Source organism: Podarcis gaigeae, assembly GCF_964106915.1.
Source record: "Podarcis gaigeae genome assembly, chromosome: 8".
Classification (NCBI taxonomy): domain Eukaryota; kingdom Metazoa; phylum Chordata; class Lepidosauria; order Squamata; family Lacertidae; genus Podarcis; species Podarcis gaigeae.
In genome coordinates this window covers 10,609,168-10,677,075 of record NC_139684.1, presented here as the reverse complement: position 1 = coordinate 10,677,075, position 67,908 = coordinate 10,609,168, and the positions used below count along the sequence as shown (strand labels likewise).

General features: G+C 49.4%; 2 protein-coding genes across 4 annotated transcripts in view; both read right to left on the bottom strand.

The window, feature by feature from the left end:
* Window positions 1-26,078: 26,078 nt before the first annotated feature.
* On the bottom strand, window positions 26,079-54,970 carry LOC310849649 (anoctamin-7-like). 2 transcript variants are annotated; one of them, XM_083750175.1, is made up of 23 exons: window positions 54,405-54,970; window positions 53,451-53,559; window positions 53,035-53,219; window positions 51,075-51,182; window positions 50,822-50,958; window positions 49,262-49,319; window positions 48,980-49,090; window positions 46,906-47,071; window positions 45,943-46,033; window positions 43,320-43,416; window positions 41,623-41,766; window positions 40,368-40,505; window positions 40,150-40,248; window positions 39,083-39,185; window positions 38,693-38,804; window positions 38,314-38,368; window positions 36,860-36,957; window positions 36,509-36,645; window positions 34,229-34,434; window positions 31,771-31,913; window positions 31,569-31,659; window positions 30,801-30,935; window positions 26,079-28,123 (listed from the first exon to the last, which is right to left on the bottom strand). In XM_083750175.1, exons 1-23 carry the CDS (start codon window positions 54,534-54,536, stop codon window positions 28,097-28,099), a joined length of 2,682 nt encoding a protein of 893 aa, XP_083606301.1. In that variant the 5' UTR covers window positions 54,537-54,970; the 3' UTR covers window positions 26,079-28,096. The 2 variants fall into 2 exon arrangements, with proteins under 2 accessions (XP_083606301.1, XP_083606300.1); XM_083750174.1 differs by having other exon boundaries at window positions 30,773-30,935; window positions 54,405-54,969.
* A 7,102-nt stretch (window positions 54,971-62,072) lies between these two features.
* CPLANE2 (ciliogenesis and planar polarity effector complex subunit 2) overlaps window positions 62,073-67,908 on the bottom strand; it is a 7,381-nt gene continuing 1,545 nt past the window's right edge. For both annotated transcript variants that reach the window (XM_083750342.1, XM_083750341.1), the window contains exons 2-6: window positions 67,225-67,346; window positions 66,856-67,008; window positions 64,791-64,915; window positions 63,992-64,128; window positions 62,073-62,887 (exon numbers count right to left, since the gene is read on the bottom strand). In XM_083750342.1, the coding sequence (XP_083606468.1) occupies window positions 62,623-62,887; window positions 63,992-64,128; window positions 64,791-64,915; window positions 66,856-67,008; window positions 67,225-67,330 (786 nt within the window). In that variant the 5' untranslated portion in view covers window positions 67,331-67,346 and the 3' untranslated portion in view covers window positions 62,073-62,622. The remainder of the gene's footprint in view (window positions 62,888-63,991; window positions 64,129-64,790; window positions 64,916-66,855; window positions 67,009-67,224; window positions 67,347-67,908) is intronic.

Below are 67,908 nucleotides of genomic sequence, written 5' to 3'. Positions count from 1 at the left end.
GCTTGCCGATCAGAAGGTCGGCAGTTCGTATCCCCGCAACGGGGTGAGCTCCCATTGCTCATTCCCTGCTCCTGCCAACCTAGCAGTTCGAAAGCACGTCAAAGTGCAAGTAGATAAATAGGTACCGCTCCGGCGGGAAGGTAAACAGTGTTTCTGTGTGCTGCTCTGGTTCGCCAGAAGTGGCTTAGTCATGCTGGCCACATGACCCGGAAGCTGTACACCGGCTCCCTTGGCCAGTAAAGCGAGATGAGCACTGCAACCCCGGAGTCGGACACGACTGTTAAAGGATGGATGTTATCCAATCCTTTGTCCCACACTTGGGGTCAAAAAGGGGGACTGCCAGCTGCAGTATGTGCAGTGGCTTAGCGTGGGTTGTCAGAGCCCGGGGCAGCGCAGAGAGGATGGAAGGGAAGGCCGGAAATGGATGGAGTATGCATGCGCATTCAACTGCCTAATTACATCAACATCACCCAGGAGATCGCAGCATAGAGATTAAAAAAGAGAAGTCATTCCGTTGTCTGGAGAGGTCACTTCCTGGTTTGCAGGGAGAAACCGTTTTCATGGAGCCCAGAAGCGCACAGCTGTATTGAGGCAGCACTGGGTGTTGAAATTTTGTGCCACTAAGAATTTTGAGCGCAGAGGTTAAACACGGTTGGCTGTTCGTTGGGAATTCACCCAGTTTGCTCGCGGGAAGCTAATATTATCCCGCCCTTCCCAGTTCATGGAGAACTTCCTTATCGCAGAGTCCGGTCTTTCGGGAAAGTGGGTTTGGTGTGCCAGAGCTCCAAAATAAGCGCTCATCCACACTTCCACTTGTGCTGTAGCTTGTACCCCCTTTCCAAGGGAAAACCCACTCTTTAGTTTGTTTGCTCTGATTGAGCGCAAAAAAGCGGTTTCCCCCTGGGTGGGTGGGGAGCACTGGGACAAGAGCCCCAGCTTTAGCTATGCAACACAAACTGGCTGTTATTGAATCCCCCCCCCCCACAGGAAGGGGGGCAGGAAGGGGTTGGATTATATGGCCTTTGAGTACCTTTTTAAAAAATCCAGTGCACAGCGACTCAAGTGCAGGCAGCATGCAGACCCTCCAAGCATCACTATTTTCCAGGGACACTCCCAGATTTATAGAAGCTGTCCTGATTTCTGATTTGATCCCAAAAAGTCCCACTTTTCCTTAGGTAAAGTGACCCCTGACCATTAGGTCTAGTCGTGGCCGACTCTGGGGTTGCGGCGCTCATCTCGCTTTATTGGCCAAGGGAGCCGGCGTACAGCTTTCGGGTCATGTGACCAGCATGACTAAGCCACTTCTGGCAAGAATGTTTCATGCTTTCAAACTGCTAGGTGGGCAGGAGCAGGGACCAAGCAACGGGAGCTCACCCTGTCATGGGGATTCAAGCCGCTGACCTTCTGATCTGCAGGTCCTAGGCTCTGTGGTTTAACCCACAGTGCCACCCGCATCCCCACATTTCCTTAGGACATCCCTTTTTTATCAGAGAAATGTTGGAGGGCATGGTTATGCGACACCCCCCCCAACCCAAGGGAACGAGTAATTATACAACCTTTAGGAGACATCTGAAAGCAGGGATTTTTTAAAAAAAGTTTTAATGCTTTATTGTGTTTTTATATACGTATGTTAAAAGTGGCTGGGGAAACCCGGTCAAGTGCATGGGGTAGAAATAATAAAATGATGATGATGATGGAATAGGATGTCCCTATTTTTATTGGAGAAATGTTGGAGGGTATGCAGCACGTGGTGTGGGGGGGGGGGGCGTGCCAAGGGTTGCCCCTGTAGTGTGTGTACACATCTACACAAACTGGTTTTGAAATGCTCTTCCTCCAGGGAAGCTGCTTTTTAGGGAGCTGCCTGGCTGCACTTCCTTTCCACTGCTTCACTGCTGAGTCTGGGCAGCGTTTCTACAATTAGGAGCAAGTCAGAAGGTGTGAAAGGGGCATCTCCAACACAGGTTTTTTTTTTAAGCCCCTCCCGCATGGCGGTGGCCAGGGCAGGGAATGGAGTGGACAGCAAGTGTCAGAGGAGCACAGGCGAGGCATGCGGAGGACCAGGGAATCCTGCCCTAAGCCCAGCTTCCCGTGTTTTGTCCCGCTGACAAAGCAGCCAAAGCCCTGGAAGGTTTAGGGCTGAATGGGAGAGCCAGTTCCCAGCGTGGCCCTGCGCCAAGTCCGGCAGCAAGTGGCCTGGCCGCATTATCGGCCGGACCTGATGAGCTCGGCACTTCCTTTTCAGCCAGCCCTGGAGACAGGCCTTAGCAACACAAACAGGAAGTTCAGAGGTCAAGGGCCTGAAAAACACCCGCCGGCGGACGAGGCTCCAGGCTAAGCCAGCCGGGAACGGAAGGAAGGAAGGAAGGAGGCCGTAGGGTCCTGGCCGATGGAGGCAGTTCCTGAGAAAGGCCCTGGCCTGCACCCGCCTCAGGGCGGAGCCCCTATCTCCCAGCACAACCCCATACGCTTTCGTCTCCAGCTGTTTTTCCGGAAGGCGGCCGGCAGCTTGCAGGATTTATAAAATGCAAGCCCCACAGTGAACATCCTCATGCGTCAGTGTTGGAGAAATGTTGGAGGGTATGGAGTTTATCCGACCCCCAAGCCATCTGAAGGCAGCCCTTCAGATGAAAAAAAGTTTAATATTTTATTATGTTTTTATATATATTGGAAGCCGCACAGAGTGGCAACCCAATCAGATGGGTGGGGTATAAATAGTAAAATAATAATAATAATAATAATAATAATAATAATAATAATAATAATAATAATGGAATAGGACCTTTGGCACCCAGTGTGGGTGAACCAGTCACGCTCCCCTAAATCCACCTTTGATCCCATCCTTTCCCATTCATTTTCCTGACATTTTCCTTATTGCATAAAGCATGCTGGGGGCTGGTGAAAGCAGTGGCGTAGCGTGGGGGGTGCAGGGGGGGCCGGCCACACCGGGCGCAACATCTGGGGGTTAGGGTCAGGGGGCGCAAATCCACGGGTTAGGGGGCGCAAATTACTTGCCTTGCCCCGGGTGCTGACAACCCACGCTACGCCACTGGGTGAAAGAAGTTTAAGAGCTCCACATGGTCCTCAGTTGTACAAACATTTGCCTAATGGAGCAGAGTTTTGACCCACCACAACCCACCTGGTTGTTGTGGTCATGAGGGGAGACCCCTCTCCAAACCCCTGCCTAATTCGAGGTCCCGTGGGTGGTTGGCACCAGCCCCCAGGCCTCTCCTAAATACCTTATTTACGTGAATGTAATGCACCATTGAATCTCATGCGCACCTTAATTTCCATGACGTAATTTGGCCCGAACTTGTGTTGCATCCGAGTAAATACGGTAGTCTGCCCATCATCACTTTACACACTGGGATATGACAATACAAACAAAGTTTTTAAAAATAAGAAATAAAACAAAGCTACACAAAGCATTTCAAAACAGGCCCAATTTAGAACGAGCTGCCATTAAAAACGGTTGTTTTAGTCAAGCGCCATCTTTCAGCCCCGGCAGAGGGCCAAAACATCAGGCAGCACGATGCCCTCTTCCTCTGAGCGGCTGGCACTGAGATCTTGCCAGGCACGAGGGAGAAGAACCTGGCTTTTGGGAAGGAGCTGCTTCAAGAGTCAGGAAGCAGCGAAGTCAGGAGCAGGTTTTCCACTGGTGCAACACAAAGAAACAAGCAAGCAAGCAAACCAAACCAACCAACCAACAAACAAACAAACAGGTGTGCTTGTGTACAGGCCAGTGGCCAAATCTTTCACAGACAGAACCAGTCAGGGAGGAAACGGGCCCAGTTTAAATGCAACCTCAGGCATGTCAAAAACAACCACCATCAGAAGGACCATAGCAGCAGAGCACCTGCTTTGCATGCAGAAGGCGGCAGGTTCCATCTCCAGGCAGGGCTAGGAATGCCTCTTGCCCGAAACCCTGAGCTGCGTGCACCAAGAGTCCAACGGGGTAGGAGGCAGACTCCTACGTTCCCCTACGCCAGAGCATTGGCAGCCACACAGGCAGTTCTAGGGCAGCAGCACAGCCAAGGCTGAATGGCGTTCAGTGCAGGGCCTGGAACATGCCTGAGCAGGTCTTGCTTGTACGCAGTGCCACTTCTATGTCATTCCTCATCAGTTCATCATCCTCAGGGGTTTAGTGTGTCAGAAACCTGTAACGTGTTATAAACAAAAATCTGCCTGTTTTTCCTTTATGGGGTATCCAAGAGCCCATATAGAGTCTGAAATATACTCGGGGTCGATAGTGGATTTCATGCTCTTTATTCAGCTCATAGTGGTGAGGAGGAAAATCAGAGTGCTGCCTTTTGGATCCTATTCAACTCAGTACGTAACAGAGTCCTTACGTAGGTTCCCTATTGGTAGGAGAAAATAACCAGAGAATATTGAGAAGCAAAGCAGCTAGTAAGCCTGATCTTTATTGATCTGTTGCAACAGGGTCCCCACTCACCACATGCAGGAGGGAGGAGGAACCCAGAACAATGGCGTGCAAGGCTGTCTTCTTGTGCTGATCTATGTACGTGCTTGGTTGGTTACCTTATGAACATTTAACATATATCTAAGACCTCAAAATTCCTATCACAAACACGAGAGCTGGGAGTGCCTCTGGGCATGCACAGAGTGACTATCTCAGTCCTGAGTAACCCCGACCAGGCCTTGCACATCTGGAAGAAGAAGAAGAGTTTGGATTTGATATCCCGCTTTATCACTACCCGAAGGAGTCTCAAAGCAGCTAACATTCTCCTTTCCCTTCCTCCCCCGCAACAAACACTCTGTGAGGTGAGTGAGGCTGAGAGACTTCAGAGAAGTGTGACTGGCCCAAGGTCACCCAGCAGCTGCAGGTGGAGGAGCTGGGAATCGAACCCGGTTCACCAGATTACGAGTCCACCGCTCTTAACCACTACAACACACTGGCTCTCACTGGAGTGAGGGGATCGAGCGAGCACCCAGCCCACACCTTTAGGGGCCCCCGGCCGTTCACTTCCCTCTCTCCTCCCCCATGTAAAGATCCCACAACAAAGAGATACGATGTTCTGGCCTGGCTGAGGTAGGCAAAGCCTCCGTCTCGCAGGTGTGCTATTCCACCCACTCCCCACATCCCTCAAAAGAGCCTGGGGGATTCCTCTTCCAGGCAGGTGCCAGGAACTAAGTCCCGCACAGCTGAGCTCTGGATAGAGCAGGATTACAGCAGCTGCTGGCGCTGAGCCCCTTTCCGGGCTGGACTAACAAGCAGGTGTCATTGGCACTGGAGCTGCCGCGTGCCCAGCTGAGACGCAGCCGAGGGTGCCCTGTGGCAAAGCTGTTTCATGAAAAAGAAAAAAGCAGCTGGCAAGCCCCCTTTGCTGGCACCTGCCCATCATCAGGAAAAGGAGACACTGCCAATCAAAGATGGCAAGGCGTTTATGTGTGTGTGCTGCTATTAGAAAATAAAAGAGCCATATTGTTTTAATTTGACTAAACACCTGCTTCTTAAACAATCAACTTGATTAAATTTAAGACCCTTATTTTTACTAACACCTCTGTATAGGGGCCAGCTCAGAGCGTGGTGCTGATCACACCAAGGTTGCAGGTTTAATCCCTGTATGGGGCAGCGGCATACTCTGTGCATTGCAGGGGGCTGGACTAGATGATGCTCAGGGTCCCTCTAGAATTCTATGGTTCTAATTCTATCACCCCGAGGTCCACATTCCCACCTGGTGAACCTTCTGGGGGACACATGCCAGAAGTGTCATAGTGCTAGAGCTCTGTCCTCCAAATGGGGTGGGTGGGGAGGGGCTGTTCAGAGAAGGGATCTCGAAAGGGCTGTGGCTCAGAGCAGAACACGTGCCCGGCATGCAGAAGGATCCAGGTTTGACCCCAGGCAGCACCTCCAGGAGAGAGGGAGCCCTGGAGTCCTGAGCATCAGGGGAATACTAAGCTGGGTGGAACAGAGGTCTAAAGGCAGCTTCTTGTGTTCTTTCCAATAATAATAATACATTTTTATTTATACCCTGCCCTCCCCGGTTCAGAAAACCAGGCTCAGGGCAGCTAACAACAAATTTAAAACACTTAATTGATGCAACAAAAAACAGCATAAAATACAGTATAAAACGTGAATAACAATAAATTCAATTTAGGGGGGAAATCCATCCAATAAACATTAGATGATCACCAGGGCTAGCTGGCTAAATTAGTCCTATTTGGGCCAGCGAGGAGACCAGGGGAGAATTAGCTGTGAGATCCCGGAGCGGGTAATCTTCATAAAAAGGGGAGGGGGAGGGAAGGGAGGAAGGAAGGGGAATAAAAGATCAGGCTAAGTTCAAATTGAAAGCCATGCGGAATAGCTCTGTCTTACAGGCCCTGAGGAAGGAAGTTAAATCCTGCAGGGCCCTGGTCTCATGGGACAGAGCATTCCACCAGGTTGGAGCCATCACTGAGAAGGCCCTGGCCCTGGTGGAGGATAATCTGACTTCCTTAGGGCCCGGGACCTCTAAACCAGTGTTTTTCAACCACTGTTCTGCGACACACTAGTATGCCGCGAGATGTTGCCTGGTGTGCCGTGGGAAAAAATTAAAAATTTGAAAGATTTTTTAAAAAAATAAATCAAATTTTCGCTCACTAGGCGGGTGCCGGACTGTGTCCTGGGTATGGGGGGGAGTTGACCCCACCCTCGGCCAGCAGGGGCGCCGATTGGCGCTCCTCAGGGGGACACCCTCCACTTTTCTGATGTCTGGGCTGTGATTGGTCCAGACTCCAGCCTGGACCTATCACAGTAGGACATCATCTTCTGACTTCCTTCCCACCTGAGCACAGTGTGTGCAGCAGCGGAGAGAAGAAGACGTCGCGACTCGAGTCACCAGGAGGACCGGAGAAGTTGTCATTTTATTTCTCTTCAGTCTCCACTGAATGCCTTGACTGGGTTAGGGACCCTTATAGCTCAGCATCAGTTGTTTGAAAGGACATGACTTTACAGGAGCAGGAGGAACTAACTGAACTGAGACAAAATCGTGGTTTCAAGCTAAGATTTGCTGATCTACCTTTGGACAGTTTTTGGTTGGATACTGCCAAGGAGTTCCCCCTTCTGGCAAACAAAGCTATTTTGACATTGCTCCCATTTCCCACTACATATCTGTGTGAGATGAGCTTTTCAAGCATGATTGCTATAAAAACTAAATACAGAGAGAGACTGAGAGCTGTTGACGTGTGTGTCTTTCTTCGATTCCAGCCAGAATATCAGCTTTGTGTTCAGCCAAACAGGCCCAGGTTGCGCACTGAATAAAGTATTTTATAATTTTTCATATTTCTGTTTACTTACTATTTCATAATAAAGTAATTATAAAATACTTCCTTTGTGTTTATTTGATTCCTATTCAAGAGAATTACTTTATATATAGTCAATATAGGCAGAGTTAATTTTTTTAACATTTTCTAATGATGGTGTACCTCGTGATTTTTTTCATGAAACAAGCGTGCCTTTGCCCAAAAAAGGTTGAAAAACACTGCCCTAAACAATGATTATCCGTGGACCTTAAAGTCCTCTGCAAGGCATACCAGGAGAAGTGGTCCCGTAAATATGAGGGCCCTAAGTCATAATACAGCCACAGTTGGGAGCCAGAAAGAGAGGCCAACCCTGAGCTGGGTGGACCAAGATGCTTATAGAATCAGAGAGTTAGAAGGGACCACGAGGGGCATCTAGACCAACCCCCTGCGATGCAAGAATCCTGCCCACAGCCGTCCCTGAGTGGGCTCGAACCACCAACCTTCTGGTTAACAGCCAGGTGTGCTGACCCATTGCGCCACTGGGGGGTGGGGTGGGACTGATTCAGTAGCCAAGCGCCTCTTGCCTTCTGAAGGGTAGAGCCTCTGCAGCTGGGACCCTTGACCATTAGGTCAGTCGCGGACAACTCAGGGGTTGCGTGCTCATCTCACTCTATAGGTCAAGGGAACCGGTGTTTGTCTGCAGACAGCTTCTGGGTCATGTGGCCAGCATGAGTAAGCCGCTTCTGGCGAACCAGAGCAGCACACAGAAACACTGTTTACCTTCCCACCAGAGCGGTACCTATTTATCTACTTGCACTTTGAGGTGCTTTCGAACTGCTAGGTTGGCAGGAGCAGGGACCGAGCAACGGGAGCTCACTCCGTTGCGGGGATTCGACCCGCCAACCTTCTGATCGGCAAGTCCTAGGCTCTGGTTTAACCCACAGCGCCACCCGCATCCCTTTGCACTTACTTACAACAGGGGAAATCCTACTCCGCAGAGGGAGGCTTCCGTGGCACAACTGACCCCTGGATTCTGCCCAACCACTTTGCCAGATTTCTCTCCCCTTGCCTCCTGCAACGTTTCTTTCTAAGCCGAAGAGACCATTAGGAATCAACCCTTCAGGGAAAAGGCCTCTCAAAGGGCTGGCGGCCTGAAGGAAAGGCGGTGCTCTGCACATGCTTACAGACACGACTGCTTAACGTGAATTGTGGTGGTGAAATTCCTACTGCTACAAAACTGGTCTGGGCATCCAGCTGGGCTGTGCACCAAAGTTTCCACAAGTTTAGAAAGGCTTCTCCCTGGCAAGGGGGGGGGGGGCAGCCTGGGAGAAAGAAGAGGGAGAGGACACCCCCCCCCCGCCCTGCTGCATTTGAGGTTGGAATCCACCCCTCCCTCCTGGCAAGGGATTAAAGGCAAGGATGAGCTGGGAAGCTGCCAAGGCACTTGTGGTGGTTGGTGCTCCCGCCGTCTCGGGTTGCCAGGTCTGGATTTTGCTAATAAAAGGCTGTTCCGCAGCTCCAAACAGCAACGTCTTAAATAAGGGGGTGTCCATCACACGCCCCCCCCATGACAGCTTTTGGCCTACAAATGCGGGGGGGGGGGCTGCTTTTCTGCACAGTTCCACCACCAACGTAGGCACCGTCTCCAGAAAGAGAGGGATCCCTCTGCTACCATCTGAATCTTGAAGGGACAAGGGCTGGGCAAGCCTTCCTCTCCCTAATTAGCGGCCGGGGATTAGGGAGCTGGTTGCTTCCAGGCAGGAGAGGCAAACCCACAAATTCCTGCGCTCCAGGAGGAAAACACAATTTTACAAAAGCAATGTGTGGTTTAGATACAGTGGTACCTTGGTCCCCGAATGGCTTAGTTGTCGAACAAATCGGCTCCCGAATGTCACAAACCCGGAAGTGTTCCAGTTTGCGGGCGTTTTTGGGGAAGTCGAACGCTCGATACTGCTTCTGGAATGGATTAAGTTCGACAACCAAGGTACCACTTTATATTTTTTTTGTGTGTGTGTGTCTCTCGGTCAATAACCAGTAGAGATATAGGAAGAAAGCAGAGCACATAAAACACAATACAGTGGTACCTCGGGTTACATAGGCTTCAGGTTACAGACTCTGCTAACCGGGAATTAGTACCTCGGGTTAAGAACTTCGCTTCAGGATGAGAACAGAAATCGAGCAGCGACAGCATGGTGGCAGCGGGAGGCCCCATTAGCTAAAGTGGTGCTTCAGGTTAAGAACAGTTTCAGGTTAAGAACGGACCTCCGGAACGAATTAAGTACTTAATCCAAGGTATCACTGTATAATACATTATGTATACAAGTAAAAACAATGTAAAATATTAAAGAAACAGTGAGAAATTTAAAATAATTATATTAAAATGGTAAAAACAACAACAACACACACAACGTAAGGTGTTAATAATTTTAAATTGAGACAGGATCCTGCTCCAGAAAGCTATTGCCGCCGTACAGAAACTAGCTGCCTCAGCAGTAATCTCAGGAAACTGGTCGGCCAATTTGCAATTATCCAATTTTGAGTAGAAAATGTAAAGCATGATTGGGGCGGCGGGGTTGTTCTTCAGCAGATGCAGTTTGGAAGAAAAGGTCAAGGAGGCCCCATTCCCCAGAGCTTCTGGAGGAGCCAGGCTGGGCTGCTGGGCTGAGTTTAGACCCTTCTGAGCTCCAGGGCTACTCAGCCCTGCTTCGTGCCTCAAACCCAATTCCAGTTTGGCGGCAGTGGTGGCGGTTCGCCCTGCCTAAGGCCTTGATTCCTCTGCTCTCCTGCCTACACACTCAGGTGCTCTTCCTCCTCTTCTGTTCCTGGATTTCCCCTGTGTGACTCTTCCTCCCATCAATCACGCCTGCCCTTCTCACCCCTTGGAACAAGGCCACTCTGGGAGCCTGCGTGCTCTTCACCCTGCCAGTAGAGCAGGCAGCCCTGCTTTGCAACCAACCAGTTGGGAAACTCACCTTTTGCCAAAGCACGATGGAGAGGTGCCCAGTTTGCAAACCAATTTGATGAGGTCATTGCTGTGGGGTAGCCAGCCTCAAACAACCAACAGGCTTAAAGTTTAATTAACTAACAAAGGGGTTAATACCATAGAGTAAGCTGTTCTGCCCAGCTTAGCTTGGACACTTCCCCTTACCTTGGGAGGAAATGGGTAATCAAGCCTATTGTTCCCCCCATCTGAGAAGCTCAACATTCAACATCAAACAATGGTGGAGCTTGGGGACTAAAATTTCAGCAGTGCCTTGTGCAACACCAAAATTTGCTCCCCGTCTGTTATGTACTGAGTTGAATAGGCTACAAAAGGCAGCAGTCTGATTGGTCCTAGAACAATAGGATCCAAAATGCAGCAGTCTGATTGGTCCTAGAACAATAGGATTCAGAATGCAGCAGTCTGATTGGTCCTAGAACAATGCAGTGAAGGAGTGAGGACCAAGGGTCCACCTGGGTCCACTTTGGAGAGCCAGACTGAAGCCATTTTATAAGAAGCAAGCTAAAAGCTAAAAGCTATTTCTCTCCTCTGCCTGGACACAGCATTTTTGTAAATGCAGCAAATGTGGTCAGAGCACTTCACACCTGCTCTAGCCGTTGACCCAATTCCAGTAAACACACCGAGAATAGAGCGAACAACAGGAAACTGTAGCCCACCACAAGACTAATGGTGAGAACACAGATGGCCAATGTGGTTTTACTAGGAATTGTAAATAGGTCAAGAGGTTTATAAGCTCGCAGCGCCACCTAGTGGATAATGCAGCTTGGAACCGAAGGGCCACCATCAATTCTTTAATTGGTTGAGCTTCAATGAATATGCATAAAGGGGGATGTCTGGGAGGTGGAAAGGGGGGGGCTGAACTGTTGCTTTGCCTTAGAGCATAAAAGTTGTCTGCATCTGACTGACGGTGGGCATTCTCTCATTTTTGCTGAATGTACCCACTTTGCTTTGCTTGTCTGACAAATAAACCAAAGTCAATAAAACTTTTTTAAAAGATATTGCTGCCTGGATTTTTCCATTCTGGTCTGGATTCTGAAGTCTCTAACAGCAGCAGTATGATTGGTCCGCAGGAGCCACCCAATCCACCTCCAGGTGGAAGTGAATCTGCAACCTGATTGGCCTACAGGAGAATCCCGGAATTAGCCAATCACGTGTGGCCCATTGTGTAAATAATGTATATAAAGCAGATATTGTGGAGGAACTTCCATTCCTCGCTACTATGAGCTGAATAAAGAGCATGAAATCCACACTCGACTCCGAGTATATTTCACCGCCCTTCTCTTGCCTTCCATTCTACATCATGGTTGCAATGCCAAACTGGTCATGCTCCTCTAAATCCACCCCTAGGTCTGAGCTGGTTGCTCTAAGCTCAGACCGCATGGCTCTCACAAGCCTCTCTGGAATTCCTATGCCAATCATTTAGGAACTTTCAGCCCTGTAAATATGCCAAGTTTTACTTCCTGTGCAACTTTTCCAAACGGAAAAGCATATGAACCTGGCCTTTGCAGAGTTTGTAAGTAAACCATTTTTAACTCACCAAATATGTGCTCTTTTTGTAAACCAAGGAAAGGGGAACTTTTGAAGGAACTCACAAGGGCATATCTTAAAGTTCTAACAGCGTATATTTCCATGCTTTACTTTGCTGTATATTTTGTGGTTTTAAATCTCTACCAGAGCTCTCTCACCAAAGAGTACTAGATTCAAACTAGGATCTTGGCTTCCAGAAATGCTCCCCTTACAGCTATTTTTTTCCTTGAACAGTTGCTTGCTATAACGTTTAGTCTGACTCTTGGAGAGCTCAGCTGCTGCTATGGGACACAATTGCCCTGACCATATTCCTCCAGGAGGGAGACAACTCAGCTGGTTGCCCAGAGTCAGCTCTCCTGATGGACAGAGTGAGCCCGTGGCTGCAGGCAACCCATTGTGGGATTCATAAGCAGGTAGGCAATCATTAAATACTTAATTTATTACCATTACATTTGTAATGCCCACGGTGGGGAAATTAAGTGTTTGTGGGATTTTCTGAGTCAGGTGCCAAAATAACTTGACCAGGCAGGTCCATCCACAAAGAGGGGGGGGGGGGGGCATTTGCAAGCACCAAAATGTTTTGCATTGGCATTGATGCTAGTGGTAGCAGGCAAAATATCTTCACTTGGTGCCTCACTCTCTGATTTCTGTTAAAGTCACAAGAGGAGTGCTAGGTGGCTGGATATTTTGGACCAGTAGGCAGACTTTGGCTAGGCTCTGCCCCTGGTTCCTGCCTCACACGGGCAACCCAGTGCAAGTCCTTTGTCAGGAAGAGCAGGAGATGAACTGAACGATAAATTAAAGTTCCAAACAGAGTGCTTGAGCCAACCGTTCTGCTTTTTCTGTGTGGCTTCTGCAGATGTCAAGGCAATAATCAACTATTTTACTTTTAAAAGACGACTGAAGGTGGCCCTGTTTAGGGAAGTTTTTAATGTCTGGTATATTGTTTTTAATATTCAGTTGGAAGCTGCCCAGAGTGGCTGGTGTAGAAATAATATTTTTTTATGATTATGATTAATAAAAAGGTAAAGGGACCCCTAACCATTAGGTCCAGTCGTGACCGACTCTGGGGTTGCGGCGATCATCTTGCTTTATTGGCCGAGGGAGCCGGCGTACAGCTTCTGGGTCATGTGGCCAGCATGACTAAGCCACTCCTGGCGAACCAGAGCAGCGCACGGAAATGCCATTTACCTTCCCACCAGAGCGGTACCTATTTATCTACTTGCACTTTGACGTGCTTTTGAACTGCTAGGTTGGCAGGAGCAGGGACCGAGCAACGGGAGCTCACCCTGTCGTGGGGATTCAAACCGCCGACCTTCTGATCGGCAAGTCCTAGTCCCACAGCGCCATCTGTGTCCCTTATTATTATTAATGCACCCACCCAAATATATTTGTGCTTAGATTTAGCTGTGCTTCAGAAAGAAAGAAAGAAATCAGTCAAAAAATATTTTCCGCACAAGGAAAGAGGGGTCAGGAAGAGATCTTGCCCCTCTTCCTCCTCAGTCAGAAATCACAGCCAAAGTAGGTCCCCAAGTGTGGGGCTGAAGATCCCGGCCACTTTTCTTTCCCGAACTTTGGCCCAGGAGCTTGCAAATGTCACCTGTCAAGATATCATCTTAGCCCCCTGGTCTTTCTCAGTAGATATTTGCACAGATGAGAACTTACCTGCCTAGTTGGGAACAGAGGGGCTGGGGTGAGGGAGAGAGAGAGAGAGAGAGAGAGAGAGAGAGAGAGAGAGAGAGAGAGAGAGAGAGACTGAGCTTCCTAGCACAAGGAAGGGAAAAAATACACACACCCTACTGAGCCCCAAGGAAATTAAGCTCTTGCCACATCCATGTCTCTTCCGGGCCTTTTGTTGGGACAGGTGTGTCCCAGAGAGTGAGACTGACCAGGCTGGGAAAAGCTATTTGCAGAAGGGTGGGTGGCAAGTTGGCTCTGAGCTAGAAATACCACTGTGAATACGTGTCTCCCCGTGGGAAACACACCGATGGTAACAAGGACCGGCTTCCTGCCCTTCCTGATAAGCTCTTGCACCCCTGGAAGAGAGTCTCTTGCTGTGTCCTTCTAGGCCTTGACAGGACACGAATCCAAGCCAGAGTGGAGGACAGGCAGGTGGAAGAAATGAAACTGCCTTATGCCAACTCAGATTTTTTCCTCCAAGTGTGGGACTGCTTTATTTTTCCATGTCATTTTTAAATATGCAAGAGGAGCAAGTGTGGAAGGTTTGACAAAATTAAACAAGGTTGCCCCCTTCTAGCAAAGGTCTTCTACCAATGGGTCTATTTCCACCACCCCCCGCCACTCCTTACACGCTGCAAGTTATATAAAAGGTAAAGGGACCCCTGACCATTAGGTCCAGTCGTGACCGACTCTGGGGTTGCGGCACTCAACTCGCTTTATTGGCCGAGGGAGCTTCTGGGTCATGTGGCCAGCAGGACTAAGCCGCTTCTGGCGAACCAGAGCAGCGCACAGAAACGCCGTTTACCTTCCTGCCAGAGTGGTACCTATTTATCTACTTGCACTTTGACGTGCTTTTGAACTGCTAAAGTGAGATGAGCGCCGCAACCCCAGAGTCGGCCACAACTGGACCTTACGGTCAGGGGTCCCTTTACCTTTACCTGGAGGCAACAAAGACTCGCCCTGAGCTTCTACATGCCAAGCAGTTGCTCTACCGCTCAGCCACAACTTGCATCCTAGAGTTTTCCACCCACCCTCTCCTTCTACCTGGGGCATGGGGAGGCACCACAACGAGAGGCACAAATGTTGGGCAAAGTGGAGATGTGCTCAGTTCTGGTGTGAATCAGTGCATGGTTCTCTTGTGGAACTCACCGACACCACACCTGGTGATGTCTGGTAAGCTTGGAGGGCTTTTAAAAAATGAATTGGCCATATAACTATGGCTTTAGCATAAACTATGGCTTTAGTTATATGGCTTTAGCAGAAATGTTATAAAGAATTAAGTACAAATAGATTGTTAATGGATTAAAGGGAAAAATAGGGTTAGAATGTGTTAAGACAAATTATAGGACAGAAAATTAAGGAAGATGGAAAGGATTTGCTGAAACAGTTAATTGAAGTGGAATACAAAAAAGGGAGGTGTGAGGAGGTCGCCGAAACAAGTTAACGAAAGATAAGATTTTGAAAGTATTTGATGTGTTTTTAATTGTTTATGTTTTGTTTTGTTATGTATATGTAGTGTTTTTGTTTTTGTATTGTATTGTATTGTATTGTTTTGTTTAATTCTTTTTCTTTTTTTGTAATCCTTAAACTCTTAATAAATATTTTTTAAAAAATAAAAAATAAAAAATGAATTGGCCAAAGAGGTCCAGGGCAGAAGATCCCACCCCCTTTACCCAGTTGGGTGATGAGAACCTCCTTTGTGCTGCCGGGTGCTCCACAGAAGAAAGGCGGAGTATAAACAACATGAACAAACAAGAATGAAGAATGAAGAACCTCCATGTGCAGAGGCAGTATATAATAACTAATAGAGAAAGGGCATATCTCCTCTCCCCAGTCTGCACATGGGCTGCCTAGAGAGAACATCATGGTCCACTGTTGGAGACAGAATGCTAGGCTAGACTGACCTTGATGGATCAACAAAGCAATTCCTTAAGGGTGGGTTTTAGGGACGGGTTTTTGCTCAGACTGATCAGTCTGTTTAAGGTTCCAAGAGGAACCTTTTTTTCCTGGTCATATTGGACAGTAACCACACCCTTCCTGCAGCTTGGCTCGCTTGCACAAGTCCTCTGAAAAACCACTTGCCCTGCGAGAGCCCCTTTGCTGCTCCTCTCACCCGCTCTCTGCCTCCTGGGCACAAGCACAAACGGTTCTGAGAGGCCGTTTGGGCTCCTTGTTTCTCACAGGACCAGTCTGAGGGCTTTGGCTCGCGGCCAACTCCTTGTTCAAGATCAAAGGCAGGGCTGTTTGCCTTCCCGGTGGAAATCAAAAGCGTATCTGTCAAGGTTCCCCTCTCCCCACCGCTGTGGGTCGGCCACATTCCTTCCACTTGTCAGCCAGAACAACTGTTGCAATTATCTCGCAGAGAAACGCGACCAAGATGGATGGGAAGCTTAAGGAAGCCGCTCATCCAACGGACGACGTTTCATTCCCAACGGGGACAGGCGGGATGATTGCTCAGCTGCAAAAATATGCGTGGCAAGGAGCCACAGGAACATCCATTGTCCATGGCTCCTCGAACTCCCGCAACATCCGCTCCCTCAACCCACCGACAGGGAGCTCAGGAGGGGCCATGGGGACACCTGTTGGGCATGCAGAAGGAGGAGAAAGAGGTTGCTCTTCCTGAGGCCTTGGAGAGCTGCCAGGCGGCTAGAGGAGCTCAAAGATCTATTCCCACCCCGGGAGACTATGAGAAAGCTGCTTTGCCTAAGGAGAACTGGTGAACCCAGGAAGCTACCCGATCTCAGACTCTTGGCCTGCCTATCTCAGTAACGTCTACACTGACTGGCAGCAGCTCTTCAGGGTTTGAGGCAGGGAATCTTTGCTCAGCTGGAAATGCTGTCTTGCCCCAAAGGGCCCTTTGCAGCTCAGGCAAATAATTGTCCCCTGCTGTGTTTGTGGCTCGTGAGCAGACCTTGGCTTGGAGATCTGGAAGGGATGGGGCAGGCAGGTGTCAGCCCAACTCACCAGCCAACAAGCAGGCCTGTCTTCACTGGCTATCCCCATCCCATGTGGAGATCTCCCCTCCCGCAGAGGTGAGCAAATGGTCGCCAATGACTCTTGTGGGTGAGCCAAGCCGGATCTTGCAGAGGGAAGCAAAACGCAGACACACGATGTTGGAATCTGCCTTATTCTGAACCGGAGCTTTGGTCCTGCTAGCTCAGCATCGACTGCACCTGGAAATAAAAGCACTCCAGATGTTGCTCAACTACAACTCCCAACAACCGCTGGCCGTGTTGGCTGGCACTGATGGGGGTTGGAGTTCAACAACAGCTGGAGGGCCACAGGTTTCCTCTGCCATATTGACTGACAGCAGCTGCCTAGGACTTGAGGCAGTGATCCCTCCCTGGAGAAGACAGCAGCAGATATAGAATCAAGGACCTTCTGCTTGCAAAGCAAATGTTCTACCATTGAGCTAAATCCCACTTCCCCATGTCTCTCTGTCTTCTCCAGGGGTCACCAGTAACTAACCCCTTTTGGTCCCCGGAGCAGTGGACCAGCAGACACATTCTGCAGAAGTCTCTGCCCATTAGCCAGCTAATTATTAACTCCAAATGCCCTTCAAGAGTGGCACAGAGCCAGGAGACACTTTGTGTGCGGAGTCATCGCAGTGCTGCCCTCTGAGCGTGGCGGCTCCCTTTGGAGAGGACTCTAAGAACAGACAGGTGTGTAGATCGGAGAACTAAACCAGGACTCAATGCGAGAGATGCAAGGCCCCTGGGCTCCGCTGCCCAGAGGAATGTGAGAAGGAAACAGTGCTTTCCTTCTCAGGCCATCACTGCATCATCCGGGAGGAAATTCCTTCACTGAACTCTGCACTGTGTGAGGAAGCCCTATGGTTGCGGGCACATGCGCTATAAACCCTGTCTGTGGTGCCTACCCCTTTACCCCAAATGATGAGACAAGAGACCAGAGTATGGGTTCAAATTGGCCGCAACTTTATTGAACTTCAGAAGTGGGAAACTTGGCACAGGGCTTGGCAGGTAACCCTCTCAGCCCGCCTGGCTGAGGATATGCAGGCAGGTGAGGTCCAGTGAGAGGGGACTGCAAAGTGCAAACTTACACAGCATGCCAACCTCGCCCCAGGAGTTTGACCTACATGCCACCGCTCTAGGGCCAGGGACTCCCGGTTTTTGCCCTTTAACGGGCCCTGCAAGCGCCGCCACATGGGGAGGGAGCATGGTTGCATCCCCCCGACTTGATGTTAGACTAAAGGATACCTTGCCAAGGCCTAAAAACCACCACCCGAGGCCCTAAGGTGCCTCGCTGCCAAGTCCCACAACTGAGGACCAATCAAACCCTGCAGTCTACCCAGTCCCCAAGGACTTGTCGCAAGTCGTAGAGCCAGAGGTCATTACCCAGGTGCACTCCATCCTCCCGGAATAGGTCAACCCTATCTGCTCTGATGGCGGGATGTGGGTTAGAGAACCCACCAATTTGCCGCATGGTATTGCACATGGCCCTGTTAATTTTTTCCACAGCATAATTGATGTGAGTGGGATTGGAAGCCACTTCACTGAACTCTGCACTGTGTGAGGAAGCCCTATGTTTTGTCTCTCCTGAATCTCCCAACCTGAGATGTCCCTGAATTCTAGTACAGTGGTACCTCAGGTTACATACGCTTCAGGTTACAGACTCCACTAACCCAGAAATAGTGCTTCAGGTTGAGAACAGAAATCGTGCTCCAGTGGTGTGGCGGCAGCAGGAGGCCCCATTAGCTAAAGTGGTGCTTCAGGTTAAGAACAGTTTCAGGTTAAGAACGGACCTCTGGAACGAATTAAATACTTAACCTGAGGTACCATGGTATTAAAAAAGAAAGGAAGTTTTCTCTCCGCCCACTTTCTTGCACCTGCTCCTCTATCCATTGCCGAGATGACTTGTGTGCCTAGTGATTTGGCCTTTCTATATAAATGCACCACACAGCCCTGCTATTATGATTCGCTCCAATGGGAGCTTTGAGCCTCTTCCGTCCCCAGGAGGCTGTGAGATTCACCACATGCAGGCTGCAACAGGCAACACCCTCATGCCAAGAGACCCCTCCCCAGTCACTGCCCTGCTCTGCCACCTGCTCGCATTTTTCCAAAAGAGCCCCTTTGCCTTTTGCAGGCAACAGGGTTTGGTGCTCTTGGCACAGCCAGACACAGAAACCGAGTGGGAGGAGAGGAGAGGGGCCCCTGCCTCCCCTTTACTGCCTGCCTTCTTAAATAAATAAAAAAAAGATGACTCAGAATTAATATAATTAGAGGAAAGCTAGTGTGAGACCCTCCTGATCCCTACCCCCAACAAGAACCATCGAAGCCCTCCAAGGACAACTCCGCAGCAGAAATTCTCAGACTCTTGCTAAGACAAATTAAGATCGCAGGTTTCAAACCCACATCAAAGACCCTGCAGGTTTCCCCTTTGAGTCAAGGATGACTCTCTCTGTGGGAAGGAGCTGGGATTCCCGAACAGGAAACTCAAGTGTCCCAGAGCAGAACTCTGCTGCTCTCCGGTGCTCAGGAAAGGAACAACAAGATGAGCACGTGGTGGGTTTTTGGCACACTTCTTGCTCCTTGATCTGCTGCCCTCCAGCATCACTGTAGTTCAAACCATCAGGAGGGCACCAAGTTGGGGAAAAACTGTTATAAGCTGATTCTGCAGTGACTTGGAGATATGTATTTTGCAGTTTGGCACACACACACAAAAGCTAACGCTATTCTAGGCTGCATCAACAGAAGCCTAGTGTCTTGATCAAGGGAAGTCATAGTCCCGCTCTATTCTGCCTTGGTCAGACCAACCCTGGAGTCTTGTGTCCCATTCTGGGCACCACAGTTTAAGAAGCGTGTTGACAAACTGCGACTCCCCCACCCCAGGAACCTGAGGAGCCCAAGCAAATGCCAAGATGCTGCCACCTCCAGCTGGAAGGAAAGGGCACCAGGAAGATCCCATGCTGCAACAGGCTCCCATAACTCAGTTGAAGGCAGTGCTGTGACCAGCAGAAGGGGGAAAGGGGGTCCCGTTCGGCCCTCCTGTCGTTTGGGATCATTAGCTTCCTGCCTCTCAGTAGTTCCTGTGGCACTTTAAGCACCCAGGGCAGAGCTCTCCAAACTTCTCATGTTGGTGACACACATTTTAAGTTATGCATCATTTGGCGAAACGGTAATGCAGTTTTATTAGCAAACCAGAGGTTAAACGTGCCCCTTTCCAGCCCCGGGAGGAGAGTTTGCACAACACACCTACACACTGCGGCCGACACACTAAGGTGTCACAATACAGAGTTTGGAAAGCTCTGACCTAGACGCTTAAACCAAGTTGATAAACATTCCAGTGCCCATATAGACACTCTCCATGAAATGGCCATCTGTCAGGGAGGCGTTAGCTGTGATCCTTGCATTGCAAGGGGGTGTCCTAGATTACCCTTTGTGGGTGTCCTTCCAACTCTATAATTCTGTTTAACGGGCTCCAGTGTTTAATGCTGGCTCTTAGTGTTTAAGCATAACCTTGCTAGCATGTGAAATGAGTGCAGGCTGGATGAATCCTTAGCCGGAATTAAGATTGCCGGAAGAAATATCAACAACCTCAGGTATGCAGATGACACAACCTTGATGGCAGAAAGTGAGGAGGAATTAAAGAACCTTTTAATGAGGGTGAAAAAATGAAGATCATGGCCACTGGTGCCATCACCTCCTGGCAAATAGAAGGGGAAGAAATGGAGGCAGTGAGAGATTTTACTTTCTTGGGCTCCATGATCACTGCAGATGGTGACAGCAGTCACGAAATTAAAAGACGCCTGCTTCTTGGGAGAAAAGCAATGACAATCCTAGACAGCATCTTAAAAAGCAGAGACATCACCTTGCCAACAAAGGTCCGTCTAGTTAAAGCTATGGTTTTCCCAGTAGTGATGTATGGAAGTGAGAGCTGGACCATAAAAAAGGCTGATCGCCAAAGAATTGATGCTTTTGAATTGTGGTGCTGGAGGAGACTCTTGAGAGTCCCATGGACTGCAAGAAGATCAAACCTCTCCATTCTGAAGGAAATCAGCCCTGAGTGCTCACTGGAAGGACAGATCCTGAAACTGAGACTCCAATACTTTGGCCACCTCATGAGAAGAGAAGGCTCCCTGGAAAAGACCCTGATGTTGGGAAAGAATACAGTGGAATACAGGAGTGTCTGGCGTGCTCTGGTCCATGGGGTCATGAAGAGTCGGACACGACTAAACGACAACAACTTAGTGTTTAATGGAGACTCCTTTTCTATCTAGGAAAAGCACCAGCTCCTCCTCCACAGCATTACCCAATCCCGAAATCTTCCACTGGTCATCCCGCTTCTGCCACCACATGTTGACTGCTGATTTTGTATGGATGTTGCTGGCAGGGCTCCCTAATGCAGACTCCACAGGCAGCTGCAATTCTTCAAGGCCAAAGGAAGGCTGAATAGATCACATGCCACTAGCCCTGGCAAGTTGCCTAGTGAGCTCACAGCAGCCTGGCATTTCAGGCTCCGACTCCCATCAGCCCCAGTTTATGGCTTTATCCATTCCCATCACTCGGCACTACGATTTTGACAAACCAGCACAAATTGACTCCTTTTTGAAACAGCAGCAGCTAATCTTTCAGGCCACATTTGATGAATGCAGGCAGCATAGACAGCACTTTAGGAAAAACAACCTAGCTAATAGCTTGGCTGCATTTATCTGCTTTAAATTAAACTCTCCTTCCTCCCAGCCTCTCCACCTTTTCTTAATACTACATTTCCCTAAAACATCCTTTTTTCGGAGTACTTTCTCACAGAACCATCTACCGTATAATTATCCACTACAGAAACACTCATTAAACCTTTCCATAACCCCTGGAATTTGTTTCAGCTGCAGCTTGAATGTCTAAGTTTCAAAATATGCATTCCAGATCTCAGGTTGATAACCAAGTATCCACACAAATCCACACCCCCACACCCCCGTATATTTAGGGGTGCTTGGGGAAATACCCTAGAATGGGGCTCCCAGGATACCTGCTGACCTTTCTTTCCTCCTCCCTTCTACCTGCCCCCCACCCCCCAAACTAAGGGCCCAATTCATGGGGAAGGACACTCACATTCAGTCAGGAGAGAACAATTTACTAGACCTCAAGAAAGTTTTGGCTGGCCAAGAGGATTGGGGGGGGGGTGCTAAGAGAAGCCAATGGACTCGGGTGGCGCTGTGGGTTAAACCACAGAGCCTAGGGCTTGCCAATCAGAAGGTTGGCAGTTCGAAGCTCCCGTTGCTCAGCCCTGCTCTTGCCAAGCTAGCAGTTCGAAAGCACGTCAAAGTGCAAGTAGATAAATAGATACCGCTCTGGCGGGAAGGTAAACGGCGTTTCTGTGCACTGCTCTGGTTCGCCAGAAGCGGCTTAGTCGTGCTGGCCACATGACCTGGAAGCTGTACGCCAGCTCCCTTGGCCAATAAAGCGAGATGAGCGCCACAACCCCAGAGTTGTCTACGACTGGACCTAATGGTCAGGGGTCCCTTTAACTTTTGTTATTGTTGTTTAGTTGTTTAGTCATGTCTGACTCTTTGTGACCCCATGGACCAGAGCACACCAGGCACTCCTGTCTTCCACTGCCTCCCACAGTTTGGTCATACTCATGCTGGTAGCTTTGACAACACTGTCCAACCATCTCGTCCTCTGTCGTCCCCTTCTCCTTGTGCCTGATCTTTCCCAACACCAGGGTCTTTTCCAGGGAGTCTTCTCTTCTAAGAGAAGCCAATAAAGCCAGAAGCAGGGGAAACCACTCAGTTTTTTTCCTGGGGAAGTATCAGGTTTTGCCCCCACTAAGCAGCCCCCCCCCCCAAACTAAACCCAGAAGTTCCCAGCTGGAGCAAACTAGGACCATAAGGACATCAAAGAAAGAGGGATGCACAGAGAGAAAACTAGGGAGAGGCCCTGCCCACCTGCAGAGAAATAACTTTCTCAGTGTATCGTGAGCTGCACCCTTTTAAAATTAAAGGGGCTGCAGCCAGAGTGGACCAGAAGTGCCACCTTTTTCTAATAGAGGGGGGTGCTCTCTGCCTTTAACAGCAATGGGGGGACATCAACAGGTGAAGCTGCGTGGGGCGGGGAGGGAAGCCAGACCACATAAAATTCTACCTGCCAAACAGCAGTTAAAGTTGCAGGAGCTGCTGTCTCTAAAAATGCTGGCAACATGCAAAGAGAGAAAGGAGAGGGTGTCTTTGTGCTCCCACAGAGAGCTTTTCGTCAGGCCTCCTTGTAGGGTCCGGGGTGTGAGTGCGTTCTCCTGCACCTCTAAGTGCTACAGCTCTGCTGAACTCCCTTCAGTTACACTACAATTAAAGGTGCAGAATCTCCAACTGCTTTTTCATTGGGGTGTGTGCTCCCAGGCATTTGACCTTTAAAGCCCTATGCGGCCTAGGACCCACATACCTACAGAACCGCCTCTCCTGGTATGCCCCGCGGAGGACCTTAAGGTCAACAAATGACATCATTTTGGAGGTCCCAGGTCGCAAGGTGGTTAGATTGGTCTCAACTAGGGCCAGGGCCTTTTCAGTACTGGCCCCGACTTGGTGGAATGCTCTGTCACAAGAGACTAGGGCCTTCCGGGATTTGACATCTTTCTGCAGGGCCTGCAAGACAGAGCTGTTCTGCCTGGCTTTTGGTTTGGACTCAGTCTGACCCTTATGTTTCCCTCCCCTTTTGGTTTTGATCTGGGGGCTACTTTTAAAATGAGGCTACATTTTAAATTGCATTTTAACCTGTATTTTAAATTGGTTCCCCCCCCCATTATGTTTTTACTGTAATTTTACTGGTGTTAGCTGCCCTGAGCCTAGCTCAGGGCGGGGTATAAATAAATTTTTTAAAAATTATTATTATTATTATTATTATTATTATTATTATTATCCAGGGGGCGGGGCAGGGGAGACCGGAGAGTGAGTGGGATTGCCATGTGACCAAGGAAAACAGCCAGGTCTGCTCTTGTGCCTTTCGTAGTAATTTGAACTCATCAGCATTTTTGTGTTCTCTCTTTCTGCAAGGAAATTTCCATAACATAATGAACGTTTGTATGTTAGTTTCCCCAATATCTGCAGATTTCTGCACCCTTTCCCCTAATCTGCACATTTTTGAATTGCTCCCGAGAAAGGGCAACTTGCCCTTTCATCTTTTGATCGCCCGCCCCCAGTCAGTGTCCTTTCCCCACCGAGAGGTGCAGAGCAGGTGTTGGAAGCAACTGGTATGGAGCTGGCATGGGGTGAGTGGGTGCACTCTTGATGCCCTCAGGAGACCCCTTGGCAGCTTTGCCCTTCCTTCTGTGGCCTGATGTCCTCTGTTCCACTCCCTCTTTTTGGATGGATTTAGATGAGTAGGAGATGGTATTTTATTAATTATTCTTCCTCTTTTCACTTGTGTGGGAAGGCAAATATCTATTCCAGCAGAGAAAATCGCCCACCTGTGCACAGGTTATCTCTAGAAGCTTTTAAACAAGGCTGCGTAATTTTCTAAAACAAGCTCAACCGCTTTTGGGGTGTCCTGGTTTTTACTTTTTGAAATGTGGCAACCCTAACAAGGATGCTTAGGCAGACTTTGAATATCTATCTTTGAGTTAGAGCTAAATTAGGTAGGCTGGAGCATTCTTCCTCAACTATTTTTCTCCTGTCCATCTTTGAAAAGATCAAAATTGAAAACAAAAATTGCCTCTAAAAAGGGAAAAAGAGAAAACTGCCTGATTGCTTCACTGTGGGGAAAAGAGTTTGTTGAGCAACAGTGCCATCTAGTGCCCCCAAATTCAAAACACTGGCGAATTTAAACAATGGACAAAAAGCACACCTTTTTGTCACCCACCACCCACAAATCCGTTTAAATTCCTTCGGAAAGAGAGAGGAAAAACAACACAATAATTGCTCAGAAATGTACCTTTGTTATCCATGAAAATCTTGCAATAATTTTTATTTTATTTTTAAAGAAAGGTCCCTGACTGGGCCTGTAACCTTTATTGGGATGGTAATAATTTAACTCTGAAAAGGCTAAAGCTTTAAAGTTCACTCACCTGAGACTGGAGAAATAAATTGTTTAATCAATTATGTTTTTAATGTTTGATGCCATATTGTGTTTTAATTTGTTGTAAGCCGCCCAGAGTGGCTGGGGTAACCCAGTCAGACGGGTGGCATAATAATAATAATAATAATAATAATAATAATAATAATAATAATAATAATAAATAAATAAATAAATAAATACTCTCCTACTTACAAAAATCCACCCAATAAATTATGGGATGGGGGAGAACAGGAGGGGCCTCTCCCCCTCCCCGTTGGCTGTTTTGGGCATTGGATTCCAGAGGCTCAGATTTGCTGACGCATTCATTTGCTTCCATGTTCACTGATCTGTACTGGTTTTCAGAAGAGGATGTGGTGGGGAGGATTTCTCCAGTACCAGAGAGAGAAGCCACAGCTCCAAGCTTTTGCCAGCTGAGGTTCCACTCCCCACCTCCCTGCCACCGCAATCCCTTTTGCAAACCTGCCATTACCTGTTTTGTGCCCCTGGAGAGGACAGCTCTACCTGTCCCCAGTTCCTGTAACAGCTGGAGAACCACTACCACCCCCCTATCTGATGCCTGGTTCCCTGCGGGCATCTCTGTGTCCACAGTGGCTCAGCAGGAGAGCACCTGCTCTGCATGCAGAAGGTCTCCGGTTTGACCCCCATCACCACCCACAGGTAGGATGGGGAATGTTCCCTGCCTGAAACCCTGGAGCAGGCATAGACAAACTCGGCCCTCCAAATGTTTTTTTGAGACTACAATTCCCATCATCCCTGACCACTGGTCCTGTTAGCTAGGGAGGATGGGAGTTGTCGTCTCAAAACATTTGGAGGGCTGAGTTTGCCTATGCCTGCCCTGGAGAGTCATTGCCGCTATTTAGTGCTGCCAAGGCTGAGCTAGAAGGACCAACTGTCTGAACTGGCACAAGGCACCTTCCTATTTGACGAAGCAGCCGCACCAAAGCAACTCTGCACATGCTCAGTTGTCGCCAATTCTTCATCTGTTTCATTTTTTTTTTTTTTTTTTTTTTTGGTGCACCGTTCCTGGAGGTACTGCAATACCAGGTCAATGCATGGAGTGGATGGAGCAAGCCCCTATTCCATCTCCCAATTCCAAAAATCCATTTAATATATAGTCCTCAAATAGAGGACATATCAGATATTAAACTGATAAGAACAGATACTACACTTGATCTTAGCCAAAAGGCCGAGAAGCGATTCTTCTTCATCTGTTTCAAACCAGACTTTGCTCACCTTGACGCAGCAACGGGGGAAGTCACTGAATCTCAACTGCGTCGTCATCCCTGACCACAAGCCCAGCTGGAGTCCGGCAACATCTGGAGGGGCACAGCTGTCCCGTGTCTACACCGAACACTTCCCTGCATCCTCCTCCGAGCTATTTGACTGGGCCAAGGCTGCTTGTTGGCTTGTCTTCAAAACTTCCCTCCCCTGGAGGCTCACAGAGGAGGGTGATGGTGATGAATGAGAGAACGAAGTGGACCCCTCCCCTCTTTTCTGAGCCCCTCCAGGGTAAGACTCCCCTTGGAAGGGAAACTTGACCCCCTCAGGTACAAAAATGCCTGGGGAGAAGCTCTGCTCCTGCTTTCCCTGCCCCACCAAGAATGCACGCGGTTACTCCACATTTTATTCATTCTCCTGTGTGATATACAGAACGTGGGGCAATTCTGGCTGCCGCTGGAGGGTGGGAGAGAGAGAGAGAGAGACCATGCAGGAAGGGGGGGGGTTCACACTGGGCAGCAATAATCGTGCACTGCATGCAGCATGCCCCACCCTCCCAGATCATCATCAGCAAGGGCACACCCCTCCCCTCCTACAATCTGCAGCCCCATATCTCACAGGCTCCCGACTTGGAGCTGAAAGGGGGTTTTGTGGCAGGAAAGGGGGATGTTCCAGGAACCTAAGCCCAGCTCATTTGCAAGGCAAGAACAACAATGGAGGGTTCATCTCCGTTCCCCTCCTGCTTTTCCGCAACCTGCCAGAAGAGAGGGAGGGGAGGAAGAGGAAGAGGAAGAGGTGGCTTTGAGTTCACATAAAACCCGCCAACCAGTGAACCAACAATCTCCAGTGCCAGGGCAGGCTGGCTGTTTCTCCCTTCCTTGCCTGAAGTTTCGAGGTTTCCTTTTTGGTCCTCCTGTGCCAGCTGCTGCCAGGGCTGCCCTTCTCGGTCCCTCTGATGAAAATGTCCCTTGCCTGCTGCTCCAGCTGCCTGGGAAGGCCTGGGTGACACTCAATGGTCAGCCTGACTTCCAGAGTCCTTCCGGACCAGCCCAACCACAGCATCAGTGGACACAGAATGCTCGGCTTCAAATTCCCTGCTTAGCCACAATGCTCGCAGAGGGTCCTCCGCTTGAGGGTCCTTCGGCACGCTTGAGGCGTTGCTTTTCCACAATCAGGAGGGCGTGGGATTAAGATGGTAGTTCTGCACAGCCCCGGATGTGGCACCGAGAGGCTGAACAGAAACCAGAGCAGGAAACCACCAACAGCAGGAAGCTTCTAACTCAAGGCAAAGGAGCCCCTCTTCCAAGCCTCACTTGCACTTTGCCAGTCCAGAAAGGCCAGGTGTTGGTGGGGACGCGACCAAAGAAGACACAGGAACGCAACAATTCAACAGCCACGTTGTGTGGATGCACCGTAAAAAGTGAGTCGGCTGATGATGCTCTTGTGGAAGGCGCTCCTTCCACTTCCTTGCTTCCCCTTGGGCAGGATCAAAACATGAACAATATTCAGCTGTGCGCACTCTGAAGCTCTGCTGCACCTCGAGGATTTCTGCATGCATGGGTATGGCCCTCAATGCTCCCAGGAGAACACCGTTCCTGCAGGTTAAGGGCATCCCTTCCACAAACCCCTGAGAAGGGAAGTGCAGGCAGGTGAGCAAAACAGCACATTAGCTCGGTTTTGCAGCAGGGACGGCGTTTCCACACATCTTAACACGGAAAGCGTGAGTTCTCGAAGCAGCCCGTGGTGGCGGGAATGGCTGGTCCACAAAGACACTGGACTGATATTGCAGACGCGATCCCTCTTATCAGGGATCTGTGGTAGAAACCCTCCGCAGAGGACCTTGCCTGCAAAAGTGCAACCCCGGCCTCCTCTTTCCTTGGCCCAGGAGATGCTGCTGCCGAAACACCCGCTCCTGTCCTCAAGTGAAGCAAAGGCTTCTGGGAGACAATGGCCCTGGGAAGGAGGGGGCCACGCAAGCCAGCCTGTCCTCCAAGCCGTCAGAAGAAGGATCAGCCCTTCCCTTTGGGTTGGAAAGGAACTCGGGTGAAGAAATTGTTGGCGATGTCATTTCCACAGTCCCTGCGGTCCATCTCTGAGGAGCAGGAAAAAGGTCAAGAGGGGAAGGCCAGAGAGGCTAGGCAGGAGGGCCTCAGGACAGCCACGGAAGCAAAGTGGACCTCATTGTAGCAGTGGCGGGGGGTGCAAACGGCATGCAACCCTCCTCACTCCACAAGTCCAGCCTCTCCTGCCCACCTTCCTGGTCCTTGAAGGGGCCACGAGACTCTTGGCTGAGTTTGTGCCAGTGATGGAGCCCTCTAGGAATCCTTCCTCCATTGCCTTGGCTGAGCCTCCTCTTCAACAGGGCCGATGTGTGTGGTCAGAAGTGGCTGCACCTGCGGGGGGCGCTAGTTCACGCTGCTGGGTAAAAGGCTGCTTGCTGTATTGAGAGGAGGAAAAGGAGGAAGAGGTAATAATAACAGTAACCACAAATATGTAATACCAGGGCAGCAGGCTCAGAGGTTTGTGGGAACCAAGAGAGGCGGTCGGGGGACAAAGAGGAAAGTTTCTTTTTCCTTTTCTGACCAATTGGGATGGGGCGCTTTCAGGTTTCTGCCAGAAGCCGTTCCAAGGCTGGATCTACACTGACTGTAGATCCAGCCTTGGAACGGCTTCTGGCAGAGAAACCTGAAAGCGCCCCATCCCACTGGTCACAGACATACTTGGAAAAAGGAAATTTCCTTTGTCCCCCGACCGCCTCCCCCCCTCCTGCTGCTGCTCTGGTTCACATTTTAATAACGCATTACGAGTGTTAAAAGTAGGGTGTAATGTGTCCATATATGTTATCAAAGCAATTCCTTAACCCTTCCTTAACGTTAAAAACAGTGAGTGTAGATCCTCCCCAAAGCACAGAGGCCCAGGGCAGCTTCCAAATGTTGCAACTACGACTGCAAGCTGCGTCCCTGAGCATTGGCCATGCTGGTTGAGGGGACTGACAGGAACTGGGAGTCCAGCCTCACCTGGAGGGTGCCATTTTGGCTGCCTGTGGGTTCTGTGACTCTTATTTCCGTTGGACAAAACCCTCCTCACCCTGGTTCCTGCTTAGCTCGTCACCCAGGGCTCAGCCTTGGCATCAAGAAATAGGTCCTGGGGCCCAGCACTCTCAGACTCTGCTTAAGTGAAGACCAGCCTCCGAGGGGAAAGGGGATCCTCACACAAGAGGGCCAGATTCACTTGAATTGAACAACCTAAATTTGTTGCCATACCAAGAAATCACAACTGCAAAAGAGTGATGGTTTGGCAGCAGTGAGTAGGGGGGCAGTGACCCTGAAATGTGGCTGGGTTGCAAATGGAGGACGGTGTCTCATGGAGCAAGTGCCACTGAGGCACGGCGGTTCCGTGTGACACGGAACATGCCCACGCCCAGCACAAGGTCACTGGGCTGTTCGAGACAGTCGTGACTGGGAATGGATGACCACGCTGCCACGGAGAAGAAACAATTTGTGGGACGGCCTGGAACACAATACTGGACACACCACAGCACGACAACACAGATGGCGCACAGCTACCCAGTAACAGGGGCAGGGCTTAGTTTCAGAAAGGGAAACAGGGATTGCCGACTGCCAACTGCAGGCCCCACCCCACCCTGCCCAGGCACGGAGGGGCTTCTCTTGCAGCGATGCAAGAGGATTCCGTGGGCAGCGGATTCGTGGCTATGCCAGTCCCCAGAAGGCCCTGAGACTCCAGCACGCGGCCTCCCAGGTGCTCCTCAGCCTTGTCCAGGCAGGATGAAGTTCTGATTCCTTGCCGCCTCTCACGCAACGAGGAGGAGTGAGAATTTGTCAGGAAGGCACAGGAGGGGAGTGTGGGGGAAAGGGGCTCCCTGCCCCATCCAACCTCTCTCTCTCTTTTCTCTCAGGCCCAAAGAGTCTCAAACTCTTCCACAACTGTGGGAGTGTAGCAAATACACAGAAAGAAGTTCTGGTTTTGTCGGCCGCACCTCCCGGTGGAGACACCCCAGCCCCTTGCCCTGGATGTGCCGAGAGCAAAGGCAATGCACTCTGCCTATGCCCAGAGGTGCTCTTCTCTGTAGACATCCTACCAAGCCTCCACCCATCCCTAATGGGTGGACATTTTTCCACCTTCGCCGCATCAAGCAGTTGGTCCCTTACCTTTCCCGCCCCGCCCTGGCCACAGTGATCCATGCAATGGTCACTTCCAGGCTTGACTACTGTAATTCGCTCTACGCGGGGCTGCCCTTGAAGCTGTCCCAGAAACTCCAGTGGGTGCAGAATGCTGCAGCGAGGCTCCTCACGGGGTCTCTGCCATGGGAACATATTCACCCAGTGCTTTTCCAGCTGCACTGGCTCCCGGTGGAGTACAGGGTCAGATTGAAGGTGCTACTTTTGACCTTTAAAGCCCTTCACGGCCTAGGACCCGCGTACCTACGGGACCACCTCTCCCGGTATGCCCCACGGAGGACCTTAAGGTCCATAAATAGCAACACCCTAGTGGTCCCGGGCCCTAAGAAAGTCAGATTAGCCTCAACCGGAGCCAGGACCTTTTCAACACTGGCTCCGTCCTGGTGGAACGCTCTGTCTCATGAGACCAGGGCCCTGCAGGATCTGATTTCTTTCCGCAGGGCCTGTAAGACAGAGTTGTTCCGCCAGGCCTTTGGCTTGGAATCAACTTGATCCCCTCCCCCTCTATCCTTTTTCCTTTCTCCTTCTGTGATGAGGCTGCATTTTAATGTTTTAATGTTGTATTTTAATTTTGTTTTTAAGTTGTATTCATTCAACTTGTTTTTATTATTGGTTGTTAGCCACCCTGAACCCGGCCTTGGCTGGGGAGGGGGGGTATAAATAAAATTTATTTTTATTATAATTATAATGAATGGGGAGCAAGGACCAAGAGCAGACCTCGCCTCCTCACAAGGCAACATTTTCGGGAGTGAGTGGAGCAGGCTGGGTTTGTGTGGAAGAATCCCCTCTTGCAGACCCCACCTCTGCGCTCTGCTCCTGCTCCTGGGTTTCTGGTCTTGCAACAAGAAGACGGCACGGACAGGCAGGTGCTTCTTTTGCAAACTGACCTGGTGAGGGGGAGGAGTCGCCACTCACCGTCAGCAGCACATCCTGGTTGTCGGCCAGAGCCTGCTTGGCCAGGTAGCGTTCCCGCTTGATCTTCACCTCCAGGGACTCGGGGATGTCTGGGACCAGCCAGTCGATGAGGCGCAGGCAGAAGAAGACCACATGCTGGGAGCCGGGAGGAAAGTCTCTTTGTGACGCTCAGCCACAAGCCGGTGTGCGTTATTCTCCCCATGCCACAGATGGGAAAACTGAGGCTTGGTTCGAAAGGGAATGCCACTCAGGCCACTCTGATCAGCAATTTAAGATGGAACTCCTGCCAGAGCGGTACCTATTTATCTACTTGCACTTTGAGGTGCTTTCGAACTGCTAGGTTGGCAGGAGCAGGGACCGAGCAACGGGAGCTCACCCCGACGCAGGGATTCGAACCGCCGACCTTCTGATTGGCAAGTCCTAGGCTCTGTGGTTTAACCCACAGCGCCACCCGTGTAAATAGTCATAAATACAGCCACTTGCACCAGGCAGGACACCAACTTCATTTTCCCCCACTTGTCAGGGCCAGCTGCCCTTCCACTAGCCCTACCATGTGCTTATGTCCCCTCAGCCCCCTACTGAGTCAAACCCTTGGGTCCACCTGCCTCTGTGCTGCCTACACGGACTGGGAAATCTCTCCGGGATTTCAGGCAGCAAGTTTCCCCCCAGCCCGACCTGGAAATGCTGCCGGCGGGGCTCGAACCTGCGACCCTCTGCATGCAGGGCGGCTGCCCTACCACCAAGCTACAACCCCCTCAAGACGCTCACCTCGAAGGCAATGATGAAGCCCAGGCGGATGGCCAGCAGCTTCCAGTAGAAGAGAGTTTGGCTCCCATGGGGGTCGCGGAAGGCCTTGTACCTGGGAGGAGAGATGCCATTCCCGTGGGTCAACGGGGCTGGACGTGCATGTATGTGCCAGGATGCATTCCCTGGGGCTGTGCGGGGGGGGGGGTGAGGTCTCTGCTCTCACCGGCACATGGTGTGGTTGCCGTCCACGAAACTGGGCGGGGCGTAGGCCAGGGTGAAGTTCACATAGCCGCGCAGGTGGCTGTCATACTCGTATTGGTACAAGAGGCGAGGGAGAAAGTCCGACGTGAAGGCAATGAGGAAGGCCTGTGGGGAGACAAGGAGACTCATATGGGGGAGGGGGAATGCGGGATCTATGTAGGGCTGCAAATAACCAGAGTGTGGGGGTCAGGTGGGATTGCTATGAGGAATTATGAAAGATGGAGCAAGCCATTTGTGTCAGCAATGAAAGCATTGCGTTGACTGGGTTTGATTCATTGACAAGTTTCTGATCGAATCCCACAAGCCTCTGCACCTGACAGGCACATATAAGCATTCTAAATACAGGCCAGTTGCTTCACCGGGCATCCTCAGTACATAAAGATAGTAGGTTACTTTGATGTAGTTTGTTAATCTTTAGATAGATCTTGGCACTGTGGGTTAAACCACAGAGCCTAGGACTTGCCGATCAGAAGGTCGGCGGTTTGAATCCCCGCGATGGGGTGAGCTGCCGTTGCTCGGTCCCTGCTCCTGCCAACCTAGCAGTTCGAAAGCACGTCAAAGTGCAAGTAGATAAATAGGTACCACTCCAGTGGGAAGGTAAACAGCGTTTCCGTGCACTGCTCTGGTTCGCCACAAGCAGCTTAGTCATGCTGGCCACATGACCCGGAAGCCATACACCGGCTCCCTCGACAAATAAAGCAAGATGAGCACTGCAACCCTAGAGTCGGCCACGACTGGACCTAATGGTCAGGGGTCCTTTACCTTTACCTTAAGGGCCAGGAAGAGAATTCACAAGGAGATGGCAAATACTCTTTCCTTGCCATCCTTCCTTTCCTGCCTGTTTATGACCTCCAGGGTTTTGCTGAATGCATTCCTCTAGTCCTGTTTTATTTACTCTGAACTATGTATGCATGCTCAAGTAGGAAATTAGCTCTTTGTAGTTTTAACTTTGACTTTGTCCCACATGGGGTTTTTTGAAATGTACAGAGGAAATCTGATTGGTTCTTACGAACACTGTGTAAAAAGTTCTTTTGTGAATAAAACGACCTGGGCCGAGCGGTGGACAGTATTATTGTTGGCACTCCTTCCAGAGTCTTGCTGGTCAAGTCTCGTGTGTATTTTATTAATCAGAGTCCAATCCTTCCTTGCTTTGGGAACGCTACAGATCTAGGGGCCCTGTCACACCTCAAGGTGCAGCTAGGATCCTGCGGGTGCTGGGCACAACTCACAGATCCTGAGCCCTTACTCTTGCAGCCTGGCTGCCCAGGTCCCATAGAAGTAAGAGAGTTTTCATAGAAAACCAGACACAGACTCAACTTCCTGCCATGCAAATCATCCCCCGGCCTGATCAGGACTGGGGTAACATGAAGATATTCGCTCAGCACCACTCTCCCCACCACTGTCAGCCAGAAGAAAATTAAGAGCCGTGAAATCAGTTATGATACACTGGACAAAAGATTTTGGATATAATATACAGCTAAAAGAATGGGAGAGGTTGTGGAAAGAAAGAATAAAATTTACAGCATGTATTGTTTTGAAAGAGAATATGATGAAAATGATGTATAGATGGTATATTACACCTGTGAAATTAGCTAAAATGTATGTGGCAAGTAATAAATGTTGGAAATGTAAAGAAAAAGAAGGATCATTTTATCATATGTGGTGGGAATGTAAGAAAGTAAAAAACTTCTGGGAAATGATATATAACAAGATGAAAAAGATGTTGAAATATACATTTTTAAAAAGACCAGAAGCATTTTTTACTTGGTATTATAAGTGAGGACATTAATAGACAGGACATTAAACTGTTTTTATACGCAACAACAGCGACAAAAAAAAAATGGAAATCAGAAATGGAAGCAAGAAGAAATACCGACAAAAGAAGAATGCAAGACGAAATTAATGGACTACGCAGAATTGGACAAAATGACAGGAAGGATTCGATACCTGCGGGACCAGAGATTCACAGAAGATTGGAAGAAATATAGGAATTATTTGAAGAGCAACTGTAATCAACAAATTACATTAGTAGGACTACAAGAAGTTTTGTAAGGAGGAATAAATGAAATATTGCAAAGAAGAAAAAGAAGAGAGATATTAGTTATGATATTTAAATGTAATAGTGAAAGTAAGAAATGCAAAATTAAGTGGAAAAGATTGGAAAATGTTCAGATATGATTGATGGAAATCAAAAAATTTGAATAACTCTGCTTCCAACTCTGCTATTCCATGCTTCTATGATGAAATGCTTTTCCTCTTGGGCTTCTGCAGCCCCCACCAGCAGCCACTTGTCTTGGACTCGGCTTGGGGTCCAGCTGCTTTGGGGGGTGGGGCTGCTGGGTGGAGAAGCCCCCTGCCCCAAGATCTGAGCTTTGTGGGTTCATGGGTAGGGTGGGGTATTGAGTTCCTTCTGGACTCACGTTGACGATGACGGAGATCTGGGCCAGGACATCCAGGATGAAGAACCAGACGCTGATGTCTTGGGCGCGCTCGGCCACAGGGCGCCGATACTCGCAGGCGAACTTCTGGGCGTCCAGGCGGATCTCGACCCAGTTGTTGAGCAGGGCAAAGAGCGGAGCCAGCGGGAAGGCAGCCACGAAAATGGTGATGAAGCCAAACTGGAGCACTGAGGGAGAGCAGGGAAGCTTATCAGGGTTAGAGTGGCAGGATAGAGGCTGGCATTGCTGGCCCCTGACATACAGCTCTGAGCTGGAACTGGGGTGGCAGAAGGAGAACGGAGCGATCTCCACTTTCCTGTGGTGGTCAGGTGGGATTGCTATGAGGGGGCGGCAACCGAGACCACATAACCCCGGTCTTGAAAGACCTACACTGGCTCCCAGTATGTTTCCGGGCACAATTCAAAGTGTTGGTATTGACCTTTAAAGCCCTAAATGGCCTTGGTTCAGTATACCTGAAGGAGCATCTCCACTCCCATCGTTCTGCCCGGACGCTGAGGTCCAGCCCCGAGGGCCTTCTGGCGGTTCCCTCATTGCGAGAAGTGAGGTTACAGGGAACCAGACAGAGGGCCTTCTCAGTAATGGCACCCACCCTGTGGAACGCCCTCCCATCAGATGTCAAAGAGATAAACAACTACCTGACATTCAGAAAACTTCTGAAGGCAGCCCTGTTCAGGGAAGTTTTTAATGTGTGACATTTTAGTGTATTTTTTGTCTTTGTTGGAAGCTGCCCAGAATGGCTGGGGAGGCCCAGCCAGATGGGTGGGGTACAAAGAATAAATTATTATTATTATTATTATTATTATTATTATTATTATTTAAAAAATGAAGCAAGCTATTGTGTCAGCAATGAAAGCATTGCTTTGACTGGGCTTGGGTCATTTGACATTCATTCCCACAAGCCTCTGCACCTCTGCCCATTTTCTCTCTGCCTGACAGTCACCTATAGAGCATTCTACACAGACCATTTGTTCACCAGGCATCCTGGGACATAAAGATAGACGGTAGCTTTGATGTAGCTTTTGTTAATCCTTAGGCCAGGAGGAAAGTTCCTGGAAGTGGTAAATGCCTATCTTTCTCTTTCCTGTTTACTGCCTGTTTATGACCTCCGGGGTTTGCTAAATGCATTCCTCCTTGATTCCTGTTTTATTTACCCTAAAACATGTATGCATGCACAAGTAGTTCTTTGCAGTTAAGAGGCTTCCTCTGATCTGGTTTTGTCCCCACGTGGAGTTTTTTGAAATGCTCAGAGGAAATCTGATTGGTTCTTACAAACGCTGCATAAAAAGTTCTTTTGTGAATAAAACGACCTGGGCCAGGGAGTAGACAAGATTATTATTAGTATTCGCACTGCCTCCCAGAGTCTTGCTGGCCAAGCCTCGCGTCTATTTTATTAATCAGGGTCCAGTCCTTTTGTGATGGCCTGGGAATCGGATTCAGAGGCTGAACCTGAGGAATCCCAGCCTGCACAGGAGTCCCCGCCTCCAGGACCAGCTGAGCCGGGGCTGGGGCTTGAACCTGAAGGGCCCTCACCTGTGCCAGATCCTCAGGAGCAGACACCAGCTGAATCTGCTCTGGCTCCGGAGGTGATGGAGGACCCATTGCCTGCAGGTGCTCCACTCTCAGCCCCGTCAGGGGAAGGTGAGGTTGCCTCTGGGTCCGGTAACCCTCCAGCCTCTCCTGAGCTGCAGAGGCTTAGGGCAGAGAGGCGGAAGGAACTAAGTTCTCGCAGGAGGAGTGCTCGCCTCCAGGCCAGGAGAGGCGAGTCACCTGTGGACGGGGGCTGCCCTATGCCTCAGAGGAGATAAAAGCCAGCCAGCCCAGTCCCAGGTTGCGGGAGCAACATTGTTGGTAGCCTGTTCCTGCCTGCACCCTGTCCTGCTCTTCTGCCAGAGTTCCTGACCTCCCCCGACTCCTTGTCTTGGACCCCGCTTCAGCCTTAACGGACAGCCTCCATACCACACCCTCGACTTGGACTGGACTCGGACCATGCCGCACAGTAACCCCCCAGGACCAGCACACCTTTCCTTTGCCTTCAGAACGCAACACCTCCCAGCCTTCTTTCTTCCTGGGATCCAGTTGCATCCCAGCAACTGGGCCATTATAGTGGCCTGGGAGTTCTTGTGCAACGAACCTGCCACCCCACAAAAAACAGGACGTTTTGCAAAAGTGAAAGTGATCAGAAAATGGACTGGCTTGTGCGGGGTAATAACCCGAACTGGCTCGGCCCTCCCTCCTGCTTACCCATCTCCAGGTACTCCTCAAAGAGGCCTTCGCACTCAATCAGTTCATAATCCTCCTCCCAGCGCTTGGGCTCCTGGCAGATCTGACCCCCTCGCACCCGGGCCAGCTTCCTCTTCTGGCGCCAGGATTTCAGCTTCCTGCAGGGGAAGAAATGGACAAGAGAGGCATCGGAGCAGGGGAGAGGGGCTCCAGTTGAAAGGGACCCCCAAAAACATTAGGTTTTGTGGGGTGCTCTGTTTCCATGTCTGAAATATGCATAGAGTGTTAGTGAGCAGCCCGCCCCCCTGGACCTGCCGGTCTATCTCTGGACCTGCCAGGTCTTCCTTCTCCTCCCTGCAGCTGGCAACTCACGGAATCAGAAACTCCTGGATGTTGCTGACAATCTGCTTCCCCACCATGATGATGAAGAGCTGCTGCGCCAGCTCAATCAGGCACCCGCCAGGACCGCACTGCAGGGAGAAGGGGAGGAGATGATGTCAGCAGAGCTCTAGGGAGCGAGTCTGGAAACCCTGTGCCCCAAGGAAACAGCTCCAGAGGGACCATTGTGCCATGGGTGTGGCTGAGTCCACCGAACACATTCTCTTGACTTGCCCTTCTTATGCAGAGCTTAGACAAAAATTTATAGATCCACTCCTATGTCAATTTAGCTTCCTACTCGGAGAAAACCAGGTTTTACACTTGCTGAATAATGTCACTAGAGCTATACCTTCCTTGGTGGCCAAATTTCTTTTTTTAGCTTTTAAGCGTCGCAAGACTATAATTAACTGTATTGATATGGGGCTATCTGTTTAGCCCATTTTAGTGTTGGCTAAGCTCTAAACTGTGTATTGACAAATGTACTTTTTCTGACTGAGGGTCGAATAAAAAGGATGATGATGATGATGAAAGGGACCATTTCCCCCTGGAAAGAAGAAATCCCAATTCTGCCTTTAGCCAAACAGGCGTGGCAGGACCTTGGGTGTTTTGAAAAATCTTTAATGCTTTGTTTGTCACTCTTGGGCTTGAGTGTCTTTTGTTACCTTTTGTTGTGGGGGTTGCTGATGCTGGTTTTTTTGTATCTCTATTTTTTGTGTTTTATGTGGAAATAGTTCAGTTTGTTTTTGTGTTTTTAATGCTCTGTTTATTGTTTATGACTACTTTTGTCACGTTGTAGTTATGTATTTTTTTCATGCTGCAAGCTGCCTTGAGCATGGTTTGAACTAAGGAAAGGGGGCATGCAAAAAAAAATTATGTATGTACAGTGGTACCTCGGGTTACATACGCTTCAGGTTACAGACTCCGCTAACCCAAAAATAGTACCTCGGGTTAAGAACTTTGCTCCAGGATGAGAACAGAAATCGTGCAGTGGTGGCGCGGTGGCAGCAGGAGGACCCATTAGCTAAAGTGGTGCTTCAGGTTAAGAACAGTTTCAGGTTAAGAATGGACCTCCGGAACAAATTAAGTACTTAACCCGAGGTACCACTGTATGTATGTATGCCAATACCTAAAACAGAAACCAGAACCAAAATAATCTAAAACAAACATAAACAAGTGAGCTCTTAAATCACAACCCTCCAATTAAAGTTGAACCTTGCAGATAAAGAAAGAAAGAAAAAGAGAAAAAGACACGGTTTGATCTGGGGTGACAGCAGGAGAAACCCAAACGTGTGTGTGTGTCTGTGTGTGCGTGCTTGCACACACACCCCTGCAGCAAACTCTTTGGAGAAGGACCTGCCTGGCTCCAGCATCTGGGTGCAGAGCCCGCCAGGTGGGCAGTGCCCAGACCGAGACCAGAGAGAAGACTTGCCCCCTGCCCTGGTACTTACGTCTTCGTTCCTCATGCCCAGGAGTTTTCCATATTGGCCGGGGTACCCCACAAACCTGCTGGGACAAAGGGAAGGGTCTGCCTGGGGTTTGGAAGCCTCACTCCCGCAATGGAGGAGCACTCAAAATGGCAGCTCTCAGCTCTGTGCTGGGAGAGCCCAGGGGACGCTGAGAGCCCCATGGGGAGAAGGCAAAGCCATAGAGGAAGTGGGGAGTTGGGGGTGCCCAGCCCAAGTGGTGGAGCCCCGCGACATGCCTCTTTGTAGCCACAGCCATGGCGAAGCAGGGCTCGTGCTCCGTGGCTAGGAAGTCCCTCCCTCCCTGCCGACTGGGGTTGTTTCCCTGCCCCTGGGCAAGGGGTCTAGAGACTAGCAGCCTCACCTGCCCTTGAAGAAGGCCACGTAGAACGGGGAGGAGTAGAAGTTGACAAACTGGAAAATGAAGACCTTGAAGGTGAAGGCGTCTTCATGCTGTGTCTGAGTCCGGTGCATTTCTGCAAAAGGGGACAGCCCAGTATAGGTTGGCCGGGAGGCACGTTGGCCAGAGAGGAAGGAGGAGGAGCAGGAGAAGGGGAGATGGGGGGCAGCCAGCTGCTTGTGCTCCAGAAATCCACAAGGGACATTCTGCAGGCCACTGTCCCATCATGCACAAAGGGAGCCTCATGAACTGAGCTCATACAGTTGGCAGTGGCAATGCAGGGACAGATTAGGGGCAGAGTCTGGGCTTGCTGGGAAATTGAGGTGGGGTGGGGGGTTGGCATATCAGACTCACCCCACCTGGTGAGCTTCTCAGCCAGAGAGGTGTAGACCTGACTCATGAGGAGGATGAGCACCAGGTTCACCATGCAGCTGCTGATGTTAGCAATGTTCCCCGCCTGCAGGGAAAAGACAGAACGTCGCCACCCCAGTCGTCTCCAAAGACCAGCGAATTCTCTCCCTCCTTAAAACACACAGAGAGGAAGGGGAACCCAATAGCCTAGACCACAGAGACCCCCTGGGCTCAAACTCGACACACAAGGAAAATCCTCTCTTTAGTGCTAAATTGGAGCAAAGGTCAATCCTCAGAAAACCCAAATTGCTGTTTGTTCCAACTGAGCACGAAAGAGCAGCAGGGCAAGGGACGTGTGGAGGAGCCCTTACTGCATCTCTGAATGCCCAGTGTGCCTGGCAGAGGACGGGAGGAGCAGGTCTCTGCCACCGAGGGGCTTACAGTCTAAAATCCAACCCTAACTGCGGGAGAATTCTGCCTGGACTTTTTATATGTATATTCAGAGAATGCAAAACAGAAAGAGGGAGAGAAAGAGAGGCAGAAAGAGAGATAGACTTTGATTGCATACACTTTTAGCACATTTAGAGAGGAGCATACACACCCATATTCCGGGAACTGTAGTTTTAATGATGCTGCGGATTGTGGTTGTGTTTTTTTTTAATTATTTGGTTGTTCAAATTAAAATTTTACAGAGATATATCAAACATAAATCATAAAAACAAGATTCCAAGGAATCTCCTGGATTCCCTCCTCCCCTTTGTGGGTCCTGTTATTAATCATTTCCTCCTGCATCTTTTATGATGATCCAAATCTTTTATATCTCCATCGCGTCCAGAATTCACCCTTAAACTACAAGTGATACTCCAATCCTACTAACGATTTTAACGATGTTGGGAATTGTAGCTCTATGAGGGGTCAGCTACAGTTCCCAGAATTCGGCAGTGCAGGGGAAACACACCGTACGCTTTGCACAAAACCATTTCCCTACAAAATCCAGCGCTGAACATTTGGGGTTCAATGTCTCTAAGGGGGGGGGGGTGGACCAGGCCTCACGGCCCCTCTGCTCTCACCTGGGTCATCAAGATCGTGTTCCCTGTGTGGTACATCATAGTGCTGACAATTCCTCGGTACATGATCACCGACACGAGGAAGATCATCACCACACAGAGCTGACGGGAGAAGCAAAGCGTTCAGGATCAGCGCTGAGACCGGAAGCCTCTCAGCTCAGCCCAGCCCCGCAGCCCAGGCCTCTGCCTGGCATGTGCTGGGGGCAGGGGACTCCCCTCACCATGATGATGATAGCCATGGATCCCGTCAGGATACGGGAGAGACGGTCACGTTCAGGGAAGTACGGCTCCTTCACCCCCGTGACGGGATTCTGCTCCATGCGGGGGGCCAGGGCGGCAAACTCTGGCCGAGGACGCTCCTGGGGGAAGGAGAGACAGAGAGAGGTTGAGATGGAGAGACGAAGGCTGGAAGCCGTTGGGCTCTCCCTTCCTTGGAAGATTTTTAAGCAGGGCTTGGGCAGCCATCTGCCAGGGATTCTTTAGCTGCTATTCCTGCATCGTACGGGGTTGGGATAGATGATCCTTGGGAGTCCCTTCCACCTCTACAAAATTCTATGCAACGGCATCTGGAGACAAAGTGGACTTGGGGAACACAGAGCTCTCGAATTCCTAAACAAAGGAGAAAGCCCTTTGGACACAAATGGCCTTTAACACTGTGTGGAGATGTCTAGGATTATATTACAAGCCTTGTGCTTCACAGAATCGCAGAGCTGGAACGGACCACGAGGTTATTAAAATGACCATTTTGTGATGTGTTTAGGGTGTTCCGTTGCTGTGCACTACCTTGGTACATTAATATCTTTGTTCCTTTTTTTTTTTGAATATTTTTAAAGTTTTTTCTATTTTACATTTTAGAATATTCATTTAAACAATGTTAAAATATCAGTGACTTCCTTTCCTCTCTTCCCATGGTTCAGTTTGCATGCCATAGATCCCAGCGTAGTTTACATAAACTAAACCGTTCAGTATAATAATAATAGTTTATTATTTATACCCCGCCCATCTGGCTGAATTTCCCCAGCCACTCTGGGCGGCTTCCAACAAAGTACTAAAATACAGTGGTCTGTTAAACATTAAAAACTTCCCTAAAGATGGCTGCCTTCAGATGTCTTCTAAAAGTCTGATTGTTGTTTATTTCTTTGACATCTGATGGGAGGGCGTTCCACAGGGCGGGTGCCACTACTGAGAAGGCCCTCTGCCTGGTTCCCTGTAACTTGGCTTCTCACAGTAAGGGAACCGCCAGAAGGCCCTCGGCGCTGGACCTTAGCATCCGGGCAGAACGATGGGGGTGGAGACGCTCCTTCAGGTATACTGGACAAAGTCCATTTAGGGCTTTAAAGTGGCTAGTGCAGCAAGACTGCTTCTGCTTTTTCCTTTTGCTGCCGGGGGGAACACTGCCTAAGTTCACCGCCCCCCTCCCCATCTAAAAGGTGGGTTGAAGGAGGCCTGGCAGGCCCCAATCTGCCTCCCACTTGCCTCGTCCTCCTGGAAGTCCATGCAGTCCCAGTGGTGGGCCAACGTGGCGTTTTTCCGCTTCCAGTACTCCAGGAAGGTCACGGCCCAGAAGGACATGAAGATGCTGAAGAAGACAGTCCCTGGGTGGTCAAAGAGGTAGCCCACCTGTGGTCAGAACAGGAGAGGGGGGAGAAGACGTCTAGGAACAGCTGCCATACAGACACTCCAATGGATTCAGATCCACTCAGTGGTAGCTACGCCGTGCCCATGCCCGTTTTGGGGGAAAGGTTTTGTGCTCCATGTATTAAAGGTAAAGGTAAAGGGACCCCTGACCATTAGGTCCAGTTGTGGCCGATTCTGGGGTTGCGGCGCTCATCTCGCTTTACTGGCCGAGGGATCCTGCATACAGCTTCCGGGTCATGTGGCCAGCATGACTAAGCCGCTTCTGGCGAACCAGAGCAGCGCACGGAAACGCCGTTTACCTTCCCGCCGGAGTGGTACCTATTTATCTAGTTGCACCTGATGTGCTTTCGGACTGCTAGGTTGATAGAAGCAGGGACCAAGCAACGGGAGCTCACCCTGTCGCGGGGATTCGAACCGCCGACCTTCCGATCGGCAAGTCCTAGGCTCTGTGGTTTAACCCACAATGCCACCCGCGTCCCTTGCTCCATGTATTAGGCACCTCTTAAAGAGATCCTAACCAAATTGGCTTGAGAGAAAGGAGCAGGTTTGGGCTGATATTTGGATACAGCCGTGTGCCATTTCAAATCAAGATTGTACATTGCGATAGCCTTTGGCTACGTGCAATAAAACTGACTGATTGAATGAAGGTTGTGGGCTGCGCCTTTGAAAACTGCACTGATTTGGAGGGTTCTTAGCATTCCTGAGCCACGCTGGGTGCAAGGCTGCCGGGACTGAATAGATGCATGGCGAACGAACGTTTTTCAAAACAAATATCCTTTATAGATCACTATGGTTCCCATTCTGCAGATGGGGGAACTGAGGTCACCAAAGGCTGGCTTGCCTGAACTGATGAGACAGGGAGAGAACCTGTTAAAAAAATTAAAATACCCTTTCCCAAAACAACAACAACCCTGAAGCCTTTCTTTTAGGAATTTTAGGTGCCGAAATCCCAATGCAGCAGAAAAGACTATTTATGTATGCGACCATGGCTGCTCAGATGTTATTGGCTCAGAGATGCAAAGAACATAAAGTCCAGACCAGAATGGCAGATCAAGTTGATGGACTATGCCGAAATGGCAAAAATGATGGGAAGAATCAGAAATCAGGAAGACCAAAATTTTCATAAAGGATGGGGGAGAACACTTGGAAGTTTAATGGTGAATTTTGAACATAACGGAGATGTAAAAGATTTGGATTATCATAAACGATGCAGGAGGAAATGACTAACAATAGAACCCACAAAGGGGAGGAGGGAAGTCCAGAAGATTCTTTGGAATCTTGTTTTTATGTTGTATGTTGGATATGTGATTGTAAAACTGTAATTTGAAAAACCAGTTTTATTTTTTATTTTTTAATCTTTTAAAGAGAGACTTTGGGAGCTCCACTTTGGGAGTGGGCAGGCAATCCGTTGCGTTCCCACGCCCCACGAAGAGAGCTCCTTGGCTCACTGTGACGTCACCACATGCCCTACCTCCCATTCTTCCCCCCTCCAAGAACAATCCCCTGAAGGCCCAGCAGCCAGGAAGTCCCCTCACCTTTGCCATGGGGCAGATCTCAGAGAGGTTCCAGTTGCCGCAGGTGTCGCACAGGGGGCACATGAGGAACTGGCCCCCACTGCTGCAGATCTCTTGCCTGGGGAAGAGAAGAGGGTGAAGGTCAGTGGAGGATGTCACTCAGGGTTGGGGGGGGGCCGGGCGGGGGGCTCACCCCAGGTGTGTTTCATGATGCTCAACTGTAGCGTTCCCAAAGCAAGGAAGGATTGGACTCTGATTAATAGAATACACGAGACTTGACCAGCAAGACTCTGGGAGGCAGTGCAAAGAATAATAATCCTGTCCACCCCTTGGCCCAGGTCGTTTTATTCACAAAAGACCTTTTTGCAGTGTTCGTAAGAACCAATCTGATTTCCTCTGAGCATTTCAAAAATCCCCACGTGGGGACAAAGTTAAAACTACAAAGAGCTAATTTGAGCATGCATACGTAGTTCAGAGTAAGTAAAATAGGACTAAAAGGAGGAATGCATTCAGCAAACCCCGGAGGTCATAAACAAGAGAAGAAAGACGGCAGTATTTACCATCTCCTTATGAACTGTCTTCTGGGCCCTTAAGATCTATCTAAAGATTAACAAATCTACATCAAAGTTACCTACTATCTTTATGACCCAGGATGCCTGATGAAGCAACTGGCCTGTGTTTAGAATGCTTATACGTGCCTGTCAGGCAGAGAAATAGGACATAGATGCAGAGGCATGGATTGATCAGAAATCATATCATAATGGTTCAAACCTAGTCAACACAATGTTTTCATTGCTGACACAAATGGCTTGCTCCATATTTTTTATAATTCCTCATAGCAATCCCACCTGATCACTACAGCTTCAGCTTAAATCTGACTCAGGAAGTGGTGTTTTTCTTAAAATAACTGGAAATAACTTCTTTGTGCATGAAGCAATCGAAAGAGAGCACCTCTAGGCATCTCTAGGCCCTTTCCTTTGCCCAGAGTTGGCACAATCACCTCTCTGAGGCTAGAGTGGGCCAGGATCCTGGGCCAGAGGGCAGGAATGAGAAAGGCAGACAAGGAAGAATCCACTCCCTGATCTAACCCAACCCAGTATCCTGCTTCTGACATGGGGGCAGCCAGAAACCCAGAAGCAGGGCGCCAAGTCCTCTCCACTGCTGCATAACTCCAGCACCGGGCATTTGCAGCTGAAACGGCAGGTTCAGGGCGAGGCAACCCATCGTGCTCTGCGTGACGGAGCGTGATGGACAGAGGATAAAGGAACCTGCGTTTATTCCTCTTGATATAATTATTTTGAAAAAAGAGAGCTCTGCATTGTGTTTTCTTTGGTGACCAACTAGGTGCTTGCACCAAGGAGGTTATTTCTCTCTTACTCCTTGTTGCTCAGCCTTCAGAAATCTCAGGACTTGGAGACTCCTTTCAGCTGTTTTCCCAAGGTGGTCTGTTTCCAACAGCCAGGTGCTTCTGGGCATAGCTGTCAAGTGTCCCTTATTTGGAGGGACAGTCCCTTATCCCAGCGCCATGTCCCGCTGCTGTCCCTTATTGATGGATGTCCCTTTAATTTCCCAGGTTTCTAAGGATGCAGCTCCTCTCCTTCAATCCCTGCCGGCCAGGGAGGAGGGAGGCTCCAACTGTGTTGCTTGGCTGCCCGGCCCGCCCCCCTACGGCCTCCTCTCACCAGCCATGGCCCCCGGGAGCCCCTCCCCACCGGGACTGGCAGGGGCCTCGGGCCCTTCTGCTGCCATCCTCCTTGCGGCCGCTGCTGGGGCCTCCCCTCTGCCTGTCACCGCCGCTCCTGCTCCTGCTAGGAAGTACTGCGGTTGTGCTGCCGAAGGACCCGGATGCGATGGGCAGCCTGACATGGCCTATGAATTGCTGAGGAGCCTTGAGAGGAGAGCGAGGGCAACCATAGAGAAAGCAGTTCAGAGAGAGGAGGAAGAGGAGGAGGCGGAGGCGCGGGCAGGTGCTCCAAGGGCTACAAGGGAAGGAACGCAAGCGCTTCTCCCATAGATTTGTAGTGGTAGACTAGCATAGATGGTCTGATCTGTGGGTTTACTTCAGGCGCTCCCCCCCCCCCCCCCCCGGAACTGAGAGCTGCAGATGGAGCACGAGAGAAAAGATACAGAACCGCAGCAGCATCTTCATAGCTTGGACTTCGTTTTGCGCGAAAAGTGGTTGCTGCTTGTAGTTATTTAATTGCAGCGTTTCATCGGCTGGTGTCTTGAGCAGCAACCTCTGGAAACGAAGGGCTAAAAACCGGCGCTTCTCTCCAAAATTACCTGGTCCCTTTTAACTGGCTGACTAAAATCCCTTATTTTGGCTGCTGGTCCCTTATTTTCAAATCTGTAAGTTAACAGCTATGCTTCTGGGACACCCACCCACCAAGGCAGCACTGAAGGCCCAATGTGTGGCCTGTCCCCTCCTGCCCATGCAGATGCAGCCTAGGAAATGCTTCACCAGTTGAACTTCTGCCTGATGCACAGCCATAAAAGAGATGGAGCTTCCCACCCCATGGAGCCCAAGATGCAGGATGAGGGTTTGGAAAGGGATGCTTGGGGGGCGGGGGTCATGCCCTGAGACATGCAGGCTCTCCCACAAGCTGACTGCCCTCCTCCTCCCCACAACCCCTGCCCCACTCACACTGGTGTGTTTGTCCCCATGGTGAAGAGGCCGGCAAGGAAGACCAAAGTGCCGACAGTGGCCGCTGGGAGGAGCCAAGCCGTGTAGAAGCCTGCAGGGGAGACAGGTGAGGTGGAGACCGTGAGCAGAGGGCACCCAACATTGCCCTGCTGCCCCACACCCTGAGCCCCTTCCAGGCCGGAGCTTATGGGCTCGGCTCTGCCTTCCTCAAGTCCAGATTTCCCCACCCCACCCCAGTCTCCCTGCTCAGGACCCAGATGCAGAGCAGGGGCTGAACTCACCACCGGGTGAGACCCAAAGCCGCTTCAAAAGTTATCTCTGAGCACGTAGAAAGTGCAAGGCTCAAACGGGAGCACACACAATAACAGAAGTGAAATAAGCCACCGTATTTTTCGCTCTATAAGACACACCTGACCATAAGACGCACCTAGTTTTAGAGGAGGATAACAAGAAAAAAAGTATTCTCTCCCTCTCTGCACAGCGCCTCTCCAGTGAAGCAAAGTCAGAACAGCAAGAGGGATCGCTGCGCAGTGAAATTAGCGATCCCCCTTGCTGTTCTGGCTTCTGGGATAGCTGTGCCAAGCCTCTTCAGGGCAGGGGGAGGTGTTCCACCTGCTGCGCTCCGGAGGCTTTGTGTGTCTTATAGAGCGAAAAATACGGTATACGGGAATGTAAAGAAGAGTGAGACCTCTGGCAGCTCACACACACACTTCGAAGCATACTGCTACCCCACCCCTCAAGGGTCCTGGGAACCGTAGTTTATTTCCCAGCAGCCTGAACAAACTACAATTCCCAGGATTCTTTGGGGGTGTGCTTCAAAGGCTTGGTGTGCACATGGCCTCTGAGCAACCGCAGAGTGGTTTTTGGCTCCCGCCTGCCTCTGCACCTTCCTTGCTTCCCTTTTCCGGACATCTGAGCAGCGTCTTGCCACAGCCAAGGAGGAGACAAAAGAGGGCGCCTCACCCAGCCAGGCGAAATAAATGGCCACCTTCTCCCCAAAGTATTCCCGGATGTGGTCCAAAGGCTGGTATTTGTACCAGCAGCGCCACTGGGCCCAGAAGCGGTACAGGATCTGCCGGGGGTTCAGCTCTTCGCCCAGGACCTCATACTCAGGCAGCTCGAAGGGGCCCTGTGGGAGGAGGAGCCAGAAGGGAAGAGGTTAAGTGGACGTGTGACATCATCACCCACAGGAAGTCACATCATCACCCATAGGAAATGATGTCAGAAGGTAGCACAGACATCCTTGGGGAGGATCCCAGACTCCCAAGGGACAGAGGTGTAGAAGCCAAGGTGTATAGCCTCACGAAAAATAGCAGGATTTTAATTTCAGTTGGGAAAATGGAAAGATGAAAAGACAGTTACCAAGAAAAAGAAGAACACAGCCTAACAACCAGTAACATCCTGCGAAATATTATGCGCTGTTCTTTGCACTCACTGCTTGCCTTTTATGTTAGATATAACTTGATTTTTTAATCAGACATAATCTACATACAATATTTTCCACGTCGGGATTTATCATTTATGTGAGAGGGAAGGAAGGTACCCTTGCCCCGGGCCTGGGAGGGCTAAGGTGGCTGGGGAACCACATCGCAGACTGGCTGCTTCTTCGTTTTGAGTTTTTAATTTTATTCTAATGATACTTCCACCTTGGATGAGCTCTGCCCAAGTGAAACAGCACAAGTGAAACAGCCATGACCATAAGCAGAGGAAAAAAGTGCCTTGGGGCACATGCAAAGTGCCCTCCCCCCGGAACTGAAAGGGGGTGGGAAATGACTTTTTATCTTTTTTTTGCTCTATGTGATTAACTAATAACCCCCCCCTCTAGAAGAACCGTCACAGCAACTAATTGGCAAATGGGACTAAAAATGAACTGTGTGGGAATTATAGTAATTTTAAAGGTTTTACTGTGTAAAGGATTTGGATGAAGAAGGGCTCTCTTTGTGACGCAGTTAGAATGGAGATTGGATACGAGACCTGTGTTGCAGGAGGTTTGGTCTTGAGGGAGGGCGAGCCGAAGATTTATTACTTTCGATGAGATTGCGAACTGGAAGGGGCAGCCCTCTTGGAAAAAGACTAATTTATGATGCAACAGGTTGGGAAAGCTAAAGAGCGAGCTTTGAGACTGTATTTCATCGGAATGACAAGATGGCGATTGCTTGCTTGAGCGGAAATGCCTGGTCTATTGGAATTTACGAGAGAGCAGTACAAAGTCCACATAGAACTACAAATAAGACTGTTTTTTTCAACCCACTTGCGGAGCAATTTGGAGGTGAAGGGAAAGGAAAATGTGTAACAACAAGGATTGAGAAGAGGGGACTGGAAATATCATTCTTAATATGAAAGCAGCAGAAAACAGTTGAGGATTGGACTCCTGCCGATCGAGAAGCATGGGTACCCCCCACAAAAATAATTTATAATTTGGATAACAATTGGATTACATGATATGTATTGTTATAATTTGGATTAATTGGTTTGATGTGTTTAATTTGGTAATATGAAATTTAATAAAAATTATTTAAAAAACAAAAAACAAAGTGCCCTCCCCCCTGGGAACATACACCAAGAGCAGATCAGTGCATCCATACAGCGTAGTGCTGCCCACACTGACCGGCAGCCGCAGCAGCTCTGCAGGGTCCCAGAGATGGGGTCTCTCCCATTCCTTGCTGGAGACACCAGGGGGTGAACTTGGGACCTTCTGCGTGCAGAGCAGCTGTTCCTCTGCCAAACCACACCCAACCCAGCGCTAAGGAACTGCAACCAGCACCCGCATAGACCTGGAGTCAAGGAGCAGGGAGTCTCAGCCCCCTTTCATGCATTAGGGGATCCCTAAACTGGATCCTCACAGAACTCTAGCCCAATGGTTGCCATTAATTTGATTTAAACTGATTTTAGAATGATGTATTATTTTACTGTTGTTAGCCGCTCTGATGCCAGCTCCGGCTGGGGAGGGCAGGATATAAATAAATTATTATTATTATTATTATTATTATTATTATTATTATTATTATCCCAACACCCCCCCCAGCGTCTCTCTCACCTCATGCAGTGGGAAGGCTGCGGAGTAGACCCCTTCGTTCAGCAGCCGGTCGATGCCCATCTCTGCATGCTTCCTCTTCCCGTAGATGGTCCGGGCTAAGATCTCATACACCTGGGAGAGAGAGGGGTGGCGCTCAGGGGGGATTCAGCCAGGTGGGAGGAAAAGGAAAGGGCATTGACAAGAGAGGTGGTCAAAGTTGTCTCCTCCCTCCCCTCCTCCTCCTTGCTGCCAGGCTGCCCCAAACCCACCAGGCATGCCCCATTCCCCACCCCAAGGGCTCACAATGCGATGCCTCTGCGTGTTGGTGAAGTACGAGTCGTGCTGCTCGCTGCCCAGGAACCTGAAACAGGTGAGGGGAGAGAGAGAGAGGGAGAGAAGGAGAGCTGGACACAGGCTGGGGTGGAAGCACTGGGCATCTTCCCCAAGGCCTCAACCTGGGCAGCTTTTGTGTCGCCTCTGGCCAAAGCAGTTTTGGGAACGGAACAGGGTAATTGTAGGCACAACTACGACCCTCAGGCTTCTCTATCTGGCCTGTCAGACCCCCCCACTAGGCTGCTATTATTATTATTATTATTATTATTATTATTATTATTATTATTATATATTTGTATACTGCCCTATACCCGCAAGTCTCAAGGCAGTTACAATGTAAAATCACAATATAAAAGCACAAAATGCACAATGAAAACAAGAACAACCCAAGAAATGCACCCACCCACCCACGCTTTAAAAGGGCATGGATGTCAGTCAGCCAAAGACCTGGTTAAAGAGGAACGTTTCGCCTGGCGCCTAAAGGTGTATAATGAAGGCGCCAGCGGAGCCTCCCTGGGGAGAGCATTCCACAAATGGGGAGCCACCGCCGAAAAGGCCCCGTTCTCATGCTGGTACACTACAGACGAAGAAGGGCCTCGCATGATGACTGCAGCGTCTGGGTAGGTTCATATGGAAAGAGGTGGTCCTTGAGGGCTGTGTGGCAATGGTGGGCAGGGCCAGAGGCAAAAATTGGGTGGGGCACTGGAAGTGACTCTTCTCTTGGTATCTTCCAGCCACACAAAAGCCACAGGTCTTCCCTCCCCCCCAGCACCGCAGCCCTTCTCCAGTTGGACAAAAGACCTTGCAAGCATCCTCAGAAACTTCCCAGCCAGGCCCAAACACGGCACAACTGCTGAAAGGCTTCCTCTGGAGACCGAGAAGGTGGGTGTGGTCTGAGAAGTGTCCTGGGGGCCACACCATAGCTGTCAACTGTCCCTTATTTGGCGGGAAAGTCCCTTATCTCAGCGCCATGTCCCGCTGCTGTCCCTTATTGATGATATCCCTTAAATTTCCCGGGTTTCAAAGGAAGCAGCTCCTGTCCCTCCTTCCCTGCCGGCCAGGGAGGAGGGAGGCTCCAACTGTGTTGCTTGGCTGCGTTGCTCACCCAATAAGGAGTCTAAGAACGACTGGGGGGTGGAGCTTGCATGCCTTGTGCCAATCAAATCGGCCGCATTGCCTGGGGACTTGCCCTTGCTCAGCGCTTCCCAGCGGAGAGGTGACGGTGGTTTTCCTTGCTGCATCCCCTTTGCTGGGTTGCTGCGCTGTGGGAACCACCACTTGAGGCTTCGTTTGGCTGCTGGCTGGGTTTTCTGCCTTTGGCTCGGAGGGGCTCATAAGTTGAACATATTTGTGTCCGCAAAATCTCTTATTTTGGCTGCTGATCCCTTATTTTTGAGGCTGCTGGTCCCTTATTTTCAAATCTGTACGTTGACAGCTATGGGCCACACAGAAAGGCCTGAGGGCCACCTGGGGTTCACCCCTTGGAGGTCCCCCCCCCTTTGGTGGTTCCCCACACCTGCCCTCACTCACTTGTCCAGCTTGGACTTTCGGAAGGCACAGGTGTAGTAGTCGACGGGCTTCTTGGGCACCTGCTGGGCCATGATGTTTGGCAGGTACAGTTTCTGAAGCAGGTCGTCAGAGCTGTTGCGGTCCGGGTTGGGGTGGGCCTGTGATGAGGGCACGAGAGGAGACGGAGGGGCTAGGAGGTAGACCGCTGGCAAGGAGGCAGCCCACCAGGAAGCCAAACGGGGCCCCCACCACACCTGCATGCGCCGGCACTCACCTGGAGAGGGGCCCGCATGCACAGCTCCTCCGCGTAGTAAACCAGCACTTCCCAGGGTGCGCTCAGCTTCATGTAGTGAATTCCCTTGCGGTCGCTCAGAGTCTCCTCCTGAGAAGGAGACAGGTTGCTGAGAAGGGGGGCGGGCTTCTTGGAAGCCTCAGCCAAGCTCTCTTCCACATGGAGTGCAGCACAAAGACTGTGGCCCCCAAGAAAACACGAACCGGAAGCCCAGGCCCCCTCCCCAGTTGGGGAGGCTGGGAAGCATGAGTGGAGGAGTTTGGGATTTCTTAAAAATAAATCATCATGTGTCTTTGTTTCTCCGCTTGATCCTTTTACATGGTTTTGTACGTATTGTGGTATTTTATGCCTTGCGACTTGCATCTATCTTTTTGTTTTTAAGGAGCACAGTTTAGTAATAATTTATTGTATATGCTGAGTGAATTTCTGTTTAATTATTATTTGCCGATGTTTTTTTTTAAAGTAATATTTATTAAAGTTTTAAAGGTTACAGAAAGAAAAAAGAGAGAACACTAAATTAAACAAAAACAAAACAACACATCACAATAAGGGGGGGGGAAACAAACAGAAAAATAGAAACAATTAAAAACACAACAAATATTCCCATAACTTATCTTTCATTTGCTTGTTTCCTTGACCTCCTCACACCTCCCTTTTTTGTATTCTAGTTCGGTTAGCTATTTCAGCAAATCCTTTCCATCTTTCCCAGTTTTTGTCCTATAATTTATCTTGATATAATCTAACTTTACTTTTCTTCCTTTCACCAATTAACAAACTATTTTTACTTAATCCTTTATAACATTTCTGCTAAAGCCACATAACTTCATTCCAACATCCTTCTAACATTCATTAATTTTACAATGTTTCTGTAAATAATATTTAAATTTCTTCCAATCTTCTTCCACCGACTCTTCTCCCTGGTCTCTATTATTTGCTGATGTTTTGAGAGTTAGTTGTGTACTATTATGTTCCCAAATATTATTGGATACTACAGTCAAACCTTGGCTCCTGAGCGGCTCCATTTTTGAACGTTTTTCAGAAGCTAAACGGCCATGGCAGCTTACGCTTGAGTGCAGGAAGCTCTTGCAACCAATCGGAAGCCGCGCCTCAGTTGCTGAACTTTACGGAAGCTGAATAGACTTCCGGAACGGATTATGTTGGACAACCAAGGTTTGACTGTACAGTGGTAAATCTGGTTGCGAACAGGATCCGTTCCGGAGGCCCGTTCGCAACATGAAAAGAATGCAACCCGCAGCAGCGCGTCTACACATGCGCGGGTTGCGATTCACGTCTGCGCATGTGTGTGACGTCATTTTGCATTTCTGTGCATGCGCGAGTGGCGAAACCCAGAAGTAACCCTTCCAGGTCGCCGCGGGACGTAACCTGAAAGAACGTAACATGAAGCGGAAGTAACATGAGGTATGACTGTACTTTATTGGATATAAGTCCAATATAAGCCGTCCCATTTTAAAGTTGGATTTTATTATGACTTTCTGTATTTGATCACATTATCCTAAGGCAGGCATAGGCAAACTCGGCCCTCCATATGTTTTGGGACTACAATTCCCATCATCCCTGACCACTGGTCCTGTTAGCTAGGGGTGATGGGAATTGTAGTCCCAAAACATCTGGAGGGCCGAGTTTCCCTGTGCCTGTTCTAAGGTGTGGTTTCTTTGTTGTATATTTTGTTGCTGTAAACCGCATTGCGTATGGTAATATGGAAAAGTGAAATCAAATTAAATTAAATGAGTGGAGCACCCAGCAGGGGAAAAGAAGGCAGGCAGGCTGGCAGACAGAAAGCGAACTTTTTGAGTTTCTGCTCCCTGGTCTATCCCAGCTTCAGTGCTGCCAGTTCAGCTCCTTGCCAAGGGCACAAGGGAGCCTTGGTACAACTTTGCCCAAAGCCCTCCAGGAGACCCCTGCCAGCAAAGCCCCCCCTCACCTTCTCCATCAAGAGGCCGGCAGTGCGCAGGTTCTTGAGGAACTTCTGCCTCCACCTCTCGTGACGCCCGCGGGCCGCCTCCCACCCGGCCCTCTGGCCTGCTGCCCTCTCGCCTTCCGTGTGGGGCTGTTTGTTGCGCCTCTTCTTCGAGGGACGCAGCTTCTCCTCCCAGACCAGGACAAAATCTGCAGGCAGAGAAGGCGATGGCAAGGGAATTGCGGGCGCCCTGGGGGTGCCCTGTTCCACAACCAAAGTGCAGCCCACCCCCCACAAGGCATGTGGCCAGAGCAACATGGGTTCATTTTCGCGCTGCCTGCTGCTCGGAGTTCGCAGAAGCCGAAGCCCCCTTTGCTCTGCGGTTGCAAAACTGCAACTTGGGCAAAACACTGGGGCGAGGAAGAAGGGGTTATACTTGCCTATCTTCGTCTTCCCATCTCGGAAGTAATTCCCGCTGGCACTGCTGGGGTAGCCATAAGTTTCATCGCCATAAATGTAGATGGGGTCGTCGTCGTCGTCGTCCACATCCTGAAAACAAAATCAGGATGGGTCCACATTTGGGGGACTATTCTGCATCTGGGATGGAAGGTGGAAGCCCCTGTAGAGTCTGGTGGGTGCCTGAGGCTGCAGCCTTGCAAGGTGGGTCAGCCTGTCCTAGATGGGGGACCATCAAGAGCCCCCCCCCCCGCCTTCCCGTTAATAGGACCTGCTCTTATTGTTTTGGTTTTTTAAATCTGGGATTAACTGGCCTGGCCTGGCCTGGCCCAGAATTGGCGTCCTCCCACCTGCCAGTTCTCAATTAGCAGCTCAGCCTTCATGCAACTTTGGGGGGCTCACAGTTTGCAGTAAAAAGACCCAAGGGGCACAGAAAGGCTTTGCCCACTGGCTCCACCCCCACACTATTTGTGTACAGTAGCAGTGGGCAGCTGAACCCCACAATTGCATTTTTAAAAGGGGACAAAAGTTCCGTTGCTTTTCTTTGTGGGTTATGGTCTGACAGCAGAATTGTGCCTCCTCCCTCCTCCCTCCTCCCAGGGCTGGATTTGAAGGAGAGACCCCACAAAGTGATGCTGTTAGGGGTACGGGGGTCTTACACCTGCAGATCTGAACCCCTTTCCTCCTTTTCTTTCTTTCTTGAGACACTCCCAGGACTTGGTTCTAAATAAAGCTGGCGGGGGTGTGTAGTCCCTGAGCACACACAGAGCGCCTCCCCCTTGCCACTCAGCAATCGCAACTAGGCTCCAAACACCCTCAGGGGCCCAAGGAAAAACCTCCCCGTGCGGGAGGCACGAAAGGCGTTGATCCCAACACCCCCTGGTTCTGGAAAGAACCCCCTACTGGGATTGCTTGCCCTGCCTTGCCCGTGTACTTACGAAGGTGTCCCTTCCAGCGCCCCCATTGGGGAGAATACTGGAATCTTCATAGAGGCCCGACGGGCTCTTCCCCAGGCCGATGAGCAGGCCGGTGTCCTGGGCATCCGACCCAGAGACCTTCTTGCGGATCATGGTGGGCTTGGTGGGGGGGCGTTGTCGGGGAAGGAGACTCAGGCTGCAGCTTCCATCACCGCTTCAGTCCTTCTAGAGGGAGGTGAGATGCAGGAGAGAAGCTCATTTGGGTGGGTGGGGGCCGCTTCAAAGCCAGAGAGTCTCCCTGCCCTCCCCTAGCTCCTCATCCGTGGCCTGGGGACCTCCATCCTCCTGCTGGGCTGGGCAACATCTTCTGGTCCTGCAAAGGAGATGGAGCAGTGATGTCAGAGCAGCAGCAGCAGGAGGAGAGGCAGTGCTTATAGCTTGGGAAAGGAGGGGCGCTGGGAGCCATGCCAGCCCGCTGCCCCCCCCCCCAGCCCCACGCACTGGCAGGCCCCTGCTCTGCTGTTGCTGAGCAGCTATGGGATGGAGGAGGAGGAGGAGCAGCAGAAGCAGAGGAGGCTTCCCGGCACAGTCTCTTGTTGCCTGTCAGCCCGGTGGTGGGGGCACGGAGGGGTGGGTGGGTGGCAAAAAGGGATTGTGCAAAGGTGGGAGGAGGGGGAAAGAGGTGGGTGGTCAGGGAGAAATCAGAGCATCCTCTCTTTGTTTTTTTGTTTTTTACTTATTCATTTTATAACACAAATAAACAATACAAACAGAAATGCAAACAAATTCTTGTCTTATCCTTATTATTTCTAAACATTGTTAAGTGAGCTTCCCCAAGTCCCCCCCCATCTGATTTTCATTTTACCTCATCTTTAGCAGTTTCATATATCATATTTTTTATCACACCTACATTTACCATAAAGATCTTCACACTTTATCACTTACAAAGAATACTATTTTAAAATACACTATCTTCTACGGGTGGTGCTGTGGGTTAAACCACAGAGCCTAGGACTTGCTGATCAGAAGCTCGGTGGTTCGAATCCCCGCAACACAAAGTGCACGTAGATAAATAGGTACCACTTTGGTGGGAAGGTAAACGGCATTTCCGTGCGCTGTTCTGGTTTGCCAGAAGCGGCTTAGTCATACTGGCCACATGACCCGGAAGATGTATGCTGGCTCCCTCGGCCAATAAAGTGAGATGAGCACCGCAACCCCAGAGTCGGCCATGACTGGACCTAATGGTCAGGGGTCCCTTTACCTTTACCTTCTACTTCTAACCCTGCAGCCTATATCCACTTCCAAAGCTATTATAAGATTTATATATTAACATATTTTTTCAAATATTCTTTAAACTTCTTCCAGTCTTTTCCCACCGTCTCTTCTCTCTGGTTTCGGGAGTCTCCCAGTCAGTTCGGCAAGTTCCATATAGTCCATCATCTTCACCTGCCATTTGAGCATCCTGTCTTTGTGAAAGAGAAACAGAGTCGGAGGCAGGCTGACATTCCAGCAGGCAGATGGTGTCTCTCTCCTTGCAACAGCCTCCTGCCTGGAAGAGGGTCCTCAAATTAAGGAGGGACACAATCCACCAGTCCTGCCCCCCCACTCCCCCTTTCCTTATCCAAAACACATCTGCTCTGTAGATTTGGGAGGGGGGACAGTACTTCCGTAGTGGCCGCAAGAAGAGGCCGCCACCTTGCAATTCTAACTAACCCTGGGCTGTCAACGTTCTTTCAACCAGCCCCAACATTGTCTGCACTGGCTGGCAGCAGTGGCTCTCTGGGGGGGGGGCGGCGGCGTTCAGGCAGAGGGTCTGTTCCTAGCCCTACCAGGCGATGCTGCCATCATGGATTGAACCTGGGATCTTCTGCATGCCAAGCAGCTGTTCTACCACTGAACTACCTGGCTGGTAGCCAGATTCTGCGCCCAGATTTGTAGGCACAGATCATCCTCTAGAAGAAAATAGCTTATTAGGGAAATGCTGAAGTTGCCCTTTGGGGTGCCTCAGGGTCAATTTTTTATGGTAGCCCAAATCTCAGTTGTACGGGTGTATGTATATATCTCAATTTTAACTCATGAGCTATTGCTGCAATCTGTTCCGGTTGTATATTTTATCTTTATGAACACTGTTTTTATTGTGTTATGCTACGTGAGCTGGTCTTTGACCGTAATAAATTATCTATTGTAATAAACAAAAAATCTGCCCTTATCCCCTTATGGGGGACACAAGAGCCTTTATAGAGTCCTTTGTAGGTTCTCCGTCGGTCGGAGGAAAAAACAGAGGCCAACCAGAGAATATTGAGAAGCAAAGCAGCTTGATCTTTATTGAACTGTTGCAACAGGGTGTCCCCTTCACAGGCAGGAGAAGGAGGAGGACCCCGAACCAAGGTGTGTCTGCCCTTATATAAACATTTTAAATTGCCCACCTTGGAGTCCAAGACCACCCCCAGAAACATCACACCTACATCACAGAAAGGGTGGGCTAAAGCAGAAATCTGAGTGGGTTGTTTCCCTCCTGTCTGGCAAGTCACCTGCTAATGTTTACTGGATTGATACCCTGGGGAACCTGGCCAGTCTTTTGTAATGATAAGTAATTAGTTCCTGAGCCAGGTCACAGGCTCACCCTATTTATACACAGACATACCCTTAAGATAGGATTTGTGAAGGAAAAGACAATGGGGAGGCTCCTCCATTTGACCTTGCAGAGAAAACATCTGGTCAGCCTGGGAGTCAAAATGGCTCCATGGCTGCTCTCCTGTGCAGCTTCAGACATGTGGCCTATAGATCTATGTACGTGTTTGCTTGGTACATTTATGAACCTTTATTATCTACATAAGACCTTTATTTATTTATTTCACTATCTTCTACCACTGAACTATGGCCTCTCCAGTAAATGTTAAATTCTGGACCGCGGGCATGTTGGATTCTGACGGCAAAAGGAGAGAGAGGGGCATTGGAAAGGGCCAGTTGGGGGTGTGTGGCTTTGATGCCATGGGGCACTCCCCATAATTCTGAATGCTGTTGTAAACAAAAATTGCCCTTTTCCCTTATGGGGTATCCAAGAGCCCATATACTGTAGAGTCTTTACATAGGTTCCCTATTGGTAGGAGAAAATAACAGAGGCCAACCAGAGAATACTGAGAAGCAAAGCAGCTAGTAAGCCTGATCTTTATTGATCTGTTGCAACAGGGTGCTCCCCTCACCCGCAGGAGAGGAGGAGGAACCCAGAATAATGGCGCGCAAGGCCTTATAAAGACTTTTGAAATTCCCCTCCTGTAGATCAAGACCACCCCCAGAAACATCATATATACATCCCAGAAGGGGTGTAACCTAAGACCACCCCTCAGATACATCACACCTACATCACAGAAAAGGCAGTCTAAAACAGAAATTTGAGTGTTGTTTTTCCTCCTGTCATTGTTTATCTCCTGTCTGGCAGGTTACTTGACTGGATTGCCTGGGGAGCCTGGCCAGTCTTTTGTAATGATAAATACTAGGCCATGTCACAGGCTCACCCCCTATTCATATCTTAAATGTGCCCTTAAGACAGGATTTGTGAGGAAAGAGACAATGGGGAGGTTTCCCACTTTGACCCTGCAGAGAAAACATTTGCTCAGTTTAGGAATCAAAATGGTTCCAGGTTGGTCTTCCTGTGCTGATCTATGTACGTGCTTGGTTGGTACGCTTATGAACATTACCATATATCTAAGACCTCAAAATTACTATCACAGTGCTATGGAAGGGAATTGTCAGCAAGGGAGCACTGACTACCACTGCAGTTTCCAGGAGGGAAGCCAGAGATTGGGGATAAACAGTGCTGGAGAAAGAGGAAAGAGGGGTGTGATTTTAGCAGGAGCCGGGTTGCCCTCTCAGCCTCCAAAAAGTTCAGAGGAAGAGGCAAACTAGACCGCCCCATGGAGAACCCAAGGCTGGTTTCTGGGAGCTGCCATTGATGAGCTTCTGGGGTGGGCATCATTTTTGGTACTCAGGAAGAACTTTATAAATGTTCTTCCTTTGTAAGACCCGCTGGTTTTAAAGTACCTGGAGGCCTGGCAATGCAGGGGGTTGAGCTAGATGACCCGTGGGTCCCTTTAAATTCTACGGTTCTATGACTGTAGGGAAACCTTTGATGAAACTGAAGCTGCTGCCTACAAGGTTGCAAAGAATCTTCAGCTCTTCAGCTTCCTTCCAGCCTAGCCCAGCCCGGTGTGAGATGAATTTGAGGAGCCCACACTATTAGGAGAATCACCGCAGTCTCCAATTCCAGAAACATCCTTCCTTCAGCTCCCTCGAGCTGCATTAAATATTTACTCTGGCTCCAGGCAGGCAGGCAAGAAAAGAGCTGTTTGAACTCTTCAGTAATGTTTTCAGGAAGTGGTGGCCTTGGCAAAATGGAGCCTGGGTCAGGATCTTCAGTGTCAGGAACAAACACAAAATGACTGCTCTTATGGGGCAACGTACAGGAAGGAAAGATGGTGGACTACATAGGTCTTGTTGACAGACACCCTGTCCATGGAGATAATTATGTGATGGTTAATGATAGCCGAGCTATAAATCTCGGTTATCACATAATCCCTGGGAAAACAGAGAGAACCAAGATTAAGCTCCGAGGCTCTGAAAGGCTGTTTTCCACTGCTCTGCCCAAACACCACGTAATAGTCCCAAGGGACATAAAGTCAGCTAAACCTCCCTTTATTTATTTGTGAGACTATTATAAATTATGACTGAGGTTTTCTGTCTGCCAGTTGAAATATAAATCTAGAATGCAACCCAACTGCTGGCTTAAAAAGAGAGACAAAAATCAAAAGGTTGAAAGCAAAATGAAAAGCATGCTTTAATTGTGGCCCCAAAATATTTTAAACCGCTAAGAGTTGTTCCAACTATTAGAAATCTTTGCTGTCTTTTATTTTTAACACTCTATCCTTCTGGATAAAGTGCTGGTTGCAAAATGAAACTAACTAGCATAATTATGCTACTGTGAGGAAAGAAATGCGGAAAATGTGGTTTGATAAAAATCAAGGGGACTCAGACTCAAAGCAGAGACTGTAAGATCTTCAAGAAAGTGAGCTGTTAATAAACCAAGAGCACTCAGTAACGGTAAAAACACTGTTGGACACCCCATGATGCCATTGTTGGCATCATGCAACAATTACTGGATGAGCAACCAAAAGAGATCAGAACTGAGATGGATAAAGTGGTGAATGAAAATGAACCAGAGAAAGATGAGGCTAAAGAAGACCCAGAACCTTTAGAGAATACTATTGATAGAGGACTGTCAGAACAGAAGATTGGAATGGTAAAGATTGAGGCAGTAGATGACGAAATGGAAAAGACCTTCACACGGGTGCCTGGAGGAGTGAAACTGTCATGTTGTGGAGTTATGATGCTGGAGTAGTGGGATGAAACAATGGATGGAGAAATTAAGAAATATTCTGAGGTGGTAGAGACAGAACTGAGAAAGAAAGGATTCTGTATACAATTCGGAGTGAATTTCGAGGGGAAAGCTACCAAGCTTCTGGCAACACTCCTGGAAGAAGGCTGGAGGACGAGGAAATAGGCGGATTTTATTTTTCTAAATCAAGTTGGAAAACCATAGCCAGCAAGAATCAGGAATGGAACATATGGAACTGGGTGTGAATTAATGAATATACAATAAGTGAATAACTATAGATTACTGCTTTAATGTGATTACAGTGAAGAAACTCTGTGAATAAAGATGAAGGATTCATTGCTTCTCAACATTTGAGGTAAAGTTGTAATGCTGGTCTGGAGGGAGACTTTTGCTGAAATTTATTGATAATAATGCCATATTTTTCCGTCTATAAGATGTCCTCATGTATAAGATGCCTCCTATTTTTGGGGACTCAGATTTAAGAAAATGGGGGGAGATGGCCCAGACTATAAGACCCCTAATTTTTGACATTATTTTTACGGGGGGAAACCTAGTCTTATACACAGAAAAATACAGTAATTGGAGAACCCCTTTTTAGACTTTTTGCGTGGAAGGAAAAATGAATGAACTTGAAATGTCTGAGTCTGAGAAAATCTCACCGAGCAGATGGAGTGAATACTTTAGGATAGCTCTGTTGGTAGACCATGAGACTTAGGGTTGTGGGTTTGAGTCAAACCCACATTGCAGGGGGTTGAACTAGATGACCCTTGTGGACCCTTCCAACTCTACAATTCGATGTTTTTTCATTCTTTTATTATTTTTATCTTCCCGCTTCTTTTTCTTCTTCTTTCCTTGTTTTGCTCTTGCTTCTGTTGGGCTTTTTGGTTTTTCTCTTTGTGTTTTCATTTAGATTAGTTTTTTAAATGTATTGTATTATGAAAAAGCCTCGTTTAAAAAAAGAAGATACTGGGGTAATCACATATGAGAAGTTGCCTCCGCTTCTCTGGAGAGGTAGGAAAAACTCCCAGGCCCATTAGCCTCCTCTCTAAGGTGCACAGAGCAAAGCAGCACCTGTGGCATCAGGGATTAAGTGGACATAGGGCGCAGTCTTTCCTGAGAGCCTTTCCTTGCACGTCACGATTTTTCACAGCACAGAGTTTGGGGAAGGCAGCCAGTTACAATTCCACCCCCTCATTGGCCCATCTTGCAGGATGATTGTGAAGGCAAATGCTAAAACTCTGCATACTGGGTTAACGTTCATCACAGAATTGCAGAGTTGGAAGAGACCACGAGGGTCATCTAGTCCAACCCGCTGCAATCATCACCCTGAGATTAAGCATCCCATGCTCTACCGAGTTCCCCAATGCCATGAGAGAGGTGTCAGCAGGAGGGATGAGGGCACAAGTGAAGCCAGCCCGGGGTTGCAGCCACTGAATCAGGCTCCCCTCGTAGGAAGGAGCCTTTTAAGGTTCAGATATCAGAAGAAGAAGAGTTTGGATTTGGTATCCCGCTTTATCACTACCCAAAGGAGTCTCAAAGCGGCTAACAATCTCCTTTCCCTTCCTCCCCCACAACAAACACTCTGTGAGGTGAATGGGGCTGAGAGACTTCAGAGAAGTGTGACTGGCCCAAGGTCACCCAGCAGCTGCATGTGGAGGAGCAGGGAATCGAACCCGGTTCACCAGATTACGAGTCCACTGCTCTTAACCACTACACCACGCTGGCAGGTTCAGCAGGGAGGCAGTGGTGGGCAAGGATCTGAAAAGTGCAACCATTTTTCTATATTCCCGTTTTCTGCCTGGGGGTCCTGCAGTTTCCTGCCCACCCAGAACCTTCCAGTGGGGTTGTGTCAGGAAACCTCTAACCAAAGTTTATCATCAGAAGGGAAAGAAAGGACCAGCTTGCACTGAGCTGAGGGGAAAGCAGCCAGCAGCCGCAAAAGCCGTGGAAGGGATCCATGGAAACATTCTGTGGAGACAGCTCCTGCGGCTCCCTCTTGCCCCAAGTAAGCCTGGCAGATATCACGTATGGCAAGTCCCAAGACACTTTGGACCATCTGCTGCCTGCCGTTTGGGCAACGTTCACTGCAAAGCAGTTGGGTCTTCCAGCCGAACAGCATCTCCAGACCTGCCGAGTCTTTCAAGACACAGAATTTGCCGGGTGAGGGGAGATCCATGGGGAAAGAAGCAGGGGGTGCTGCTGTTTTGACCTCAGCAGGAGCCCAAACTGGACTGGGGGGGTGGTTGGGATGCTGCTACTGAGCCTTTAGCAGAATGAAGCACATGCCACACAAGCTCTCTGATAAATGAAAGCCATTTACTAGATTTCTTGGCGTGAAAGCAACACCAAATTACAGAGGAGGGGGCTGGGTACACTTTTCCCACTCCCTGTGGGCACGATCCGACTCCACCACAGGGAGAGGTTGATTTCCTTTTGGGACACCTTCTGCTCGTGGCTAAGGAGAAGGCAGAAGTATTCCTCACTCTTCTTCCTACCAAGTCGAAGCCCAGAGCCGAAATTCAGTGTTAACAGACCCCAGATTAATCTGCGCAAACAATAAGGGTGCTGTGGGCTTTGTGGAGGTAGCGGGGGAAGAGACTCTCAGAGGGCCACCTGGCCTTGAGGAGGCTGTCTTCTCCATCAGCCAAACCTGTTCTTTCCTAAGCATGGCTATAATGTGTTCCTGCCACCATGGTTGCCATGGCAGTGATGGCTTCGGCCTAGCGGTCCTCCAGGCCCAGGCTTGGCAGAAGCCTTTTTACTCACAGGTCTTGAGTGCCACCCAATGGCTCTTCTGCGGAAAAAAAAAAGTTATGAAAAAAGATGGGCCACCCCAGGATACTTTTACTAGGGATTTTGCTCTTTCAGGGGCCCAGGAGTCATGGAGGGAGCAATGAGGCCGGCCACCAGTTGGTCCTGCCGCCAGAGATGCTCTGCCAGCCCGTTCAGGAGGTGGGCCACATCCGAGAGTCCAGCATGGCCGTCCAGGGTCTGTCCGTCGGCCAACCGTGGCGCGTTGATGCTCTTGGCCCGCAAGACCGGCAAGCCCCAAGTATGGCGGAAGGCAGTCACGTCCCGGTCCGTGACGTCGGTGTGGGCGAACTGGTCAAACCTGGAGAGAGCCAGTCAAGGAAGTGGATAGCCAGACACTCAGCCCCCCCCATCAAGGTCAATGTGGGCCCGGCAAATCTCTCTCCACACAGACCACAACAAAGGTGTAGCAGCTCCTCTCTGAAGACCCCGGCCTGAGGGATGAGCTCCCTTTGGGGAGGAACATACCTTTTTTAACAGTGTGGTTAAACTGGCCGCTTTTATTCTGAAGCAAAAACTGCCCAGTCCAGGACTTGCTCCTACAAAAGTCTGGATCAGGCCCCTGCAGCAGCCTTTTCCTCAACAGAAAAGTGGCCAGCTTTAGCCTGTTTTTAATTCAGTGCATTTATCATCACACAAAGTTCTACTACTTAATTATTTTGCTTTCAATGTTTTATTCTTTCCTAACTTTTCTACAACTATAATCAAAGCAGCTCAAAATCATGGTGATGGTGACCCTCCACACATACACACCCTAGACAACCCAGAAAATAAAATGAAACAACAATGTGTCTATTTTATTTTCTTGACACCTTCCATTTCCAAAAGACAAAAATTTGTTCAGAGATCCATTTTCTCCATCTGTCACCCTCTTTACTTGCTTTTAAATGGGCTCTTTAGACTGGTATATTTTATTACACAGAGCATCTGGCGACAATGTTTTTCATCTGAATTTGCTAAGCTGGCTTTTTAACATGATGGTTTTTGTTTTTTTAAAACCTACACCCAGGGCTTTTTTTCTGGGGACAACTCAGTTCCAGCACCTCTCAGGTGGGTGCCATTGCCATTCTAAGAGAACGAGGGAGGTGTCTATGGTGAGATCCAGCACCTCTTTTTCTAGAAAAATAGCACTGCTACACTACATTTTTACCTGCAAGTCTCCTTTGGTGTGACTTTTATCTTGGAAAGGCAGGATAAAGAAGGTGAAAACAAACAAGCAGTCATGAGTACCTCTGAGCATGTGCAATGTCTTCCTCCTGTGCAAAGTTTTCACTTAAAGAAAGAGATCCTAAGGGTAAAATGCACCTGAGCACGTGCAGAGTTGCCTTCCCCTTCAAGCACCTTGCAACAAGTCGTGAGTTTTAATGACAGAGTGTGCACACACACCAAAGAGCTGGAAGGATACTTGGTGCCAACCACCATTTTGATGGCATTATTGGCCCCATCAGCCACCCGAGAGATTTGGTTTGGCAAGTCGTCAAAGGATGCCCGATCTGTGAACGAAAAGAGGAGCAGGAGACCGTCCACTTTCTCTGTGCAAGCCTGTTGGGGCATGGGGAGAGGAGAAGCAGAAATCAGCCCACCTTTTTCTTCCCTTGTTTCATCATTTATTTAACAAAAGGTATATCCTGTTTTTCAGAAGCATTTTCCCACAAGGAAACAAGGACAAATAAGCAAACATACAGCCAGCAATATGTTAAGCAAAATTTAAAAGCAATTAATGAAATTGTACGTTAAAAGAATGATCAGCAAAACTTAAAATCACAATATGATGAGAGGTTTTTTTTATAAAAGCAATGCAAATGTTAGGAGCCCAATTAAAACCGTTCTGAAATTTTACATATTCTTTTAAAATACAGTCAAAACAAATCTCTCATATCCGTTCACTTCCCATCCACCTTTTCAGAGTCTTCTTTTACTCCCTTATAGAGAAGCTATATTACTTACAATTTGTAAAAATTGAAAATGTTATTTAATTTTTTTTAAAATTAAGGAAACAAACAAATACATACCGTTCTGAAAAAGCAGCAAAGAACAGGGCCTGCTGTACAACATATAGAGATGTGGGACCTGCCTGATCTCTCTTGGAAGGGAATTCGCAATGGTGCGCCTGACCTGATCCCAACAGCAGGTGTTTCTCCGAATGTCAGGATGCAGCTCGGCTCTGTGAAGAGGCCTGAACCTCCTTCTGCAAGCACACTCACCGGCAAGACGTGATCAAACTTCTTAAGAACGGCTTCGCCACAGTCCCAGAAGGAGAACTTGAAGAAGACGGCTTTCCCACTCTCTCTGAGCTTGGCTGGCCAATACACAGTTGTGGTCTGGATCCCTGCAACACAACAGCTTCAGCTAGAACAGAATCACGGGTGTCTCGGCTTTCAACTTAAAAAACAGCAACCCTAGGGACGTGGGTGGCGCTGTGGGTTAAACCACAGAGCCTAGGACTTGCCGACAAACTTCAATGGTGCCCACACGCTTCCACTCGCGCACTGCCACTCTTCTCAGTTGTCGGACGTTAGCAGAGTTCACACGCAGCGTAAAATGGCTTGTCTGTGTCGACGTGGTGTCTTCAATAACTCAGCTCGACACCAGTGCTTCTAATCTAACACTCTTGTATTTAGAAGCATAACAAACAGAAAAGAAAACCTACAGAATCTAGCTGCATGTTCGCACCGTTCTGACTCTAACAAAAACAAAACTAGCTTGCTCACATTCTCAGACAGACTGCTCTCCAGAGAGAGCTCAGTCCCCACAAAGCACAGATCAAAGGAAAATGCCTGGGTCGTGTGGGCAATGCACCCAGTGAATCAGAACGCTCCTGGAGTGTTAACTCTTGGCTGTCCAGAACCATGTCCCCCTGCTCATGATCAGGATCCTGAAGCTGCCCAGGAGCAGTGGAGCAGTATAGATTTGGAACAGTGGTTTGCAGAGGGGCACAGTTCTGAAGACAAAAGTTGGGACGAACCAGGGGATGAACAGCGAAATGAAGAACAGGAAGAGAGAGAGCTAACAGACTCTGTCTTGCTGGAAGGTATTCAGCATATCAGTCCAAGGTCGCGTAGAGTGGATAAGGTGGCTATACAAAAAGCACAGTGGTTGCAAGATCAGGTTGCAAGACAGAAGTGACTAGGGGGGAAGTGGGGGGAATCCTTAATTGGGAACACCTTTATTCTGAGATACGGGTGGCGCTGTGGTGTAAACTACTGAGCCTCTTGGGCTTGCCAATCAGAAGGTCGACAGTTTGAATCCTCACAACGGGGTGAGCTCCCGTTGCTTGGTCCCTGCTCCTGCCAACCTAGCAGTTCGAAAGCACTTGCGGGAAGGTAAACGACGTTTCCGTGTGCTACCAAAAGCAGCTTAGTCATGCTGGCCACATGACCTGGAAACTGTCTGCGGACAAATGCCGGCTCCCTCTGCCAGTAAAGTGAGATGAGCGTCGCAACCCCAGAGTCGTTCACGACTGAACTTAACTGTCAGGGGTCCTTTACCTTTACCTTTTATTCCGAGAATGGATGCTTTGTTCTTTTGCTGTGATCATTAAACACTTAAATGGTAAGGGACTCTTTTCACTTTGTCCTGCTTATCTACAGCCAAAGCGGGGGGAGGAAGCCAAGTCCCCAGAGCCTGACAGCATTTCAGAGAAATGCTATTTTAGGCAAAGTGATACGTTAATTTGGGCCACATCACCAGGCTTCTGGATTTCACAGAACTCTTCATCAGACACTTTTTCCTAAGCAAATATGTCATGAAATTCAGAAAGTTGCACAGTCCTGCACTCATTGAAGTCACTCCAACAAGACTGCTTTTATCTCCTTTGTCCATTGGGACCCACAAAGCAACTTCTGCCTGTTGAACTTCATGATTACAAATATAACTCTGGCAGCATGAGGCCTATAAAGGTAAAGGGACCCCTGACCATTAGGTCCAGTCGTGGCCGACTCTTGGGTTGCAGCGCTTATCTTGCTTTATTGGCCGAGGGAGCCGGCGTACAGCTTCCAGGTCATGTGGCCAGCATGACTAAGCCGCTTCTGGCAAACCAGAGCAGCGCACGGAAACGCCGTTTACCTTCCCGCCAGAGTGGTACCTATTTATCTACTTGCACTGCGTGCTTTCGAACTGCTAGGTTGGCAGGAGCAGGGACCGAGCAACGGGAGCTCACCCTGTCATGGGGTTTAAGATGGAGGCAATGAGCTCAGTTTTGCAAAAGGAGAAATATTTCCTTGGAGAGGGAGAAAACCACGACTGCCTCCTTTCCCTTGCCAGCATCACCTGTTGTCTCGTGGTGGACCAACGGCACCTCCAGACCAGCCAGCTTGGCCACCAGTGCAGTCTTGCCCACGCCGCTCTTCCCCGACACAAAGACCTTGTAGCTTGCAATATCAGCACCCACTTGTGGGGGCAGCACTGGCCTTTCAGTCAGCCCTGCAAAGGAACAGCAAGCCCTGTGAGTTGGCCGCTGCAGCCTCAAGCAACTCAAAGTGAAAGCACACGTTCCCAGCTCACAAAATGTGGAAACGTGTCAGAGTTATGGCAGTAAACCGACAGTGCCTCTGAGCACGTGCAGAGCGCCTTCTCCTTGCCAGAGAAGTCTGCACTCCTGTTTGCATGCCAAAAGGCTCTTGTCACTCCCCTACTCACCAAACAGCCTGCGCTTTTTCTGGCGCAAGAGAGTGGCAAAGTATTCCTTGCCCTCTGGAGTTTTGTGCCAATCCGTGACGACGACAGATCCTGGGAGGACAATCATACTTTCCTTGATATTTCTGCAAAGCAAGACAGAGCAAGTGGTGACTACGAGGATATAGGGGAGAGACTGCACACGGCACGAAGCCCCAGGAAATGGCAGGCAGAAAAGCAGTGTGTGTGCAGTGTGATCCCAGAACATGTTTTGGGGAAAAATTCGGAAGAAGGGTGTTAAAAGCTCAAGCTTAGTGGTTTCCACCCTAAACACCCGCCCACCCCTACATTCTCCAGTAACATAGAGGCTGGTGTACTCTGCACCTGCTCAGAAACATCCCTTCTCCATTATTCCTTCCTGGAGGAAGCCTCAGAAAGGAATCCCCTGCAGCCAGGAAGAACTGGGCTGTCCCTATCATTAGGCAGAGAGCGAGGCATCTGCCAGGAGTCTCCTAAGCTGCTGCTGCCACCTTGTCCTATTGCCTGAGATACAACAACCAGCTGAGCCAGATCCTGTACAGGGAATGGGGTGGGAATCCTGCCTCTCAAGTGCTTCAATAATGCTGTATTGTTTTTAACACTTGACTGGAAGCCAGCCAGATGGGCGGGGTATAAATAAAATTATTATTATTATTATTATTATGTTGT

Bases quoted from the DNA above. Each gene is read 5' to 3' on its own strand.
- LOC310849649 (XM_083750174.1), bottom strand. From the start codon at position 54,536: ATGATCCGCAAGAAGGTCTCTGGGTCGGATGCCCAGGACACCGGCCTG. The intron at 53,560-54,404 runs GTAAGTACACGG...TTTTGTTTTCAG, and splicing joins GCGCTGGAAGGGACACCTTC to GATGTGGACGACGACGACGA. The intron at 49,320-50,821 runs GTGAGTGAGGGC...CACCTGTTTCAG, and splicing joins CGAAAGTCCAAGCTGGACAA to GTTCCTGGGCAGCGAGCAGC.